General features: G+C 36.3%; 1 protein-coding gene across 2 annotated transcripts; it reads left to right on the top strand.

The window, feature by feature from the left end:
- Positions 1 to 29912: 29912 nt before the first annotated feature.
- Positions 29913 to 63943, top strand: LOC120195624. Of its 2 annotated transcripts, none has more exons than XM_039197591.1 (21): positions 29913 to 30260; positions 30335 to 30397; positions 30503 to 30675; positions 30761 to 30851; positions 30936 to 31013; positions 31093 to 31152; positions 31276 to 31380; positions 31717 to 31827; positions 35366 to 35407; positions 35566 to 35679; positions 35755 to 35942; positions 36350 to 36636; positions 36712 to 36833; positions 36993 to 37035; positions 37137 to 37228; positions 38312 to 38360; positions 38749 to 38819; positions 38947 to 39066; positions 40255 to 40355; positions 61344 to 61389; positions 63603 to 63943. In XM_039197591.1, the coding sequence occupies exons 1-21, from the start codon at positions 30114 to 30116 to the stop codon at positions 63651 to 63653; spliced, it is 2154 nt and encodes a 717-aa protein (XP_039053522.1). In that variant the 5' UTR covers positions 29913 to 30113; the 3' UTR covers positions 63654 to 63943. The 2 variants fall into 2 exon arrangements, with proteins under 2 accessions (XP_039053522.1, XP_039053521.1); XM_039197590.1 differs by having other exon boundaries at positions 63594 to 63942.
- Positions 63944 to 72089: the final 8146 nt, after the last annotated feature.

The raw sequence follows: 72089 nt of genomic DNA, 5'->3' as shown, positions 1-72089 counted from the left end.
CCAGTCGGTGTTGAACCTATACAAGAAATTACCAGCTTCGATTGAACCTGCCAGAGATAAGGAATTACTAGTCAATGCTGAACCTATACAAGGAATTACCAACAGCGACTAAACCTGCCAGAGTCTTCATACCAGATCCCAGAGTACCCAGTATAAAAATAATTTTAGTCAGTAAACTGAGATATCAGAATAAAAATAAGAGAAAACATATGTGTGGTCAGGGAACACACTAGAAGAGGATCAAGATATTATTCAGAGGTACATGATAATCTTATCGGGCAAGGGAAACACAGATCTTTAGTATACTGATAGAATGTCGGAACTTAGAATCACTATCGAAAGAGTTTATTAGTTGACAGGATTATCAGTTATTCAGAACATGATTTATCAGGATCATATTGTATTCGAATATTTTTTGGAGGCACTAGGTAATCAGAAAGGTATTCAGAATTCTTTGCATCTGAGTTACTTGTGTTTTCAGATATGACAGGAGTAATTCCATTATTAAGGAAATCAGAGGCATTTTAGGCATTAGGTTCTTGGAGAATTCTTAGTGATTTGAGCTGATAAGGGAGAAATGAAAAATCAAGGCATTTACGATTTGTGTCAATATATCAGAATATTGAGTTAACTCGAACTGAACAACTCCCAGCATTAATGCATGTCAACCGTCAATTCGTTGCACTTCCAGGGTATTCACTCTTTAATACCAACAACTCTTATCCATATATCATCTTCAAAATCATTGTTGAATGTCTTAGGAAGACGAACATATATTCTAATGGTTTTTATTTCATTTCTATATTGCAACGATATCATGTAATGTCGACATGCTTGATCTGGGGTTCATAACCCTTAGGGACAGTACATCATGTAAGTTCATCAGCGTTTCTAGACTTATCCAAATCACTTACTTAATCCTTATTCATTGAGGTTACTTAGTTCATTTAGTAGTCAAGTCTATCCCGGTCACTTTGGAGTTTCTAGAGTAATTCTATCATTTCTGAAATTCGAATACATACAATACTTCCATTCCATTTAACTTGGTCATATAATATAGTCATATTGTATTCGAGGTTGATTTATTCATTTCAAAGCTGAGGATATTAGTTATTCCAAGGCTTGGGCATGATTCGAATCATAGTACACTTCAGGGGCATTCCAAATAAATCAGGAGTTTGATCGGTGATTCCAAGATTCCAATGGATCATGATAAGTTATCAGGTCGTCTCCATTATCATAGTCATCCATATTCATTTTTACACTTTAAGAGTATTATCGTCATTTCATTCAATTCTATCAGTGACATTAGTTCTCATAACTTAGGCTTGAAAGTATTCTAGTTCCTTTAGAATTCAAAGTACATTGTTCATTTGATCACTAGAGGTTATTTTTACTACTAGGGAATGTCTTGGTCCTTTTATAGTACAAGGGCATTTTTATAATTTTACCTCATATTTCTATTTTTTGTTAATTTCTTGTCCAAATATTTCCATCATTTAATCTTTAACGAGATTAATTAGAATTTACGTGTTCTGAGAATGATTGATTTACTGATTAATTAATTGAATTGAAATTTGTTTCTGATTAGTCAACCAATTTCTTTTTCGAGCCGATAGAATCTTATACAGCGTTGCGTCTTTAATCCAATTTCCATCTAAGTCCAAAGATACTTAACTACACATAATGGATCAATCATTTCCATTCATGCATTTACCATTTATCAATGAGTTCCAAAAATCACACAGAAGGTAGTAAAGTATTATCTCGATTTCTGTGCTCTACCGATTGAATATTAAATCTCCATTTGATCATCCTCGAACTTTAATTCAATGTCCAATAATTCATCGGATACATAGCAAATGAATTTACGTTAGAAACTAAACTTAAATGAGAAACAAACTTGAATCCGATGATAAAACATTGAAAAATGACTTACCGGGTGTGAATTTGGCAAAACAGACTTAAATTCAGATTCAGGACGTTGAAAAATGTAAAATAGGGATTTTGAAAATTTTGACTTTTTTGGTCAAAGTCGACGGTCAGACCGATCAAAGTCAATGGTGTGACCGGTCAATGGTTCGGGTCAGGTCAAACCGGTTTGGGTCGGGCAGACAAGTCGGGTTGGACTGGTTGTAGAAGATTTCTAGGGCAGACAGGCAGAACATGCTCACGAGCACGCGGAGGAGCATGACGACAGTCTCGGGATGGTCGACCGATTACTCCTTGTTCAAACACTCATCACAATTCAACCATAACAGATTAAAAAACCCAACCTAAACACGGTAAATCGAACGAAATAAGGTGGTCAGGGAACTTACCACAGTGGACAGTGAACGGACAACAGTAGGGCGGTGAACCCGATCAGGTTTTGGTCAGAACTAGTCAGGGGTCACGATGTTGGGGGCGGTGAGACACTATGGCTGACGGTTTGGCCAGAATTGACATAAAACTGAGGCGATGAGTGAGGTTTCTTAACGATGATTTTAACATCGATTCGCGGTAGATGAAAGCATTTCACGGTGAGGGACCATAGGGGTTTTAGTCACCGATCAACGATGAGTCTAACAGTGGCTGGAAGGTGAGGCTTAGGGAGGCCGATGATGTTTCAATCGGGGCAAGTTTTTAGGGATTTATGTTTGAGATTTAGGGATTTTGGTTCTTACCAATCGGGGGAAATATGTTTAACCGAGTTTATTTTTCACCATAAATGAAAAACTGGGAAATTCAAGACTATGTCCCTAATTTGGGGTGTTACACATATCCTGTTGCCATTCTTCTAATTGTTCTTTTGTCATTTTTAGTGGCTTCTTCTAGATAGCTTTGAGTTTCGATGTACTGCATGATGTCGTGATACCATGGGTTTTTTATTTTTATTCTTCGATGTTAATAATGGGTCGGGCATTCATATGATTGTATGTCGATTGGTATCATGTAGGATTCCTCACCACCAATGAATGATGCTACCAAGGTAGCTAAAGCATCTGCATCTAATTCTCTTCTTTGGGCACGTAATGGAAAGTGACTTCCTCAAACTCTTTAAGTAGATCCAAAATGAGCTTTTTGTACTCCACCAGTTTGGCATCTTTTGTTTCCCTTTCTCCTCGGAGCTGATAAATCACTAAGGCAGAATCCCCATACACCTTCAAAGTCTTTATGTTCTGTCCAACTGTAGCTCGAATCCTTAAAAGACAAGCTTCATACTATGCCATGTTGTTGGTGCAATCGAAATTCAATATGCTAGTGATCAGGAAATAATTTCTTGTGGGTATGATCAAGGTAGTCCTAATATTGTGCCCCAACACATTCGATGCACTATCAAAGTACGTCTTCTAAGAATCACATGTGAAAGTACTAGCCTCTTCTAAAGATATAGCCATCAAATCTTCATATGTGAAATTGAAGTTCAATGGTTCATAGTTTTCAGAAGTTCTGCTTGCTAGGAAGTCTGATATGGCACTTACCTTTATAGCCTTTTGGCTCACGTACTTAATGTCGAATTCTGATAAAAGAATATGTCATCAGGCCAACCTTCCAGAGAGAGTGGGTACACCCATCATGAACTTTAATGGATCCAATTTTGAAATTAATCAAGTGATATGGTACAACATGTATTTCCTGAGTTTTAATGTAACCTAGACTAGAGCACAACAAACTTTCTCAATTAGGTGATATTTGGCCTTGCAATCAGTAAATCTCTTGTTGAGGTAGTAAATGGCTCTTTTCTTCTTTCCAGACTCATTATATTGTCCCATGACATATCCCATTGAATTCTCAAAGATTGATAGATAGAGAAATAATGGTTTTCCTGGAATTGGTGACATTAGGATTGGAGTATGAGACAAATACTCTTTTACTTTCTCGAATGCAATCTGGAAGTAATCATCACATGTTCTAGAATTGTTCTTTCTAAGGAGACAAAAAATTGGCCCACACTTATCTGACAAATGAGATATTAATCGAGCAATATAGTTCAATCTTCCTAGAAAACCTCGAACTTCTTTTTATGTGCACGAAGGAGGCAAATTCTGAATGGCTTTGACTTTATCTTGATCAACTCAATGTCTCTTTTACTAAAAACAAAACCCAACAACTTTCTAGATGTTACTCTGAAGGTGCAATTGTTTGGATTCAGCTTCAATTGAAACTTCCTCAATCTTTGAAAAAGTTTCCTTAGATTTTTGATGTGTTCATCTTTATTTTGGGCTTTGACAATTATATCATCAACATAGACTTCAATCTTCTTATGCATCAAGTCATGAAACAAGGTTACCATGGCTCTTTGGTATGTTACCCCAACATTCTTTAGTCCGAAGGGCATCACCTTATAGCAAAATGTTCCCTACCTTGTGACAAATGTAGTGTTTTCCATGTCGTCGGGATGCATCTTAATCTGGTTGTATCCCGAGAAACCATCCATGAATGAGAAAAAAAAGAATTTATGCTCGTGTTATCCACCAGGGTATTTATGTGCGACAATGAGAAATTGTCCTTAGGGCTGGCTCTGTTGAGGTCTCTATAGTCAACGCACATGTGCACCTTTCCATATTTTTTTGGCATTGACACTATGTTAGCCACCCACTCTGGATACTTGGCTACCTGGAGAAAACCAACATCAAACTGTTTCTTGACATCTTATTTTATCTTAATGAGCATTTCAGGCCTCATCCTTCTTATTTTTTGCTGTATGGGTTTGCATTTTAGCTTGATTGGTAATTTATGGACTACCATATATGTGTTTAGTCCAAGTATATCATAGTATGACCATGTAAACACGTGTTTGTACTCCTGGAGTAAGTCTATTAAATCTTGTCTTGCTTCAGACGAAAGCATTGAGCCAATTTTAACTTCATTCTTCTCTTTTTCAGTCCCCAAATTCAAAATTTCAGTTTTTTCTTTATGGGGTAATATTTTCCTGTCTTCTCTTTCCACTATTCTTAATAATTCGGAAGGTAAGTTACACTCTTCTTCATTGTCACATTCATCGATTTTCCCAAGACACTTGAGCAATTGAAAATCAATCTCTGGGTCAGAATCATCATTATCCATATCTTTAACATCCAAAGACCTGAAAGGAAAAGAGGGGAATATATATATATATATATATATATATGCGAGAGGAAAATATCCTACATAGAGCGTAGAAACAAATATTATATATATATATGAAAATGAAAGTGAAATGAAAAAATGTTTGTTAGAAAGGAAAATTGCATCTTTTATTAAAATATAAATAAAAATAGTTTAAAGATCACCTATTGCCCCATGTATAAGCAAATAGGGAAAGTTTGAGTATTACTCTGAAAGAGATTTGAAAACCATATGCAGTTCTTCAGCAGTAATGGACGGATTCTAGATCTATCAACACCCTCAGTGTCATCTGTTGTTATAGCATTGATACTCAAGTATTTTAGAGCTTTCTCCAAATCCGATAAGGTCATCATTGCTTCTCCCTCAAACACATATCCACCAGAACTTAATGTATCGTAAAGAGGAGAAAACCCATTGGTTCCCATTGAACCTCCTCTCCAGTCACTCTCGTCCTTCTTCTTTCTTGACACTTTTTAATTTCCTTCATTCTTTGTTGAAGACTGGGATGATATCCAAGACCAAACTGATCCAGCTTGGCAAAATGAAAAATGGGGTTGATTCTTCCTTGTAGAGAGCTCTCGAACCCTTTTGATATGATATCGATTATTAGTTTCGAGCCATATATATGAATGTCTGATTGTGATTCTAGTAAGAGATTGAATTGCTTGCTTTGAACCTGAAAATCATGACTTGTAAGATGTTAATGAAAGATAGAGATGTAATGGGAATGAAGGATTGATATGAAAATGATTTTTAGGATTTGGTTAAGTACGGAAGATAATGGAAGTTGTAGTTTGGATAGAAAGAAAGTATGGCAATGGTATGAGTTGGTAATGGCGTGGTATGTGTAAGATGGATTAAAAAGAAAACGAATTGTGACCCTCTAACTATATAGAGTTAGGAACCAACAATATAAAGAGATGGAATTGAAGTGGGAGTAAATGAAACATGACCCACTAGCTACAGATGAGCAAGGAACCAACACTATAACAAAAGGAAATGGATGAAGACTACAAGACTATCTTGAAGCCGATAAAGTTCTACAAGAGAACAAGAATGAAAGCAACCTCTCAAATATGTTTTATATATTCAAAATGTGTCTTTACAATGAACCTAAAGATGTCCATTTATAGTAGAACTACGTAGCATATAAAAATGTTACAAAAGAAAGGTGAATGCTCATCTTAATGCACTTAAATACACTTGAAGTCCTTTCTTCTCATCTTCAAAGTTAAATATTCTAGATTATTTTGAGGTTGAATTTAGCCTTTTTTTTACCAAATTAAGAAGGACTCTTGGGCTGCCTTTTTATTGCTTTCATATTAAGAGAAAGGGGGGATGAATGTGGACAAGGATAAATGTGGACAACCTACATGTCCAAATTAGCTTTTCTCTTCAAATTCCTTGCTGATTTTATCACTTAATTTAGTGATTAAATGAAATAAAATCATCATTCATTGCTTGTTCCCTTGTAGAATATGATCAACCTTCAAAACATGATAAAGGCCTTGAATGCAAAGTTTGAATTTAGTAATTACATGTTCCCTTGCTTGAACGTGAATGGCCTTTAATGGGTGATAACATCAGCCTTGAATGCAAAGTTTGAATTTAGTAATTACATGTTCCCTTGCTTGAACGTGAATGGCCTTTAATGGGTGATAACATCAACCTTGAATGCCTTGAATTGGTGAATTAAGATGGCCATAAATTGCTTGTCTATTGGTAGAATATTAAAGGTTTCTTCCTTGGCTCAAACTCATCCAACTTATCATTGTATAAAATTCACGTAATGAAAATTCCAGCCTACACTGCCTTCAATAATTAGATCATATCTCGAGCTCCTGATATCGGATTGAGGTGATTCAAAAGGCGTTAGAAAGCTAAAAGATAGACAAATAATGCCCAATTGATTTCTAAAACAAACATTCATGTATTGTATCCATAATTGGAAGACATTAAGACTAATATTCTTGCTTCTGAAGAAACCGTTCAACTTCTCTCATGCACCTAGACACAAAGGTGAACTTTATTCAATCTTTAATTGAAAACATGCATGAAACAATTAAGATTTACTTGAATAAATGAACTAGTTTGATGAATGAACTAGTTTAATTACAGAACTAACTTTATTAAATAAACTAGATGCATGAATGAAATAGCTTACTAAATGATCTAAAGTCATAAATAAACTACTTCCCTAAATGATTTAAATGCAATGCATGCTTGAATGAACAACACACTTATTAAATGCAATAAATGTTTTGTAAACTTTAAATTCTCATACAAATTCATGCATAAGCAACGTAAAGTGTTCCTCCCTTATTATTCCTCCTTCATCACGTCCCACGCCTGATGTAAACATACTCTCCATGTCTACTTGAAACTCCTTAGCCCTTGCTCGTGTGATAAGGCAACTTGGGTACTTCTCTGGGTCTTTGCTATTGGAAATCATATCAGTCCCTCCCTCTTTAAGGTGATTTGTCCCCAAATCATCACCTATATCATAAGGAGACAAGTTATCAACATTGAAGGTTGCACTAACATTAAACTCTCCTGAAATATCTAATTGATAGGCGTTATCATTGACCTTCTTAACAATTTGGAATGGTACATCTCCTCGAGGCATTAATTTGGACTTTTTTTGAGCCAGAAACATTTCTTTCCTCATGTGTAGCCACACCTAATCCCCTGGCTCAAAAGTAATTAACGTACATTTTTGTAAATTAGCAAACATTTTTTCCTTCCTCAAAATAAGTAAAACTGACGTCAAATGTTGAACATGTTCTTCCATGGTTTTATTATATATTAGAATGTCATCAAAATAAACCACATAAAACTTACCCAATAATGGCCTAAAAATGTGATTCAATAACCTCAAAAATGGGCTTGGTGCATTAGTTAAGCCAAAAGGCATAATCAACCACTCATAAAGGCCTTGCTTCATTTTGAATGTTGTTTTCTACTCATCACCTTCCCGTATTCATATTTTGTGGTAACCACTCTTAAGATCAATCTTGAAAAGGGGTTAAAACCACTAAGCTCATCTAACATGTCATCTAAGTGATCGCTTGTAAATATATATGCTAAGGTAATAAAATATGTGCAAGTGTACACAATCGATGCAAGTAATATAGTAGTGAGTGAGTATCGTCTCCACAGGGATTAAAGGGCTTTTAAAAGATTTCTACAACTAGGAATGGTGTCACTGACTAATCCTAAGTATATAAGTCTAATGATATAATCAAGGAAAATATGCAATAGAAAATGGTATGAACAGATGGAAAAAGTTTGGCCGAGGCAAGAAAAATTGTAAAGTAAAGTGAGCAGAAAAGTTTTGTTGAGGCAAGAAAAATATGCAAAGGTAAACAAATAAAAGTTATTAATGCTAAAGTTATCAAAACCCTGTAAATAAACTGTCTACCTCACACAATCAGATTTCTAACGGAGCACTTAGGTTGGTTTTACTATGGCGAAAAGTTATTTTATGCTAAAAATGATCTGGTACGCTATACTTAGGATGCTCGACATGATTACTAGAGTATTCAAGGACGGTTTCTACGACAATACTACTCGGTATGAGCTACAACCCTTGTGTTGAATTATGTTTCGAAATAACAAATTTAAAGGCAAAATGTTTTTGGACTTGAATTGAATTTATTCAAAGTTTTAAAAAGATTTCAAAAATAATTCTGTAACACCCATAACCCGTATAATTATACCTATACAGATTATAAATGTCACCCAAATTTTTTTTAAAACCATTTTCCTTTGCAATCACAATTTAAACTTTATTTTCTTAAAATGGTAATTGATATTATAAAAATTATCATATCATATGAATTATGCTTCATTATAACAATTTAAAACAAAAGATTTTTTATGAATAGTGATAAAAAGTACTGTAAACAGTGATGAACATTACCCCGTGAACAGTGAACAGTGTACCGATGTACTGCTACAGTGACGTGAACAGTGCATCGATGCACAAAACTTCGATGCACAGTGTACCTATACAATGACGTGAACAGTGCATCGATGCACAGTAACTGATACAATAACTGCTTATTTAGTTAACCGGTCAACTATCACCCAAATGAAATCCTTCTTATTTGATGTCAATGGTAACCCTGTGACAATATCCATAGTAACTCTCTCCCACTTCTATTCTGGAATAGAAATTGGTTGTAACAATCCCGAAGGTACTTGATGTTCAGCTTTCACTCGCTGATACGTCATACATGTAGCAACAAGCTCAAAAATGGCTCTTTTCATACCCGACCACCAAAATCAACTCTTTACATCATGATACATTTTTCTCCCATCTGGATGCATAGTCAGTGGACTATAATGTGCCTCATAAAGAATATCTTTCTTCAACTGATTATCATGTGGAATATAGATTCTTCCTTGGTAATACAAACATCCATCTGACTTGATTTTAAAATCCTTAGTCTCACCTTTTTCCACTAGTGAAATCTTTTCCAAGCATCTGCCATCTTTTTTTGTAGCTCTATTATCCGATTTAAAAACATCGGCTTTATTTTTAATTCAACCAACAATATGCCATTTTCTTTCAATAATAGTCGCACATCATAGCTCGCAAATCTGCAAAAGTTTTCCGACTAAGTGCATCTGGCACAATATTTGCTTTACCCGGATGATATTCAATGATCAAATCATAGTCCTTTAAAAGTTCTATCCATCTTCTTTGTCTCAAATTGAGCTCTTTTTTAGTCAACAGATATTTAAAGCTCTTATGATCCGTGTAGATATGACATCTCTCACCATACAAATAATGACGCCAAATCTTTAGAGCAAAAACTACCGCTGCTAACTTAAGATCGTGAGTAGGATAATTCCTCTCGTGCGTCTTTAATTGTCAAGAAGCATAGGCTACCACCTTACCATCTTGCATAAGTACACAACCCTAACCATTATAAGATTCATCACTATACACAACATACTCTTTGCCTGATTCTGGTTGTACCAACACTGGTGCTTCTGTTAAAATCTTCTTTAGAGTTTTGAAACTCTCTTGACATTTCTCAGTCCAAGCAAATGAAACATCCTTTCTCAAGAGATTTGTTAAAGGAGAAGCAATCATCGAAAAGTTTTTCACAAACCTTTGATAATAACCAGCAAGTCCCAAAAAACTTCAGACCTCCGTAAATTCTTTGGAGGTTTCAACTCCAATATTGCTTGAACTTTCTTAGGATCAACTCTTATGCCTTCTTCCGAGACAACATGACAAAGAAAAGCAACTTCTGATAGCCAAAACTCACACTTTGACAGTTTGGCATATAACTTTTTATCCTTCAGTATTTCGAGCATAGTACGAAGATGAACATCATGTTCTATCTTTGTCTTTGAGTATACCAGAATATCATCAATAAATACCACCACAAATTGATCTAAATAAGGTTGAAATACTCGATTCATCAAATCCATGAATGCTGCTGGAGCATTTGTCAACCCAAACGACATTACTACAAACTCGTAGTGTTCATACCGTGTTCTGAAAGCTGTCTTTGGAACGTCTTCCTCTTTAATCTTTAATTGATGATATCCCGATCGAAGATCAATCTTAGAGAAAACTGCTGCTCCCTTAAGCTGATCAAACAAGTCATCAATCCTCGGAAGAGGATACTTGTTATTTATGGTCACCTTGTTCAACTGTCGATAATCTATGCACAACCGCATTGATCCATCTTTCTTTTTCACGAACAACACCGGTGCACCCCAAGGTGAAATACTTGGTCTTATAAATCCTCGATCCAGTAGCTCTTGCAATTAAGCCTTTAATTCTCTTAACTCTGTTGGGGCCATTCGATAAGGAGCCATCCAAATAGGTGTTGTACCTGGGAATACATCAATCCCAAACTCCACCTTTCTATCTGGAGGTAATACAGGTAGCTCATCCGGAAACACCTCTGGATATTCTTGTACAGTTAGAATACTTTCCAACTTAACTTCAGCAGTTCTAGTATCCAACACATTTGCTAAAATTGCCTAACATCCCCGTGACAATAATTTCTTAGTAGTAAAAGCTGAAATCACATTGGATAAGGGATTTAACCTTTCTCCAACAAATATTATCTCTGAACCCGTTGTATCCTTTAAAAACAATATCTTCAAACAACAATCTACCCAACCATAGTAGGAAGATAGCCAATCCATGCCTAAGATTATCCTGAATTCCTCAAAAGGCAATTCTAATAAGTTTGCAGGAAATTCCACTCCTTGTATCTTTATCGGACATTTGTTACTAATCCGATAAATTTTCACACTATGGCCCAATGGATTGATTGCCACAATATCCCTAGAAATAGGTTATAAAAATATTCCTCTATCTCTTACCAATTTTGTACTTATATACGAGTATGTAGAACCAAGATCAATCAAAACAAAAACAGGGTCATCAAATAGATAAAACGTACTTGCTACAATCTCAGGAGCATCTCTGTCATCATCAGTCTTGATGTGATAAACTCTTGCAGTAGTTTTGTCTTCACGATTAGATGCAGTCTCAGATGTACCAGGTTTACTCATTTTGCCACCTCTACCCTTCTGAGGTCCCGATACTGTCTGATATGGATTTAACTCCGGACAATGCCTTTTATAATGTCCCGCTTGCCCAGAGTTATAACATTTTCCTTCAGTAAACCAACATTGGCCAGAATGTCTCCTTCCACAAAACTTACATTCTGCAGCCGGGCGAAACCCCTAAACTTTGAGTACCCACCGAAGTTGTCGGTGTCTGTTTGGACTTTTCTCCAGAAAATCCTTTTCTGCCCGTGGATACTGAGGAAGCGTAACTTTTCTGCTATTGACCCTTGTTACGTTTAGAAAATGATGCAGAGTAAGAGCTTCCAAACCTTTTGTTTGTCTGAGCCTTCTTCGCCTCTATATCTTCTAGGATAACTTTTTCCATAGCTTTAACCTTGTTTACCGCTTCTTGGAAAGCAGTAAAATGATGAGAAACTAGAATTCTCTTATACTGAGTATCCAATCCAGAAACAAATCTATCAATTCTAGATTTCTCAGTCAGAATAAACTCCGAAGTAAATCGACTCAGCTTATGAAACTCGCATTGGTACTCATAAACTATTCTGTCAGATTGCTTTAAATTTAGGAACTGTTGCATCATCTCATTAACAAACACGTCCCCAATATACTTTTCCTTGAATTTCCCTAAAAAAGAATTCCCATGTGATTTGTTGAGTGGAAACTCGTGCGGCGACTGTATTCCACCACACACTAGCTTGCTCCATCAGTAGAGACAAAACCCCTTCCAATTTTCCTTGATCATCAAAAGGAATTGTGTTGAGCATATTCTTGACACCATTCAACCAGAAATCAGCAGCCATCGGATTAGCATCCGAATCACCTCGAAATTCAGGTGCTTTCATCTTCCTCAATTCTTTAGAACTGACACTGGGGTTCGACGGTTAATAATGGTGTCTAGTGCTTGTAAGAACAATCCCCTATCTTGAACAGGCATATCCTGTTGATTTAGATTAGGCGGCTCTACATTTGGCTGAGCATTGGGTGGCTTCTAATTCACCTCGTTACTCCCACTCTGTACGGGAGTAACATGCTCGTCTGCCCTACTCGATTCTTGATGATCTGACATCTGAACACAGTCAAAATCATTGTTCATTAGTAAAGAGTAACTTTACTCCAAATAAACATCATCACAGTATATATACAACTATCAGTAACCTTTGACATCCTAGTGGCATGTATACACTTTTTGATTTAAAACAAACTCGGTTTAGTCCTAGAATTGGCTAAACCTGTAGCTCTGATGCCAATAAATGTAACACCCATAACCCGTATAATTATACCTATACAGATTATAAATGTCACCTGAATTTTTTTAAAACCAATTTCCTTTGCAATCACAATTTAAACTTTATTTTCTTAAAATGGTAATTGATATTATCAAAATTATCATATCATATGAATTATGCTTCATTATAACAATTTAAAACAAAATATTTTTATGAATAGTGATGAACAATACCGTGAACAGTGATGAACAGTACCCGTGAACAATGTGCCGATGGACTGCTACAGTGGCGTGAACAGTGCATCGATGCATAAAACTTTTAACTTAAAATGTGTATCGAGTCCCACGGAGGGCATTTCATAATTCGAAGGTCTTCTACGGAAGCTGCTCTCAACCTGGTGTTGGGGGCAGCCTACTATCTTATCTCCCCCTTACCCTATTACATATGGAAACAAGGGACAACCATTTTTTATTTCATCACTATAAAGTTACAATTTTGTTTCCAAATATGATCGACAAAGTAAATAGAACATTAATAAGTACATGCCACTAATAAAGTCATCATTACATTGTATGATGTCTTACTGATATTGAAATATACTCTTAGATGCTGAAGTCGTTTTGAACCCTTTATTCCACTACAGACTTTTTACCTATGCGTGAAAATCATCACACACTAAGTATATACTTAGTGGGGCAATTAAAACAATAACAGTACAATACAACTCATGCATGAATTTCATTATAAAAACCAAATACATTAAAATCATATTAACAACATATCCAATATTTTACCATGATCAAAATAATATAACTGAGTATAAAATTTCTTACCAATATACTTGCCATTTATTCAATAAGCTCATAAGCTTATTTTCATGCTTACCATTTATTAACCAATAATCTATAAACCATAGAAAATAACCCATTTTGAGGACCCTGGGTATTTGAGTAATATTTGCACCATAATGCTACACATAAGGTCGTGCCCACCATATACGCTTAGTGTCCTTACACACTATAGTGAAATATAAACCTACAGCTGCTATACTCTATGACATGCAAACTATACCCCGTCCCTCAATGACTTACTTGGGCATATAGTCTATTTTATTCAATCCATCCATTGAAAAGTATATTATCAAATTTAACATTGGGCAGTTCATACCTGAAAACCTTCATGGTAAAATATCACATTTTTCATGATCAATGCATTTTAATTTCATACCGTGACATTTCAATGTCATGTTGAAGTTATAAAAATAGCATATATCATGCTGATATAAATAAGGTCGACTTATCGCAAGTTTTCCTGATGATGTATAAAACATCCATGTATAATTTCATGCATGTATTGCACTCACCTTGACACTTTAAAATTTTCCAAATATATATGTGCCTCACTATTGTCCACAATAAACCCTTTTTTTATTTGACTGGCTTCGATCACAAATCAATTACGATCTGCATAATTCACAAATTCATAACAATACATATGTTAGTTTTGTACTAACATAAACATATCCCAAAATAGCTCCATAATATATATGAAACTCATTATCTATCAAAATACTTATCTCTTAATAATTCCTTTTAACATTGGAACCAACTTTTCCAATTTACACAAAATGGTCCTTCACCAATTTATCACATACATTCTTAATACCAATAATTCCAGCATTGAATTTATTTCCATTTAAATGCTTTTACAAAAGCATAATTACATTTAAGTATTCCAACTTTACAAATGTTGTACTTAAATCACAAATCTTTTTGAACTTCCAAAATAGTCATTTTTCACATATAACACTCATTTAAATTCCAAATCAACAATTTCTAGCATAATACATCAATTATACAACACTTATACAACAACCCCTCAATTTTCCAGAATTTACTAATTGATCTCCAACTTTTTAAAAATTACTAAATGGTCCTTAAAATTTTCTAAGACTTGTAGAATACTTCTTTCATCATTTCCAACCCATATATAATTTTTCCATAATTTTTCTCACTCAAACAATCCATGGCCAAAACTTAAAGAAAAAGTTCTAGAAAAATTAAACATGTTCTTATCATCATACATGCTTAAATATGAATCTACTACCTCACAAACATCCATATTCATCATCAATTTCATGATCCCTTATATTAACACAAACCCTTAAATTTGTGATCTTTGAACACCAACAAGATTACCATGCAATATTGGTACCAAAAGATAGAGTTTTTCACGTACAACAATTTTCTATTTACAACTTACACAAAATCCTAAGTAAATTAGTTAAAAATTGAGATGAAGCTTTCTCTTACTTTTGAAAAAGCCCACGTCTAGTTGGAGAAGAAGATAGCAAATTTGGGTGAAATGTTGGGTGCATTTCATCTAATTTTACACTATATTCCACTATAAATGAATATAATATTCATTTAATTGGGATATGACCAAATCACCCTTAATGAATCTTCCTATTCACCATAAAAACATGACAACACATCTTTATCATATTTCAAAGTCAAAGCTGAATTATTTTGACTTTAATTTCTGAAATTTCACATAAAATTTCAAAACTTGCATTTTAGTCACTAAATTCCACTGTTTCGATTAATTATAAAAAATTGCACATTTCCAGACCAAATTTCTTTGATCCAAAATATCAAAATAATATTTCCAACCATTTTATAACATCCTTCAAATTTTTGTAAAATTCCAATTCAATCTGAAATTACCGATTCCTTACCGGTTTTAACCATTTCTAATTTTTCTTTACTAAAATTCCAAATCCAAATATAATTTCCATAAAACCCCACTCTCAAGAGTAAACTATCTATTTACGGAATAAAATTCTTTTTAGGAACTTTATCACTTAATTTCCTCAAACTTTTCCCAATTTACTACTTTGACCATCAAGTTTTAAAAATTTACATCTTGGTCATTAACCAAAATTTGGGGTATTACAAATTCAAAGTCCATTAAATTCGAATTTGAGCAAAAATGCTAAAGGGTGTCAAAGTGTATCCATACACCCTGTAGTGTATCCATGCACTAGTGCATCGATGCACCCTGAAGTGTATCCATGCACCTGTGACTACTCAAACACTGAATGCAATTAGTGTACCGATGCACCCCAAGTGTACCGATGCACAGTGCATCGATGCACCCTGCAGTGCATCCATGCACACCAAGTGTACCGATGCATAGTGCATCGATGCACCCTACAATGCATCCATGCACCCTGGCTGCAATAGCTAGTAACGACTAGTTTATTTGAAATTAATAAAGGGGTACCGATGCACATTGGTAGTGTACCGATGCACCCTATTATGGGCAGCTTATTATTGCAGAAAAATCATCCCCAAACGTCTCCAAAACATCCCCAACAGCTATATACAACTTCAAACTCATTCCAAGCTATAAATACAAGTTGAGGACACTTGAAGAAGTATGAGAACAACTATCCAAGCATTCAAACACAAGAGAAGAGGTTTTCATTCTTATTTTCATTCTCTCTTGTAAATATTGTTCTAATGAGCTTAAATCTTGTAAACACCTACCTTTGAGAGGTTTATTTGTTTACTTCTTTTATCCTTTTGTAAAGGGGAAAGGTTCTAGCTAAGCCCATGTAAAAGCTAGGGAAAGGTTCTAGTTTATCCCGTAAAAAACTAGGGAGTTGTAAAGGTTATCTCTTTGTCCTTGAAAAAAGAAAGAACAAATTAGTGAATTTGTTGGAAAATCCTTGGTGAGGAGCTAAGGTAGTTGATGTAGACTTGGTTGAGAAGTCGAACCACTATAAATCACTGTGCAATTCTCTATCCTTCAATCTCCTTAGTCCCTAAACACAAAAACCATTCCGACCCCTCTTTGCAAAACGTTTCAGTTGTCGATTCAAGCTTCCGAAAATCCCAACACCTTGGTTTGTCAAACTGTTGTTATGGCAATATCCCTCAGTGTAAACTATAGTTATTGCCTATCCTACTCAAGTAACTAACCCTTTTAGTTGAATAAAACCCTCTCCTTATCTCTAAGGTAAATTAGAACCTCACCATCCCGGATCAGTCCCGTTGTTCACGTAGATCTTCCCTAATTCTGTCAAATTTAGGCATCTATTCCTAGAAGAATGGCAATCTCTCAAAAGCTCTTACAAAATCTAGGAATGTTATGCCTAGGCACTAGTCCATCTCTCGAAGTTCTTACAGTGTCAAGGCAAAAGATTAAAACAGTGAACAAAATAACACTTAACAAAAACATGCTTAATCATTCATTAACGGTAAAATAAAAATATCATCTAAGCATTCCCAACACCAAATAAAACAGTTTATGGTGTGGTTAACATCATCCCAAAAATAAATTTTTAAGTACAAGCCCTTAAAAGATAAAAAAAATAAAGAACAATAGAAAGAAAAACTCCAAGAACAGAGCTTTTCCGTGTCATCATACCACTGCCATGATAGCTCTTGCATACCAGCCTCTCTCGAGGGCTTGGATGTTGCTCCGACGAAGCCTGGCTATAGAGGGCACCAAGGACACACGAGTGGGAACGGTGGAAAAAATGACATCACGACCGCCTTTCTCCAAGCCTAAGGTATTTTCTCTTTATGATTCTGAACACTTTATGATGAGTTATAATGGGGTATTTATAGTGGGAATTTCTAGGGTTTAGTGACCTTGAAAATTCCCTAAATATTCTTGAAGTTAAACCCTTTTTATGAATAACATAGCAATTTACGGTGATCTTAAATTCCTTGATGAGGGCATGATTGCACGTGACATAGATTGGATAGCTGGCCATGTGACGTCAACAATTTTGTCTTGTATTGCTTCAGACTGACAAGATAAAACTTGCCTTTGCAAGAAAATTTGTTCCTCAATGTCGTCGTTTTCTGTTCCACTGGCTCTAGCAAATTAATTTGTCTCGATAAATAAATTATTCCTCGGTCATTTCTTGCATCATCACAATCAACAAACAACCTTTCTCATGAGCAGCATCAGTTTAATCAAATAAACTTTGCCTCGGCAAAACTTATCCACCACATGAAAATATGTCCTAAAAACAACTATATGCAACTAAAATGCTATTTAATGGCTTTTAGACAATCAATAACTTAAGTAAAAATACCTAAAATATAGTCTTTTTACGGAGTTATCACTAAGAGAGGAATAGGGTGAAGATACTTTATCGTAAATTTTATTTACCACTCGACAATCTATACACATACGCCAAGTTCCATCGTTCTTTGGCACAAGTACAACCGGCATGACACATGGGCTAAGGCTTTCCCTTACGTATCCTTTTGCCATCAACTTTGATACTTGCCTTTGTAATTCCTTAGTTTCTTCGGGGTTGGTTTGTAAGCTGGTCAATTTGGAATGATGGCTTTTGATGTTGTATGCCACGAATAGGTGGTAGCCCATTTGGTATTTCTTCATGAAATAGGTTGTCAAACTCCTGCACTAAAGACACAACAAAAGCAAACAAATTTTGATCAAGGTAGTTAGTGTTCAAGAAGTTTTCCTTGTACATGAGCATAAATGTTTCCTTTGCCATCATTAAACACTTTTTCAACTCTCTCTCTCTTTAGAAAGAATGATGATTTTCCTTCCCTCATTTTGATCACACTCCTTTACTTTTATCTCCATTTTGGTCCCTCTCTCTTTGGCTCTTTCGAATTTTCCTCTCAATTGAATTTGGTCTTCATGTATTTTCTTTAGTGAAAGTGGAACTAAAGTGATATTCTTTTCCCCATGGGTGAATGTATATCGGTTAGTATACCCGTCATGGATCACTTGCCTATCAAATTGACAATGCCTTCCAAGTAGTAAATGGCTTGCATGCATTGGAATGACATCACATAACACCTTGTCTTTGTACTTCTCAATGGAGAAAGCAATTCAGACTTGATTGGTCACCTTGATTTCTCCTCCATCATTGAGCCATTGTACTTTATAAGGTTGTTGATATTAACTCGATTATGTGTTTCGAGTCATATACGTTGTTGCCTGATCTTAATTCTAGTAAGTGACTCCGCAGTGTTTGAAATGATTCTAAAAGTGAAAAATTAACGTTGTTAATATGAGATAAACAAATAAAGAATGAAATTGAAAAGTATGCAAATGGATTTGAAGTAGTTTGCAAATGAAAGAAGTGTGGTGGTGATAATGATTGAATGGATGTAACGAAAATAGTGAAGGATGTTGTAGTCGGGGAGGAGGAAGATAGAAAATCAAAGGATGGATTGTGACCCGTTAGTTATATATAGCTAAGAATCAACAATATAATATAATGGAATCGAGGTGGAAGAGGATGGAACGTGACCCACTAGCTATAGGTGAGCTAGGAACCAATGATATAATAAAATGAAATGGAATAATAAGGCTTCAAAACTGACAAGAAACCGATAGAGTTCTAATCCAAGAACTAAAATAAAAGCAACCTTTAAAAAAGTTTATTATACAAAAAGTTCTAAGTACAAATGCCATGGAGGTTCCTATTTATAGTGTTGATAGGAACCATATGAAGAGTTTTTACAATTAAAATAAAACAATCACATAAATGCAATTGAATTCAATTAAATGACTTGTCATTCTTCTTATCCTTTAATGGCTAACCATGTAGATTGAAAATGGATGAATTAAGCTTTAGTTTGAGATAATTCTAGCCTTAAATTCATCCAAAAAGGAGGGGTGACTCTTAGGCTACCTTGCTTTGCTTGAAAATAGAAGAAAAGATGATAAATGAAGTCATAGGATGAATGTGGACATCCTACATGTCCAAATCAACTTGTCTCTTCAAATTCCTTGCTGATTTTATCACTTAATTTGGTGGTTAAATGAAATAAAATCAGCCTTCGTTGCTTGTTACCTTGTAGAATATGATCAACCTTCAAAAGATGATAAAGGTCTTGAGTGTTAAGTTTTGAATGATGGTTATTGCATGTCCCCTTGCTTGAACGTGAATGGCCTTCAATGGGTAATAACATCAACCTTGAATACCTTGAATTGGTGAATTAAGATGTCCATCAATTGCTTGTATCTTTGTAGAAGATGAAAGGACTCTTCCTTGGATCAAACTCATCCAAATCATCATTGTATAAAATTCTCGTAATGAAAATTCCAGCATGCATTGTCTTCAGTAAATCGATCATATCTCAAGCTCCCGATATTGGATTGAGGTGATTCAAAAGGAATTGGAAAGATAAGAGATAGAGGAATAATTTCCAATTGATTTATGGACCCAAAAAAAGTATGTATCGCATCCAGAATTAGAAGAGATTATGACTGATATTCTTGCATCTGTTGAAACCGTTCAACTTCTCTCATGCGCCTAGACACAAAGGTGAAATTTATTCAATCTTTAATTGAAAGCATGCATGAAACAATTAAGATTTAGTTTAATAAATGAAATAGTTCAATGAATGAACTAGTTTAATTAATGAACTAACTTTATTTAATGAACTAGATGCATGAATAAAGTAGCTTACTAAATGATCTAAATATGAATAAATGAACTATTTCCGTAAATGAACTAGATGCTTTAAATGCAATGCATGTTTAAATGAACAACACACTTATTAAATGCAATGAATGTCATGCAACTAATAAAACTCATGCAAATTTATGCAATGAATGATATCATATGATAAGCATATCCTAAGAGGTAAATACAAACATATTATAAAATATAATGCATAAATGAGCGGTATAGGATGAAGTAAGGTAGAACTCCCTTTGAATCAGCCTTGGTGAACTTCAATGATTTAATCAGATCAAGACGAAAGTTTGGGCTGATTGGGATCACATCAGTTGTGGATGCTTTGTTGTTGCCAAGCCAAGTGTATCTACCATTAAGTTACTAGCAACATTAGTGTAACTACCTCCATCAATAATAACAAAGCATATCTTTCCTCTAACATGGCATCGACTATGGAATATATTTTCACGTTGTTCATCTCCTCCATTGGATTGCACATTTTGGATCCTTTTGACAACAAGAACCTCTCTTTCCTCGACATGCTCTAATTCTTCTTCATCAATGGTAGAATCTTTATTCTTATCCTCTTCTTTTTCCAATTCAACCTATCTATCATCTCAAAGAAGCATGGTGTCGAGATTTGGACATTGGCTTGCAATGTGTCCACACCCCAAATACTTAAAAAATTACATATCACGGGAACAATTTAGAGTGGAGGTAGTCTTACCCTTTTTGGTTTCAGCAATGGGCTTACTTCCTTTGGGTGGTCATCCTCTTTCGTGGGATGTCAATGGAGGAGTCTTCTTATATGAACTTTTCCCCCATTTTGATATTGTACTCCCATAAGATCATGTGGCTCCCTTCCTTTTGAGGTTTTTTCCACTTTCATTGCCATGTGCACCATGTCTTCCATCTCCACATAATGTTGCAACTCAACCACATTCGCAATATCTGGATTAAGTCCCACTAGGAATCTTGGCATTGTGGCTTCTCGATCCTCATATATGTTGGCTCAAATCATGGCCACCTCTATCTCTTTGTGATAATTTTCAACATTTCGGTTACCTTGTGAAAGGTTTTGAAGACAGTTGAATAACTCCTAATGGTAGTGGATTGGAATGAATTGCATTCGCATCACTGCTTTCATTTCATCCCATGTAGTGATAGGATGTTCTCCATTGCTCCTACTTGATGTCAATTGATCCCACCTATTAGTGCATAATCTGTAAACTCAAGAGTATGGAGTTTTACCTTCTTAAGTTCGAAATAATCGTGGCACATGAAAATGTGCTCTACCTTCTTTTCCCATGCTAGGTAAGCCTCGTGACCTGTCTTGCCTTGGAATGGTGGAATGGAAATCTTGATATTAACAAGATTATTATCCATTAATGGACGAAACCTTTGGGACCTTATACCTCGATTTCCCATTCTTTGTTGTGATACACAATCTTTTTCTGGTCTTTCCACTTCTTCATTTTCTTCTTGAATGGCATCTTCTTGCTCTCGGAATCCTTGAGTACACTCCTCTTCAATGCGGTCAATGCATTCATGGAGACGTTCCAACTCTTCCCTCAAAATCCTAGTCCATTCACGCATTATGGCTTACATTTGTAGGTTTGGTTCAACGTTACCTGTAACTTGAAAATTGTCTCCCAAATGATGAGACATAATTAGTAATAAAAAAATAACCTCACAAATAAAAGGAAAAACCTCACGAAACACTCCAAGAAAAGTCATTTCCGCTTGTGTTTCACTCAGGATGGCTTTTACCCTTGATGATCACTCTTGCCTTTTACCACTCGTTCTTTGATTTCAAGTCCTTTTGGGAACTTCCTCAAGGATTACAAGTGTCTAGTGGACTTCAACTGAAACAATTGTGACTTGGTAGTAAGGATAGTGAAAAGAAATTGGCTACAAGGAAAAGAGATGTCAAGTAAAGGCAACGGAATTGAATAGTGGAATATAAAGATGAAGTAAATATTATTTTTTTCCTTTAAAGATGAAAAGAATTACTCCCTCTCTTTTTAAACTTTTCCTTTTTTTTGCGAATTTTTTACTAACCCGGGAGACAGAAAATGATATACTTACTGAATCGGCTTGCTCTAAAACTCTTTTGATATGATATCGATTATGAGTTTCGATCATATATATGAGTGCCCGATCGTGATTCTAGTAAGAAATTGAATCTGAGTTGTGATTGTAAAAATGCTTAATTTGAACCTAAAAATGATGAACTTGTAAGATGTAATGGAAAAAGATGGATTGTAAAGAAAACGGATTGTGGCCCTCTAACTATATGGAGTTAGGAACTAACAATATAAAGAATTGGAATCAAAGTGGAAGTAGATGGAACATGACCCACTAGCTATAGATGAGCTAGGAACCAACGCTATAACAAAAGGGAATAGATGAAGACTACAAGACTATCTTGAACTGATAAAGTTCTACAAGAGAACAAGAATGAAATCTCCCTCTCAAAGATGTTTTATATATTCAAAATGTGTCTTTACAATGAACCTAAAGATGCCTATTTATAGTAGAACTTGGTAGCATATAAAAAAGGTTACAAAAAAAGATGAATGCTTATCTTAATGCACTTGAATACGCTTGAATGCTTTATCATTTCTTCTCATCTTCAAAACTTAATATTCTAGATTATTTTGAGGTTGAATTTAGCCTTATTTTCATCCAAATTAAGAAGGACTCTTGGGTTGCCTTGTATTGCTTTCATATAAAGAGAAATGGGGGATGAATATGGACAAGGATGAATGTGGACATCCTATATGTCCAAATCAACTTGTATCTTCAAATTCCTTGCTGATTTTATCACTTAGTTTAGTGATTAAATGAAATAAAATCATCCTTCATTGTTTGTTCCCTTGTAGAATATGATAAGCCTTCAAAAGATGATAAAGGCCTTGAATGCAAAGTTTGAATGTTGGTTACTGTATGTTCCCTTGCTTGAACGTGAATGACCTTAAATGGGTGATAATGGTGAATTAAGATGGCCATCAATTACTTTTGTCTTGGTAGAAGATGAAAGAACTCTTCCTTGGCTCAAACTCATCCAAATTATCCTTGTATAAAATTCCCGTAATGAAAATTTCATCCTGCATTATCTTCAATAATTCGATCATATCTCAAGATCCTGATATCGAATTGAGGTGATTCAAAAGGAGCTGAAATGCTAAGGGATAAAGAAATAATGCCCAATTGATTTCTGGAACCAAACATGCATGTATTGTATCCAAAATTAGAAGACATCCTGATTGATATTCTTGCTTCTGATGAAACAGTTCAACTTCTCTCATGAACCTAGACACGAAGGTGAACTTTATTCAATCTTTAATTGAAAACATGCAAGAAACAATTAAGAGCTAGTTAAATAAATGAACCAGTTTGATGATTAAACTAGTTTAATTAATGAACCAACTTTATTAAATGAACTAGATGTATGAATGAAATAGCTTACTAAATGATCTAAAGGCATAAATGAACTACTTCCCTAAATGAACTAGATGATTTAAATGCAATGCACACTTGAATGAACAACACACTTATTAAATGCAATGAATGTTATGCAAACTTAAAATTCTCATGCAAATTCATGCATAAGCAACGTAAAGTGTTCCTCATTTATTATTCCTCCTTCATCACTTCTCAAGCTTGATGTAAACATACTCTCCATGGCTGCTTGAAACTCTTTAGCCATTACTCATGTGATAGGGCCACTTGGGTACTTGTCCTGGTCTTTGCTATTGGCGATCATATTACAATTTCCTTTTCTTGCACCTTTCCCTAATGTGGCATTGACAAATTCCAATGAGCGAAGCAAACATTCCAGGGCTTCCTTTTTCAGCATTGATGATTATAAGAGTCCCGTCAATAACAAACTTGACTTTCTGGTGGAGTGTTAATGGTACTGCCCCAGCTTGATAATCCATGGCCTTCCTAAAATGCAATTATATGAAGGCATAATGTCCATCACTAAGAACTCTATGTTATAAGTGACAGGCCTAATGGTTAATGGTACTTCAATTTTGCCAAACACCTCCCTTTTCATCCCAACAAATGCTCAAACCACACTTCAGTATGTTCTCATGCAGGAGGTATCCATTGTTAGCCATTTAAGGGTGACCAAAGGCATTACATTATAGGCGTAACCATTATCGATTAGTACACTCGGTAAAACATGCCACTTACAATAAGTGGTAAAGTGTAATGCTTTGGACCAACCTCTTTCCCCGGTCGGAATCTCATCATCAGAAAAATGAGATAAGATTATCATCTTGGATATTATTAACCAGTCAGTCCAGCTTATTGACTGGTACGTCATTTGGGACAAATGTTTGATTCAAGACCTTCAGCAGTGTCCCTCTGTGTGCCTCCACACTTAGTAGTAAAGCCAACATTAAGATGCGAGCTGGCAAGCTATGTAGCTGTTTTGCAATGATGTATTCATTGTGTTTTAAAAACTTCAAGAAGTCCACAACTTCTTCTTCTTTTATTGGCTCGTTAAAGGTTGGTTCATATCCTTTAAATGGCTCAAGCATCCTCTAGGGCAGGATAGACTTCTGAGGGTAGTACATTCCACTTCTAGTAGAATTCTCCACTTTATTGACATCTTCTTTTATAGCATTCACTTGGCATTCGTACTTCCAGGGTACTTGCTTTTTATCTTTTTAAGGGAAAGGTCTTGGTGCCACTATTACCACTTTAGTCGGTACCTTGTCTTTCATATTTTCCTTTAGGGTAATTATCAAAGGATGACCTGCACCGTATCACTTTTCATATGTCTATTCAGTTGCACATACATCTGCTTCTAGAGTGTCCTTACTTTCTTCGTAAAATTTCATCTTTTTTTTGTTCATCATTAGATGGATCAAGGCTCTAAATTCGACACATTCTTGCACATCATGTTCGTCCTTGTTGTGATAATATCAATAACTTCCACCTTTGAAATTTGATGTACTAGGATGCGGTGAAAGAAACCTCACATTCATCATTTGCCTCCATACCCAAGCAGATGTGACTTCACTTCAGAAACTTTGGTATTGACCTTCTCTTCTTTCTCATAGGTAATTACATTAATCCCAATCTCTGGATGATTAGGTAAAGGATTCAGTGCAACATTGGGTGGTTTTGAATTATTGAAATGAATTCAGTTCCTGTTACGCATCCTTTGAATAATTCTCTTAAAGGTAAGGCAGTTTTTAATAGCATATCCCGGGATACCACCATGATATTCACAGTGTGCATTTTCATCATACCACCTGGGGTATGTGGGTTTTAGAGGTTCCATTGGGTATGGTGGCACCACATGTATGTCAAAAAGTGTTGATAAAGTTCTTTATAAGTCATGGGAATATGATCAAAATGCTCTTTTTCTCTTTCTTTCCTCGATTCCCTTAAATATTTTCTAGAAGTACCTAACGGTACAACTACTATTGGTTTTGATTTAGAGGTTGTAACACTTTTATCAGTATTCTAAGTGTTAATGTTGTTGATCTCTCTTTCTCTTTTCTTTATGGTAGGTCTTCTACTTGACTCACCTCATTCTATCTTTCATTGTTTAATGGTCATCTCCACCATTTCTCCGCCCATAACCAAATCAGAAAAGTTCTCGGATGTAATTGCAACCAGATGCCCAAATAAATGATCCTTCAAAGTATGTAAGAAGAGCTTCCTTGTTTCTTTTTCATCCAAAGGTGGATGAACCTGCACATCTAAATCCCTCCATCGCTGTGCATATTACCTGTAACTTTCATTATGCTTTTTCTCCATACTTTGCAGTATAACATGATATGGTTTCATGTCATTCACGGGTTTGTATTGTTCCAATAATGATTTGGCAAGATCTTTCTATGTCCCAATGTGAGAACGATTCATCTGATTATACCACCGAATGGCTGAACCTGTCAGACACTCCTGGAAATAATGAATTAGAAGCTGGTCATTCCCAAAATATCCTGTAATCTCTCGACAAAACATGGTAATGTGAGCAGAGAGGCAATTGTTCCCATTAAACTTCTCGAAATCTGAAACTTTAAACTTGGGGGAAGAATCAAATATGTGACCAGACTTAATTCCAGAGCATCGACTCCATAATAAATGTCCTCTCCTTTAACCATCTTCATTTGTCTTCCAACTGCTTGATCTTTTCCTCCACATTTTTCGCTTTGTCCTCCTCATTAAAGTCTAGAATACGATAATCATCCATATTATTTTGAGGGTTGGTTAATAAAGCTTATCTTTTGCAGCAGACAAGTATCCTTGAAGTCCTGGTAAGATTCCAGGTGAAATAACCAACTGCGGAGTAGGTGGTACAACCACCCCTTCAGACGTCTCTACCCCTAGAGCACTCATTTGATTCAGGTTAGACAACCTTGCAACAATATGGTCAACCAATGAATCTTGGTCCCTAGTGATAGAATCCAAGGTATTTTGATGATTCTGACTGATTTTATTCTCAAATTCTCTTTGCAGTCTCAACATATTTTCCTCAAGTTGAGCAATCTTAGCTTCCCTTTTCTTCTTCTTTAAGCGAGTATTATAAGGATGAGGTGTGTCAAGTGTTTGTTCCTTAGTTTGATGAGACATTTTCTGTTAGATAATTTGAATGTAAAGAAATGAAAATGAAAAATATGTAAAAATGCAAGATGTATGAAATTTTTGAGGCATTGATCCAAAATGTGTTTGTTATTATAAATAGTCTTTATTGAGACAAAAATGTTATTTCTAATAGACAAAAAATAGTTCAAATGTACATTCTAGCTAGATCTTCTAGACCCCAAATAACTTCTAATTAGTTGACAAGGCTTCTTGCTTCATCTGTCACTGGGTTGAATACCTTGTCGAACCACCCCAGCTTCTCTTGCCAAACCATACAAGTGACGAGATGCTTTCTGTACCTACTCTAAGAAATCCTGAATGATTGCATCCCCTAGCCTTCTCCATTTTCTGAGCCTGTTCCCAATAAAAATGCCAATGAAGTCCTCCATCAAAAGTTACTATTTGGAGTTCATTTGCACACTTCTTGAATTTATCCACAATGCTCTCCAATTCGACTATAGTTTTACTATCTTGCTCCAATTATCTTTGAAGGGAGACCCCTCCATATCAATTACCTTAGTCTGCAACTACTTACTCTGGTGTTGGTTTTATGATAACTGTCTTTGAGAAGCCCTTGATTGATTTTTCAGCATTTTCCTATCATCTTACACCTCAAATTTCCTCTTCAAGTTGTCGGCTTCATCTCTCCAATATTCAGAAGATCTTTTCAAGTTGGTATTTCTCTGAACCTATTCTTGATACCCTTTTCTCAAATCTTCAAAATCAAAGCATACTTTCTTTTGTTCCTTTTCCAATCTGTCTGCTCGGTTCTTTTGAGTATCGACGTTCAGCTTCTAATTATCTCAATCTTTGCTTCAGTTTCTCTTTTTCATCTTTGAATTCCATCTTTACTATCTCTAGCTCAGAGGAAACTGGATTAAAATGCTCTTCAATGGTTAGGGTGTCTTCATGATCTGGTATAGAAACAATGTCATTCTTCATCATCTTCCTCCATTCCATATAGTCTGGAGTAAGCATGTCTTTGGTAGCCACAACATCTATAGGGAACATCTTCTTCTATGATTCAGCAATGTCTTTGACTTTCTTCTTGTAATTATCCTCATGATATGCGAACTTGGATCCAGATATCTCATGTGTCACTAGGACAAATTGACGTGCCCCATATTGTCAAAGTGCTAAAAGCGGAGAATAGCTAACTCCTCCCCACAACCCAAGCAAAATTACTACTCATGAATCCCACAACGATAAAGAATATCACTATAAGTCAATCAAGGGGCTCTCCACACGATGTCTTTATCCTGTATGTAAATAAATACTTTTGCTCACTTTTCCTTTGGAACGCGTTCTCGCCATTTTTGTGTAAGGAATTCCTCCAAAGGAAAATATGTCATACTGAACTGATGGTAGGAAATCCCATCATTTTTTCAAAAATGACTATGAATCCAAACCTGAAGTAGTTGTGTGTATCCTATAAAACGTCTTCCACCCATATTTCTACAGTGGTTTAATGAACGGAAGGTCTCAACTATGATTATTGGTGCAGGGTTCACTTGCTTAGGCAATTGTTCAAATAATTTCACCACGACTGCCTCAATATATCCCAAGGTTTTAGGGAAGATAACCAGGCCGTAGATACCCAGTGTGAAAAGATCGATCACCTCCATTCGTCAGGATGATTCTTCATTAATTGCTTGATGTGAGTCCAAGCAATTCTTTCTTCTTTGCCTTTGTGTTAAATTCGATCAATTACCCACTTTTCATCAACCCCTACAACCTCTGCCAACCCATTCTTGAAAGGTTGACTTTTGATGAATTTGATGAAGACCTAGTCCATTTTGATTCCCTCACAATGTAACAGGGTAGTATACTCTTCAATTGTGGGCACCATGTCTTCTTGGTTGAATGTAAAGTAGTTGTATCCTGGATTCCAAAATTGAACTAAGGCTCAAATTAGAGGTTCGTCTATCTTGACATAGAACATGTGTGTGATCTCACCGTATTGTTGGCAAAACCTCTGTTTCCTGTCATTTTTATAACTATCCCAAATGTTCTGCAACTCCTGAGTATTATTCTGTTTGAGACTGATGGAAGCGTAACCAGCCAGGTCTGACACATAATTATCTTTCAGACTGTCCCCTTTTTCCTTCTGAGTCTTTTTTAACAATAGCCATACTTCTACATATTTTACCTCTTGCATTACAACCCCTTTGTCCATTAATGCAAACTATTTGAGTTTAACGAACACTTTGCGGAACAACACCTCTTTAAATGATGCAAATGATAACAAGAGTAATTACAGAACAATATATGTTTAAAGTATTTCTTAATCATTGATAAGTCACATACTTCTCCATACACTACTGCTTAAATTCCAATTTTCTAGGAAGAAGAATAATCTCTTTAACTATTAAGATTACTTGATGAGTTCACGTCAGGTATACATTTAAATTGCATTCTTCATTATAATTTTTTATCTTTTAATTAAATTATATTATTTTTAAATTATTTAATTCATGACTCAAATTTAAATATATTTTTAAATTAAAATTAATCAAACCAAAATATAAAGACTAAATTTATAATCTATCCTATAAAAACTGATAATTGAAGAAGCCGAAATCTATGTTGTAATTTTATAATAATAATCATAAATTATTTATCGATAAATCTATTATTTACCTGTCTAATAATGTCTTAATTAAGTTGCGCTCTTTATCCTGCCCTTTCTCTGTTCCTCACTCCCATTTCTACGCATTTTATTTATTTTCTCATTTCAATTTTTTTCAAACTTTAATATTTCAATTAAAACTGAAATATGTAACAGTTATATAAATAAAGATTAAATTTATAGTTTATACATAATAGAAGGAGCAAAACATAAATTAACCTAAAATGATGAAATTTTAATTTTGTAATAATAATCGGAAATTATTGCCTATGAATATATTGTTCGGCGGTTTGTAATGTCTTAGTAAACACGCACACTTTGTCCTCCCTTTCTCCCCCGTTCTCCCCGTTCTCCACTTCCACTTCTACTCATTTCATTGCTTTTCCCCTATTTCATATATTTAATTTTTAGATTATTAGGTTAGGGTTTTTTTGGGGCTAAAGTATTTGCATCCATCACCATCGGCATAATCGAGATTGGCTTTTGCGATTTTTAAATCAGGGGAGGGTTGAGAGGTAGGGGCATGGAGAACGGTAACGATGCGAAATTAGCTGAGAAGCTATCGGGGTTGGCTATCAATAACGACAACAACAACAACAACAACAACAACGATAGTTTGTTCCAGGTCATAAAAGCTGTTGAGGCCGCCGAAGCCACCATTAAGCAACAGGTTTTCTTCTACTACTTCTTCTTCTCTAGTTGTAATGATAAGAGAAAAATATTTTTTTTTGTATCTATTCTCAGGCGGAAGAGAACAGTCGATTGAGGTCTGAACTCCAGAAGAAACTAGAGCAGCTCGAAAAATTTGTAGGAAAATTAACTTTTTTTTTTTCATTTTAGTTATTAGTGAAGTTCTATATTTTCGTTATGCTTTATTCATGCTCGATTTTATATATATTTCATGGAAAACAGAAAGGGGAAAGTGTTAGCAATCAAAATGCTTCTGCAAAGGTAGCTACCGATACCATCTTAAATGGCACTTTGAATGCATTTTCTGCTGCTGCTTCTGCTTCTGATAATAACAAGGGTCCAACCCTTTCTGGAATCTCCTCTCCATCCACGGCTATGTCTTTTTCGCAAACCAGGTTTTTCTTCTTATATTGCGTTACTCCTTACGTTGTATGAACATCAACCATAGATTTTTCTTATTCATTTGTTTTCAAATGATAGGCATCAGTTAGAAGGAGAATACAGTTCTCAATTGCCACAGGGTCTCATGCCAATGGCTCAGCTAAATAATTCCAATTCCATTTGGAAACAGGTTCCTTCATGCCCTTTTGTACTATGCCGTTGAATTTTTCTTTTAGACTTTTTTATTGGACTGCTAGCTTCTATTTTTCTCCAGGATGCTTCTATAAAGGTTTGGGAACATGAAGAAGAGATTTTTCTGTTGCGTAAACAGCTTGCTGAATTTTCTGTCAAGGTTGTGTCTTGCTCCCCCCTCCCCCCGCTTTTATTCATGTTAATTCTGGATTTATAATTATTCATGATTACACTTGCAGGAAGCACAAATTCGCAATGAAAAATATGTTCTTGAAAAGCGCATTGCCTATATGCGTCTGGTAGGCACTAGCCTAGTGTTTTATTCCATTTGCACAATGCCTCAGTTTTTATTTTTCTTTGTTCAGCTCCTTGTTCATGAACGTAAATATGATTAATACAATTTTTTGAGATTCTGTCACCAGGCTTTTGATCAACAACAACAAGACCTTGTTGATGCTGCCTCGAAATCTCTCTCTTATAGGCAAGACATAATTGAGGAAAATATTCGTCTAACATATCAATTACAGGTATTTTTCATTTCTCAATGTTATTTAATTTTCACCTTCAGGGTCAATGTTTTTCTTTTCCTTTTCACATTTATACTTGGCCCCTCAATTTCTGTAGGTTGGAATGTTCCTGGATTATGTTTGGGGTGTTAAAACTTAATGTTCAAACTAATTCAGCTGTGAACTCATTTTTTTCTTTCCTCACTCCAATTCATGTAAAAAAGAACTTTTTTTGTGATGACTATCTTATGCATGCTTGCTAATATATTGCAACATTGTATATGGTTATGATAATTAGTCATATTTTTTATTAAAGATGTACATTTCAGTGTTCTACGTCTCATCCTTTTCTTTCAGGCTGTGCAGCAAGAAAGAACAACTTTTGTATCATCTTTGCTTCCTCTATTGACAGAGTATTCCCTTCAGCCACCAGTTTCTGATGCTCAATCCATTGTAAGCAACGTCAAGGTCAGTTTCTAAATTCTCTATCTAGTTTTGATGCAAACCCTTTATCAACGATCAAGTTTCAAGAAAATCAGGATGTCTGTAACATGCATCTATATTGATATGATTTTTCTCCATAACTCAAAGAAACTATGAAAGTGCACCACTCAATCCTATCAACAACAATTTCATAGTGCAAGTTACATACTTCAATGCTATTTATAGGTGTAGATAGTTCTTTCCGGATATTGAAAAATGATCACAATTGGTATGAGCATCTTATCTTTCCAAATAACTAATTCAATAGTCTTTGGTTTGATATCTCTGCTCTATTGACTTTTTGAATACGATGCATGTAATTTGATTGGGTCATCTTTTTTTTTTTGATATAAGTTGGAGGTCTCATTAAAAACTCCCTTCGTATTCGTTCACATACCAAGAAGTATGTTAACGAACATTGGAAGGAAGAAAAGAGTACCTCATATTTTATTGAATGAAACACCCATTACATATGAAAACACGAAATATCCTCAAACGGGGATAAACACTATTAAAATAACATAATCACCTAAAGCTCTCGCCTTCTTGACCACAAAAATCAAGAGGTAATCACCCTATACCTAAGATAAACCTCCATCAAAAGAAAAAACAACCCCACAGTTTTGACATGACATACATAAAAACAACACCTCAAACAAAACCAACAAGATTCAAAATCACCAAAAAAGTCAGCTCGATAAGTTATCTTCAATGAAACAAAACCAGATTCCCTTCCCTTCAATCAAGTATCCTTACCACTTAATTCTGGAGAATCATCGACTTCCTCAGGGTTCCAAGAGATTGGTTTGAAAAAGGCTCAACTTCATGCACCATGATTTTACAAAAATTAGAACCGACCCTCAAACTCAACAACTCATCAATTCTCACTCTATTCTCTGTGAGGATATGAAGTTTTGCACGATCAAAAGATGAAGGAAACTGAGAGCTTCATCAATTGATATTAACTTGCCCCACCTAGCCGCAATTTTCTTGAAAGTACCCCAATTCCTCGCGTGAAATGGAATCCCTTCTCAAACTACCTATACTCGACGACACTCTACAACTAGACTCTCCGACCAAGCTTCAACTCTGGAAAACCACTCGGCAAGAGTCTCTGATTGTTCATTCTTCACCTATTCACATATTAGAGTCCTTGAATATCATGAGAACTACATTCCAGCAGCTCTCATTAACGAGAAACCATTTAGTCCTTTATCTTGCATTTGGCTAGCAAGATTGCCGATCTTGGTATAGTCCTTACACCACCCCATTAGGCAGTTATCCAAAACTTGAAGTTTAGTTTCGTCAACAACACCGTCTACTGATAGAGATTATTTCTGTAAATCTTCCCTCTCAGGCTTTTGATGAACAACTGACGAAGACTTTCTCCAAAAATAATGTCTTGGGTTGAATTTAGCAAAAGAGACTCCAATTTTCTACCATCAATGCGAGCTCCATTCATCATTGAGATCGCTTTCCTGGCTTCTCCAATTGTTGCAAAGCGAATAAATCGAAATGAATCCCCTTCGAATTATTTTGGTTGGAATGAAAGCATCCAACCTGACCGAATGGACAAAATAAAGATCCAAATCTCTTCCAATGGATCTCTCTGGTAAGTTCTCAATGTATAACATAAAGCAGCCAGATCCATATCCATTATGATTTTTGGATAGTCTTTCTTCCACAGTAATTAAAATCGTGGCGATTGGGTGATGGTTAACCGCCTCAGAACTCTGCGCGATCTCTTCCCACGTTCCTTGTTTTAACCAAGGAATATCCCTATTCTTTTTGTCACCAACAACATCCTCTCATACTCTTCCTCCGCCGCAGTCATACTATGCTTCTCCTTCTCCTTCTCCACTTTCTTCAACGTCGGCGCCTGTTGCTCCTCTGTCTGTTTATGTAGCTCCGCTTCCGTTACCTTCGGCACCAAAATGTCCACACGATTCGCCTTCTTAACTGGATTTTTCAAAGTTTTTTTGATCTCGTTTTCCCCAGATTTGGATTGACGGCCAGACTTAGCCCTGTGAGCTGCGGCTTTAGCCCGTTTCTCAGCTTCTTCCTCGTGATTCTTGGCCACTTTTTTTGTAACCAGAAGCTGTTGATGTGCAAGACTTTTGGATGGATTTTCTCCAGCTCATAAACATCGTAACTGGAAGGAAGAACTTCTCGGGGACAACAGTTGAAAACTGTCTCCCTCCCAGCTGCAAGCCTTTGAACTTATGGTAGTCTTCAAGAGTTTCTTGAAAATCTACTGCAAGCTTGTCATCGGTAGATTTCTTTAAGGGTTCTGCATCTTGATCAGCTTCTCTTGATTCCCTTAGTTTAGCTGAAGACTCTTTGACCAGCTGCTCAATATCAAGCCTTGTCTTATGCAATTTGTCGCGTAATTCAACGGTATCTTTAAGAGTACCGAGGTAATTAACAAGGCTATCAAAAGCCAAAATAGCAGTTCTAAATTGAAAATCCCGCCTCCACAGACTGCAAAACCGAAGCCTGTTCTGCATCTTGCCTTGATTTGCCGAGAGGAAATGTAATGGTGTGGGGTAGCAACACCGCCTGGGAACTCATTCTTTGCTTTTCTTTAATCAGGACGAGGAGGAAGATGGGTTAGGTTGAAAAAAAGCAAAGGAAGAAAGGGTGATGGAAAGAGCAAAAACAGCAGCTAAAGATTGGCGGCGAACGTGGCTGACTTGGTTGCTTTGTGGAGAGACGACAGCCGCATGGAGAGGAAGATAGTAAAGATTATGGCTTTACTGCTGTGATGATTCGCGCCGTCGTCGGAAAAGGAGAAGCGTCGCGACAAGTGTTAGGCGAAGGGCCTCGACCAAGATCCAGAGTTTTAGTCTCTCCCTGATGAAACGATGCCTAGATCCCTGATGTTGAGTCTGTTGGTGAGGCGGTGTTGAGTACAGACGGCGGAAAACGGCGTGGGCCGGCGATCTTCCTGGAAAAAACGGCGTCCAAAACGGAGAATAATTTTCAAAAACGCCTGGGCTCGTGAAATTTGAAATTTGAAATCTCCTGGGTTAGAGAGAAGCTAGAGCTTCTCTCACTAACACGTGAAATTCCCTGACAGTAGATTTAGATTTTAGTTTGATTGGGTCATCTTGGCAGTGGTTAGGTTGATTTCTGATGAATATGATAAAATAGAAAGAAAATAGGTAGGATTCTTAAAATGTTTAATTTAAAAAACATGCATGTCTTATGAATTTCATTGCATTGTAATCATTGGACAAAAAGGATATCTTTTTTGTTTGCCTAAGTTCTTTTTCTTTTCTCCTTTTTGGAACTGTCTTTTGCACATGTGTGTGTTCGTTATATATAGCACGGTATACAATGTACCTGTATCTATTCACTTTTATCCTTGATATTTCTGAAGAGGGTTTGTGTAGAAGAACACATATTAGACAAGGACACAAAACATTAGAGTGAAGAATTATTTTGAATGACAGAATGAGTAAAAAATATCTGTTTCTTCTATTTAAATCAGAGGTATAAAGTTACTACTGGATTCGTGCAGGTTCTATTTAAACATCTGCAGGAGAAGCTTCTTATCACTGAGGTATTTAACGTGGAATGAGTTGTTTATAATAACTGGAAGCAATTTTCTTTTCCAGTTCTGATGGAATTAGCCTGTGCTAATTATGGTTTGAGATTTTAAGCATCATTTTGATCTTGTAAATACATAATTCTGTTTTTGTTTTCTTTTCCCGGCCTCAGTCAAAGCTAAAAGAATCACAGTATCAATTGGCACCTTGGCGGTCGGATGTCAATCATTCCAATTATGCCCCCCAATCTCCATCTCATTCCCTTGGTGCAACACTGACAGCTTCAGTATGCTTATAATATTTTCTTTTGACCTATACTTTTATACCAGTACGGTATTCTAATTCTTATACATTCTCCCAGAGCAATAATGGTCTTGAATTGATGCCACGGCCGGTTTATTCCCAAGGAAAGACACAGATGATCTCTGATGCTCAAACAGATACAAATTGGGATCTACCTGGCCAGCACCAAGGTGGCTTGGGTGGTGGTATTGCTTCAAAAAATTTGGAACCTGAAGATTTGGGAACGTATTCACCCATAGCAAGCAGGTGAGCCTGGTCAAATGGAGACTGCTATTGTGAACTGAATGTACAAATTACAACCATCTGCATTTGTTGGTGGGTTCTGTTTTCATTGAATTTCTTTTGGTGCCTTGTATGCATAAATCTTTTCAAAAGCTAGATTTTCAGGATGAGCAATATGAACCTTCTGTTGTGACATTATACTGCATCTGCATTTTGGATAAATAGTCCAATGAGGATACTGTAGTTGATACGTATACATAAGTTTTTGGAGTGGCAAAAATCTCACTTATAGTCTCCTTGTCGATTTTGTTTGAAGAAATACACTTAAATTTCTTTTAAGGACAGACGTCGAGTGTTTTTGTTTGGCAAGGCATGGCAGCATTCATGTGTGTTAAACTAAAAACAAAAGTTTTATTTTAAATGGTTGCCAGGACTTCTACTGCTATTGAGGTACCAACACAGCTGGAAGGAACTCAGGGTGACATGAATACCATGCGATATGGTGAAGAGACTATTAATAAACAAGTAAAATTCCGTGACCCTGTCAGCAATAGTCAGATGGATTATCCTGATACTGAGGGACCCCAAATTGAAAGGGAACCTCCCTCCAATTGGGGTTCAGGAAACTCGCCTTATACTGCACATGATGACCCCAGTTCCTCTTATCCTGCTTTCCTGCCACCAGTTCTTGAAGAGCCTTCATCTTCTTTTTCTGAGGGTAAGCCATTAAGTGTGCATTATTGACTGTAAGCATTAAGGTGGACTGTCTTATATTGTGTATTTCTTTGTGCAGCTGCAGAAGATGATCCGCTTCCAGCTATAGAAGGTCTCCAAATTTCTGGGGAAACTTATCCAGGAAGGGAACTTCAGGCGTCTGGATATTCTATTAATGGAACAACCAGCTGTAATTTCGAGGTTCTTTTTCAGGATTTTTTTTCTCCCCTCTGTTTTTAATATTTAGGATTTTGGGTATTGTTATTTCTTGGATGTATTTGAAGATACCTTGTATTAGTTAGCATTTCTCTTGATTCGAAAATATGGATATATAATGCTGTAATGTACTTGCAATTACAGTGGGCGCGCCATATGGAAGATGGATCTGTTAATTACATTGAAGGTAGTTTCTTGTCTTTCATCTTCTTGAGGTTCTCTAATTTCTCTTCAAAACGTAATCCCTTTATTTATTGAATATGTTTCTAAAAGGGTTCTGAATAACAGGGGCAAAGCAACCAAACTATCTTGTTACTGCTGATGATGTTGATACATACCTTGCTATTGAAGTTCAGCCTTTGGATAACAGGAAACGCAAGGTATTGACTTCACCATGCAATTTCCCAAATTTGAAAGCTTGTGCATTCACGTGTAGTTTGTTGTCCTTGGCTTTTTTTCTTTATCTATGAATCTGGTATGAGGCAAGTCTGAGCATCATAAAACATCAATATGAAAGAGACTTTAGAAATGGGAAAGAAGAAAAGTTTCATGTTGAACTATGTAACAGTAGACAAACATGTTTGCATTTTGAACATGAACCTTCAAAGTGAAAGAGTGAGCATATTACATTGGCAATAGAAGGGACTTGGTCGTATTATCACTTCATGTCTATCTTGCAAGAAATCTTTGCACATTTGTATGTTGTTTAGGTCACAGGTTGTGGATTGAGGTCACCCGGTGATTCAGGGGAAAAATTTGCTTCGATTGGTAAAACTTTAATCTTGTTTCAATTTCCTGCCTTGGGAAAAACCTATGTTTAATATGGAACTCATTGAAGGGAGCTCCTAACCTTAAAAGTCATTGGAAGGAGCGCCTAACCTAGACTCGTTAGGTAGTCTCTAACCTCTGTAAGTTTAAATAATTTGTCTTATTTTTTTATTAGGAAATGTCCCCTTACTAAAGGTCAAACGGGGTTTTGTTCTTTTAGTACAAGAAATTAAAATTAACTAGTAGAATACGAAACTAAAATTAAGGACTTTTAATTTAATATGATACTTTCTAAAGTGATTTTTCTAATCAAGAATATAACGAAGATAAATGTTTATTTGTTTTCTTTCTATTTTTGGTGCTTTGGCTTCTTGTCTTTCCCAAAGGCAACTTCCATATATGTGTTTGCTTTTATTCCTTGCCTCTTTGGACTTCTTACCCCCACCATTTATTTTGTCTAAATGCTTAAAGTTCCCCATGCTCGTACAATATCAGGAGGTGCCAACTGTTGAAGAGTAATTGGTGTCTTTAAGATGACTATGATGATTATCTGCTGTAAATTTTGCAATTACTTTTTTCGGTGCTATTGTTGTCTGCAGTTTTCGAATATGCTCAAGGCACTACTTGCTTTGCACCAGGGAGACTATTTGCTTATTGTTGCCAATTTGAATAACTTGTTTTATGTTTCAATTCAGGGAGAGCTGGTGAAGGTCTTTGCTAATGATCACAAGAAGATCACATGTGGTAAGTGTATTGAAACTTTATGTTTCTGTAGCATTCCTTTTTATTTGTAATGAGTGTGAATTAGGTTTTCTGAAATCGGATGGTTGGTTGATAACAATATCCATGTTTCACCATCCCTCCATTACTCTTTTTGTCTAATCTTTCTAGTACACCTGTCATGATTATCCATTTGATAACAGTCTCACAGGTAAAAATGTTGATAATGGGTTTGTTGGAAATTAATGACAGAGGGCTCTCTACCCGTATCCCCATTATATTTACCAGATTAATTTTTTGTTGCGTTTTGCTTGGACGTTTTCTGTGCCTTTTAACATTTGAGATAGTTAGAATCTGTCTAATTCCTTGTTAATTGCTTTTCTCACCCCATTTTCCCCTTTACGTTTAACAGATCCGGAGATGCAAGCCCACATAGAGAAGACTCTTCATAGTGGTCAAGCTTCATATAAAGTTTCATTTACAGTATGACTTCTGCACTTGTATAGTTGTCTGTATCTCCCAATTGGGTGATAATGCTTCCATTTAGTTTTCTGGTTATTATATTTATTTAATTACAATATCATAACTCTGAAGTCTTTTTATATTATAGACAAGATATCTTGATATATGGGAACCGGCTACGCTGACTATTAAAAGAGACGGTTACAGTATCAAGTATAGTGGACCCAATGGCCCTGTGGTCACCGAGAAGTTTTACCCAACCACTCAGGTATGACTAATTACTTGATTATTCTTTTGAAATCTTGTAAGAGTGATATAGACAGTTAGGATGTTACGATTTATAACAACTTTCAGGTCTAAATTGGTTGTGGTCCTTGAGAATAGTAGTGATTTTGATTGGTGAAAAGACAGTACAAAAACCCCTAAAGCCTCAAACCTGTTTCTTGATTTAATAGCTAGCCTTCATAACATTAAGCTTCACCTCTAGATGCTATGTTTCTGCACAAGACTTATGCTCTGGTCATTTTATATGTGTGCTCACTCCAATCGATTTGGACAAGCAAAGTTCATGATCAAGGAACTTTCAGAGATTTCCTCTTTGGTGAGGAGTTGCTCTAAAATTTTCAGATCTAATTTGATTGTGTAGAGATTGATTGATGAAAAGAGAAGATGAAAACCCCCCATGTAACATTAAGCTTTACATCTAGATGCTCTGTTTCTACACAAGGCTTATGCTCTGTGGTCCTTTTATTCCTATGATAACTCCAATCAATTTGGACAAGCAAAGTTCATGATCAGGGAACTTTCAGAGACTTTCACTTTGGTGAGAAGTTGCTCTAAGAACTATGTGCGGTAACATTCATTAAGGTTGTACTGCAGATTAGCATAGACGTAAATACCTCATTTTACGAAGTTCTCCTTTGTTCACTTTATGAACCAAAGAAAAGTGTTGACTTTCCCTGGTTTCTCTTCCTAATTACTTTTTGAGAGTAAAGCTAACCTGAGTTAAACATGTTTTTAAGATGTTTGCAATAAATGAATCTAGCACTGTATAGTTGGATCATCTCTGGAAATCAAATCTCACCACAGATTGTGTTTTTTTTATAATTGTGGGGATCCAGAGTTATTCTAAGGTTAAACACAGAGATATAGAGATAAATTTCTGATCCTAGAAATAATTCATATTCAATTTATGAAGTATAACATCATATTCTGTATGTCTTGTCCTTCAATTACAGTAATCCTTTCATGCAGTATGGAAATGTTTCAATATATTTGTGCCCGTGTATCGATTTCTGTTGGAAATAATCTAATAGAGTTCCTGATTTTGGCTGTTTTTGATATATTATTTTCCCCTGAGGCATTAGATGGCAAGTGCTCTCATATTTTCATCCTTGTTTATTTATGTTGGTGTCTTTTTGTCTTTTTGTCTATTTATTATTTATTGTTTCTCTAGATTAAAATTACATTCGAAGAGCCTACGGAGTTTATGATTATTGGATCGAATGGTGTCCAGCGTGTGTTACGAGCAGACAGCAGCTCACAAGATATTAGTTGGTAAGTTCAAAGTTTCTTGTGGATAAATAACATTTGTCGATTACGCTTCCATAAGCATATTACGTTTGAGAATAACTACTGGAAAGTTGACAAAAGTAACACTATTCTAGTAAAAGCAGGAAAAAACTTTCATAGAGGATACCTTAATTCTTAGGACTTGATGTTTTATCCTGAAAGTGTTTATGCACTGGATTTTGGGGTGGAGGGGATTACCTCCCTTTTACAACCCGAAGCCCAATGCGCCTCATTTGCTCATTGTAGCTTTGATATTCCTCTTTTTTTTGATAGGAAAGGGAGACCTCATTAAAAACCCCCTTCATACCTTACGAAATATGACTATTTTGTATGGCATTGGAAGGAGGAAAAGAGTGTCTCAAAATATTATTGAACAACCATAGAAATACAACATGGGAAACAGAAAACACCTAACTGCAACGAAACATAACATTACAAAACCCCCGAAACTAACACAGCTTGCCTACACACAGTCCCACTCAGCCAATTCCCTCTTTTGCCAACTTATAAGCCTCCCAATTAACCCCTCTGGAAATATGCCTAATCATCACATCCTTATCCAATGTCTTATCTTGGTTTACCAATTGGAACTAGGAAAAATTCAGAGGGTATGTGGGAACCGGTTGTCCAGAATTTTAATAAGAGATTAGCTGGGTGGAAAGCTAAATCGTTGTCGCTGGCGGGCAGACTTGTTTTGGTTAAATCCGTACTATCATCCTTTCCAATCTTTTTTCTATCTATTTTCAAGATCCCTCTAAAAGTGGCTCAGAAGTGAACTCGTTGATGGCTAACTTCCTTTGGGGTGAAGATCTTGATAAAAAACGAATTCACTGGGTGAATTGGAAATCGGTTAGTAAACCAATCGAAGAGGGTGGTCTGGGAATTCTTGACTTAAGGTTGATTAATAGGGTCCTACTGGAGAAATGGGTTTGGAAATTTGCTAATGAAAAATATAGTGTGTGGAAGAATATGATTTTTGCTACAAAAACAACGTTAGCAGTATGTCTCTTTCAATTTCTAATGCGGCTTCACCTTTAGACAACTGGATATGGAGAGGTATCCTCAGTAATTATGCTAAGAATGATCAGATTGGTGATTGTTTGAGACAGAATTCAAAGATGAATCTGGGAAATGGTCGGTCGATTGCTTTTTGGAGTGATGTTTGGATTACTAATATGCCTTTAAAAAACCATTTCCCCAGAATATTTGCTTTGTCGACGAATAAATGGGGGATGGTTTCTGAGTTTGGGGAGTATGAAGATGATGTCTGGGTTTGGAACATTCAACTTAGAAGAAATTTGTGTGATTGGGAATCGGACCAGTGGATCGCTTTAATGTCATTGATCGACAAAATTTCGTTGGAACGATCTGTGGATTACTTCATGGGATGGTCTGGAAAGGGGGATGGCATGTTTTCGGTCAAATCCTATAGACTGTCGTTACAAGGTAGGTCGGAAGAGAGTTATGAGTGGAAGAGGTGGGTTTGGGATGGATTGGCACCTCCTAGAGTACAAACTTTTTTATGGCAGATCTGTCATCAGAAATTAGCAGTTAGAGTGGAATTGAAGAAAAGAGGGATTCAGATTTCGGAGGTTTTGTGTCCACTATGTCTTTCTAAGGATGAGTCTATTGCACACCTATTCCTATCGTGCATTGTTGCCTCGGATTTGTGGAGCAAATTCATAAGGTTATGGAATATCTCTTCGATGTTGCCTCAAGACCCTTCTGCTATTCTGTGCTCGTGGTCGAACCTAAGGCATAATTCACTTATTTGGAGGTTTATTCCGGCTGTCATCTTCTGGTCTATTTGGAAGGCAAGAAATTTGGTTGTTTTTGAAAACGGCAAGTGTGACTCTAATGTTCTGTTCTTTATCACTAGATTTAGATTGGCGAAATGGTTCTTAGCTAAATACCCTGGGGTTCGGATTCAGACTGGCCTTCTTGTAGGGGATCCTACGAGGGTTGATAAACTCCTCCCTAGTTCGAATACGAAGAAGGTTATTGGCTGGACTCCTCCACCATCGGATATGTTCAAACTTAATGTTGATGGGGCAGTGACTGGAGATGGGATGCAGGGTGGTATTGGTGGTGTTTTGAGAGACTCCTTTAGTTGCTCTTTAGCTAATTTTTCTTCTGCAGTAGGGCCGGGTCTCCCTATAGTGACTGAACTAAAAGCTATTAAGAATGGATTGGTCTTTTTCTTTTCTTCCAATTGGGCTAACAAGGGTAGACTTGTTTTGGAAAGTGATAGCAAATGTGCAGTGGAATGGATTTTAAAGCTACAACCTGCTCCTATTTTTTCAGTGATTTGGTGGAGGAAATTGGAGTTCTTGTTACTGCTAAGGGCGTCGTTCTTAGATGGGTTCCTAGGAGTTGCAATATGGAGGCCGACAGGTTAGCTAAGCAAGGGATCGGTTGAGTGTTGCAGGCTTTCTGTTGAGTCTGATGAACTAGCTGAGGATGGGTTAGGCTGAGGGGTTTGTTTCCCAACGCTATTTGTATTAATGTTATGTTTTATTATCGAGGGTTAGAGTGTTATGTCTATCTTATGTTATTCAGGGTTAGAATGTATTGTGTATATTATGTAATTCTGGTCTATTAATAAATTGAGGTACTCTTTTCCTCCCTCAATTTGTTGCCATTCAAGAGTCAACTATGAGGGAGGTTTTTAATGAGACCTCCTATTCCTATAAAAAAAAAATCACATCCTTATCCCTAATTAACTCAATAATCTCATTCAACAACGAACACTCAGAATTAGGACAACCACCCAGGTTCTTTATCCACTTAACCACAACAAGGCAATCACACTTTACAATTAATCTCCCTTTACAACCCCATTGAGAATCAATAAAAAGGTTCAGGCCCCTTTTAGTTGCCAACATTTCAGCAACTGTAGGGGGCCTTTGTCCCACTGCCTCTGAGAAAGAACCCAACAAAAAACCACCTGAATCTTTAATAGTGCCTCCAATGCCCCCTTTCAACCAATCACCAGTGACAGCACCATCCACGTTCAATTTAAAGAAACCTGAAAGAGGTGGAACCCAAACTGTCCGAGATAACACCTTACTCCCTTGTCTGCCCCACATATCCGCAATAGATGGATCCCCCATTAAACAATCGAAAATCATAAAGATATCTGTGTTTAGCAGAGAACCAAGCCACGAGTCTGTATCTAGTTTCGAAAAAAAGATTAATCTGATCCTTAGACCCCCCTCAAACACTAACCTATTCCTGTATTTCCAAATAGACCACATAACAACACCAGGAATAAATTTCCAGATTTCTGATTTCTCAACCAACCCCCAACAAGCGTGCAGAAAAAAATCAGGAGCAAAATGCAAAGGGGAATGAACATTCCAAAAGTGCAAAAACCTGCACAACTCCCATGATACAGAACAGGTGAAGAACAAATGCGACACTGACTCGGGAAACAACCCACATAACGGGAAAAACTATCCACAATACCGGGTACTTTCCTATTCAATAACTCACACTTAACAGCTAATTTCTGGAGCATAACCTACCCAAGGAAAGATTCCACCCTAGGAGGCATAAGAACACTCCAAACCATTCTACCCCATTTATAATTAGTCCCCAACACCTCGTACCAGCCCTTAATATAGGACCTAACCGTAAAACCCCATCACCACATCCTTTCCATAATAAACAGTCATCTTGCCTCTGATCAATACACAGATTCCAGTAAATGCAATAATTCAATCCACATATTCCCTTCCCAATCTGCCAAGTTCCTCAATTTGATATCCCAAACCCAAGTTGAAAAACAAAACGAACCAAAGTCTGAAATTTCCCCCCTTTTATTAACAGATAAAACAAACATTCTTGGGAACCTATCCTTTAAAGACACCCTTCCAATCCAAATGTCATGCCAGAAAGAAATAGACTTCCCATTCCCAACTTTCAAAACCAGCAAATTCCTAGCTTACTCACCCAACACATCCTCTTTCTTCCTGCATTGAACAACACTCTTCCACATCCAAGAAGCATGGCTAGGTAACTCCTTCAATAAAATATCAATAGAGTTTTGCTTGGGAAATGGGTGTGGAAATTTGCAAATGATAAAAATAGTCAGTGGAAAAAGATGATTTGCTGCAAGAATAACGTTAGCAACTTGTTTCTGTCAATTACGAAGGCTATTTCTCCACTCGATTCCTGGATTTGGAGAGCTATTCTAAACAATTATGTCAGAAATGATGAGGCTGGGAAATGCTTGAGAGTTAATTCAAAGATTCATCTTGGTAATGGCAGATCGATAGTTTTTTGGTATGATGTGTGGATCAACGACTCAAACTTAAAATCACAATTTCCCAGAATTTTTGCTTTATCGGTTAATAATTGGGGGACAATAGTTGAGTTTGGTGGTTTTATTTAGAATGTTTGGGTATGGAACATTCAGTTAAGAAGGTATTTTCTCGATTGGGAACTAGATCAGTAGATTGCATTAATGTCCTTGATTGAAAATGTATCTTTGTCGGATTCTGTGGATGATTTTCTTAGGTGGTCGGGGAAAGGTGATGGCCTTTTTTCGGTCAAGTCCTGTAGGATGTCACTATATAGCAGATCAGAAGGTTCATTCGATTGGAATAAGTGGGTTTGGACTGGTTTGGCTCCTCCTAGAGTGGAAATGTTTCTATGTCATCTTTGTCATGGTAAATTGGCAGTTAGAGAGGAGTTGAAGAAGAGAGGTATTCCATTGGTAGATATTCTTTGTCCTCTGTGTCACTTGCATGAAGAATATGTTGAACACCTTTTCTTCTCTTGTGTGGTTGCAGGGGAGTTGTGGACTAATTTCCTTAGGATTTGGGAAATTTCTACTGCTCTACATCAAGACCCCATTTCAATTCTGTGCTCTTGGTCGTTTCTTAGGCAGAATTCTTGTATTTGGAAGTTCATCCCGGGGGTTGTTTTATGGTGAATTTGGAAGGCTAGGAATTTGGTCGTTTTTGAGAATGGGAAGGTTGACACTTCTTCTTTGTTCTTCTTCGCCAGATTTAGATTGGCTAAATGGTATTTAGCTAAGTACCCTTTGGTTCGTATCAACTCGGACATTCTAGTTGGGGATCCAAAGCTTGCAGATAAGGTTCAGTATTCTCATGTCCCTGAGAAGGCTAATTGTTGGACTCCACCGCCCCTAGACATGTTCAAATTCAACGTTGATGGGGCGGTAAGAGGGGATAGGTTGCAAGGTGGTATAGGTGGTATTTTGAAAGATTCTACACCCAATACCTTAGCCACCTTCTCAATAGCGGTAGGGCCTGAAACTCCCATTTCAGCAGAGTTGAAAGCTATTAAGGAAGGGATTGTGTTTTTCTTCTCATCGGAATGGGCTAAGAAGGGGAGATTAATTATTGAAAGTGACTGTAAAACAGCTGTGGATTGGATTTCTAAGCAGAACTCTGCACCTGCTTTTTTCAGTTCTATGGTGGAGGAAATTGGGGCATCTATTTCGGCTAAGGGTATTGTCCTGAGATGGATTCCTAGGAGTTGTAATATGGAAGCTGACATGTTAGCTAAGGAGGGGATTGTTTGATTGCTTCAAGCACATTGTGGGATTGTTTTGTGTTGTTTTCTTGGCCGTATTCAGGGTGTTAGCCGTTAGTAGCGTTGTTAGATTGGTTATAGGCCAGACGGGGTAGAGGTCGTTGTACAATTGTACAGGGATGTGTAGATAGTGTTTTCGTTTTTGGTTTTTTTTTTTGGGGAAGTCCCTGGGCTGTATCTTATGTATTTTATTTTGGTTAATAAAATCTTAAGGCACTCTTTTCCCTCTTCAGCTGATTAAGGAACTTCTATAAAAGCTCCTTCAATCAAGAAGGGGGTTTTTAATGAGGCCTTCAATTCCTATAAAAAAAAAATAAAAAATAACAGAGTTTAAATTCTTCAGAACCGATGCAGGTATTCTGAAAATGGACAAAAAGTAAATTCTTCACAAGCACAGTCGAGATTTGCGTCAGAGACCACCAACTTCAGTAAATCTGGAAATATTTTTATATTGACTGGTACATTAGGGTAAACTTTGAATCAATAGAGGCTCAAATGGCACTGATAAGCTCAGTTTCATGTGAATTGATCCCATTTCTGACTCTATGATCCTCTGCTGCTTTGAAATATGAACTGAATGTGTTATTTACTATTACGCAGTTCTGGAAGGTTCTCTGAGTCTCTTCTGCCACCACTTTTCTCGTTTCCGTTTGCGTGCATGCAAGCAAATTCAAGCCCCCGATTTAAGCTACTCATGTTTATCATTTTTCTCTTATTTTTGTTGTGCACTCCAAGTTCACCAGTATAACCCTCATCTTTTTCCTTCTGAACTGAATTATAACAAATAATCACTGCAGTTGACTACTTATTATATTTATCTCCATGTGTAAGAATTATGTTGTTAACTGTTTCACAGGTAAGATCTCCGTCATTTATACCTAGTTATAAAATAAAAAATATTTTCTATAAATTGTTTATGGAATTGGCTTTATTAAGTAGCTATAGTGGACTAATCTTTGGCAGTCTGCTGCTCTTATGTAGTTAAGTTAATATGAATAGATGAAGGGGCGGGGGGGGGGGTGGTGGTAGAGGAGGAAGATCATAGTGGAAGAAAGTGAAATTTAAATGGAGATCATGGTCAGGAAATTTGAAGTTAGAGGTAGGAAAGCACTGGATAGGTTATCTTGGAGACTTTCAGGATGGTTAATATTGTGTTTGAGGTTAAAATCAGAATTCTGGTAGAGTTACTGTGGAATTTGACGAGAAACAGTTTGTTTCTTCAGTCTGTATTTTTTTTTGATAAGGAGGCCTCATTAAGAAAACCCCTTCATATCCATTGAAATACTAGAAGGTATCTCAATGAACATTGGAAGGAGGAAAAGAGTGCCTCAAATTTATTAATACTCCAACAGAAAATACAAGAAATACAGAGATCCTATCAAGTCCAAACCAACAAACAAGCCTATATAATTATAAGAACTATCAGAACCTAAGAAATAGCAAAAACTCTATTCAATTCCTAGCTTTGCTAATTTATCCGCCTCCCAATTTGCAACAATTTCCTCAGTTAGAGCAGCAAATAAGCCAGGACAAGCACCAGGATTTTTAATCCAATCCACAGCATTAACACAGTCACTTTCTATAATCAATATACCCGTAGTGCACCAGCCTGATTCAAAGAATAAGCTTATCCCAGCCTTGGCAAACTCTTGTGGAGACAAAGAAGTATACATAGGCTAGAACTCCTGTAGCTGTACAACTCTTTATTTAAACTTAGGATAGAGTTTATCCTAAACTAAACTAATTTAGAAACTAAAAAATGACAATCAGTTACAACTTACAGTTACTACCAATGATGACAATATCCAGAATAATGGTCTTCACTAGACTTTTCTTCTGCGTCTTAAACTTCTTAATAGTCTGGCTAAACTCTCCAAACCAAGCCTGAGGACTCTGCTTTAAGTCATATAGAGATTTTTTTTCAAACCACATACTTTCCCATACTCCCCTTAAGCAACAAACTCAAGTGGTTGCTCCATATACACCAACTCCTAAAGATCACAATGAAGAAACACATTCTTTATGTCTAACAGTAACTGATGCAAAGGCCAATCAAAAGTCTCTGCAATTGAGATAAATAATCTGGCAGAAGCAAATTTAACCACCACAGACCAAGTATCATGATATTTGAGCTTAACTTTTAGCCATAAGTCTAGCCTTCAATCGAGCAGTGGAGCCATCAGGGTTGAATTTGACGGTGAACATCAGCTTTGGTGGAATTGTTGGCCATTAAAAAAGGTCTTAGCTATTTTGAAGCCTCGAGGTGGAGCTCTAAGAGACGGTTGATCATTGAAAGTGATTGTAAAAACTGTGTGGAGTGGATAAAGAATTTGGATGATTGTCCTGGCATTTATGCTACAATCTCTAAGGAAATAGCTGATAGAATTAGGAGTAAAGAGGGTATTCTTCGCTGGATAGCTAAACCAGCAAACTTAGAAGCAGATGCTTTAGCCAATATAGGAATTGGTTAATAGAGTGGCTTTTTTTTTTGGGTTGTGGAAGATTCTGATGTAGGTTACAAGGTTTATGTTTTGGGACAAACAATCTGTAGTTCTAAGCACTTTGTACTGTTCTTTTATATTTCAATAAAATCTGAGGCACTCTTTTACCCCTTCTGCTTTTTACCGGAATACCCCCTGGTGTCGTAGTCAATATGAAGGGGGTTTTAATGAGACCTCCAATTCTTATAAAAAAACTTGTTTACCAACATGTAAAGTAACCAAAGACCAGGTTCCATTTTCATGTTTAGTCGCCATCTCCTCAAGCATACGAGTACGCCATACACGATGATCTAATGCCTTGTGGACAATTTTAGGGACACTTATCTAGGGTGAAAGGAAAGAACAAAAAGAAGACAAATGATTATAGGAAACAACAGAAGAAATTATGTACAAGTATGTTTACCTTTTCAAAGAGCAATAGGGAGATCAAGATTATTTTTGGTGGTTGGATCAGATGACGAAGATATTGATTCATCAGGACATGGTTTTGGAGTGTCGAGAATAATATCAGAACTAGGCAGACATGGACGCTCATCAGGACATGGGTCTAGAGTCTTAGAACTAGTTGGACTTGGGCGACGCAAGAAGGTGAATTTGATGGGAGGCTTAGTGCAGATGATGGCAGGCTTGATTGCAAGACAATATGACAAAGTAACAAATCATCCTCCACGTGATTCAGAACCTGAATTAGAAGTGAGGGGTATTACCCAAAAAGACACTTTAAGGAATTAGGATAAATCTTTGTAATTTGAGGACGAGCATCCTGAACAAAACAAGTACAACCAAATATCTTAGGTGCGATAGGAAACAAGTTTTTGTTTGGAAAGAGAGTATGTAAAGGGGTATTACCGGACAAAATAGAGGAAGGCATACAACTAATGGGGAACCAAGCAGTAGAGACAACATCAACCCATAAGCATTTGGGTACCTAAATTTGAAATAACAAAGCTCTAGAAGTTTGAAGAAAATGTCTATTTTCTCTCTCAGAAACACTATTTTAAGGAGGGTCAACACAGAAGTTTGATGAATAATACGCTGCTCAAGCATGCATTTCTGAAAAGGTCTTAAAAGTTATTCTTTGACATTATCACTCAAATTGGGTTCGAATTTCAGCATGAAAGGAAGAAAAGTGAAGAAACAATTTGGAGCGATGTTTCACTAAATAAAGCTAAGTCATTCTAAATGAGCCATCAACATCAGAATGTACCAACGCAAAAGGAGCAGTAGCTTGCTTATTAACTCGAGGACTAGAACTAAGACAACGATAATTAGCAAACTGATAAGATTCACAATCTTAAAAAGAAATATGGGAAAACTAAGGACAAAAACATAGAAAGTAAAGGGTGACCCAAACGCAGTGTTCGTCAAAAGGTGATGGTACAAACAAACAATCGATTCAGGCATCTGGGTATCAAGAATGTAAAGACCATAAGACATATGACCCTTATAATCTTCTTCATCATGAAATCCTGAATCAAACAATAATCAGGAAAAAAAAGAGAGAACAATTAAGGTCATTTGTAAGTTTGCTGATAGAAAACAAATTAAAAGATAGTTGCTATAGACTCAGAACATGTGATAAACGAAGGGATGAGGTAAGAGTAGCGGTTCCAGACCCAATAACATTGGATGTTAACTACGTAACATGTAAAGTAATATCCTACATTAACTACATAATATCATACATTAAATACAATATATATCAAACCTAATAATTAGCCTATAAATATGTAAGATACATGATGTCTAAGTTTTTTTCCATTATGAAACTATAATGATAATCCACTGAAAAAGCCTTTGAAAATGGAGCTCTGATTAAATCGGACAAAATATTTTATCCATATGAAATCTTAGCACTCTAAGAACACAAAGATCTATCTCATGAACACCTATGCCAATCATTCCTTGAACGGGATGCCTAAAAATATAGCGAGGCTTGCTATATAGGACACTGATCTTATTTAGATGAACTGCCAATAGAACATTGATTTTAAGAGAATATATATATAATTTATGCTGCTACTTTCCATTGTAAAGATATATTACCCATAGATAGGACTCATTTGTGCACTTCCAACCAGTGAAGTGTCACAGTCAGAAGAGATGAGAGTGGACGAGAAGAAGGAATTGGGGAAATCAGAAGTCAAGGGTTAGGGATTGAGGGAATTGAAAAGGGGATTTAGGGATTGAAACACGAGAAAGGGGCATGAGGTACTTACCCTCTGAATTGGAGTCACCCGTGTAACCGGTCCAGTCAGTGTTGGATCAGCCCAAGTCTCTAGCCCAGGACGAGTTAAAGCAGCACAGGTTATGTGGCCCAATATCCTGCAAGGAGAAAGAAGATAAGAATGAATTAGTCAGTTATAAGTTGTTAGAAGGAATGCCAGCTGGCATTGTTAGATTTCCTGTACCAGCTTGTAACTAAATAAATACCTGCTGTGTAATCAGGAATTTCCTTATGCAATGAATGAATGACTATTTTCTTCTCTAAATTCTCTCATTTTCTCGTATCTTTCTCTATTTCTCTCATTCCATAACAAATTGGTATCAGAGCCATCATTTCCTGGCAAATTGCAGACTGGATATGCAAAAGAAGAACCAAACCATGGTCGGATCTACTGATATCTCTGCCATCAAAAAGCAGATTAAGGATTTAAAGAAAACAGTACAGCAAGTAAATGATGAAACCAACCCTCCCAAGTGGTGGGAGGCACAAGATAAGCGTATCAGTTTGTTGGAGTCTAGGATGGCAACGACTCAAAGCTACATGGAGCAGATATTGGGGATTTTGACAAGGAGGACGGAGGAGCAAGTCCAAAACAGCCCAGAAATTAAGCAGATGTTACATATGGCAATAGAAGATACAAATGATAGGTATCAAGTGCTTGATAAATTGTCAACAAGAGCATTTGATGCAATTCCATCCATTACTGGAACCATAAAAATTGATTCACGACTACAACAAAATGTTAGTCTGAGTGGGCTTAGCAAATTGATTTCGTGGAAAAATCTAGTGGACATCGAGGAACAAGAGCAAACCATTTCAGAGAATGCTCAAGTAAGTACTCCTAACCTCCTTAAGACTGATGGAATAAAGATTCTGGAAAAATTGGGAAAGAAAACTGCCACTTATTATGACACAGGATGGAGAGCTAAGGACAAACTTGTTTCTATGGTCAATAAAGGAGTAAATCATGATGCAAAGATTGAAAAATCTGATGTTCCATATGTACCTTGCACTCATGAAGGTCTTTTGATGTGGAAATATGCTTCGATGAATTCGAATGATTTTTTAATTGAGAAGAATCTGAATACAACTAGGGTAGATTGTTGCATTGGAATTCATGTAGACTTCACTGATTTTCAAAGAAAGGTTGTCTTAGATACTGCTACAATTGCGGTGGCATGTGGAGTATGGCATACTTCTACAGTTGTTGAGGTTATTGTCACTCAATCTACTACTAGTGTTTCCTCAGGAAAATTATTCACATGGGGGGATGGGGACAAAAATCGTCTTGGACATGGAGACAAAGAAACACGGATTAAGCCCACGTGTGTTCTAGCATTAATTGATTACAATTTTCACAAAGTTGCTTATGGGCATGGCTTAACAGTTGGGTTGACAACATCAGGGGAATATGTTGAAGAAAATGCCTGTGGTGCATATCACATCGCAGCTCTAACTTTCAGTGGCTTTAAAGATCTGTTTGACTGGCAGTACTTCATTGAAACCCTGAAGGACGATGTCCATATAGTTGAGGCAATACCACCCGAGTATACTGGAATTGAGCCATTTAACAAAATGCATATATCCTGGTCTAAGGTTAGCTATTATAAGGCAGAGGTCCTACCATTGCTGAAGCAGCAAAAAGCAATCTATTTTATACACACTGATTCTCGGCTTGCCAATAATGGTATCTCAAGTTCCATAAAAAAACTTAGGTGCTGGGTGAACTACAAGGCACTGAAATATTCAGCTGCAAGTGAAGAACTTGGAATTACGTTGATTTCTAGAATGCGCCAAAATGGAAGCCCTTATCTTGCTCTACATTTGAGATACGAGATGGATATGCTTGCATTTACTGGCTGCAGTCATAGCTTGACAACAGAAGAAGATAATGAACTAAGTAGGATGCGTCATAAAGTCGGCCATTGGAAGGAGAATGAGATTAATGGTATAGAGAGAAGATTGCTCGATGGCTGTTCACTGACCCCTAGGGAGACTTTTTTCTTGCTCAGAGTATGGGGTTTCCCACCAAGTACTCGGATTTACTTAGTAGATGGTGAAGCTTATGGAAATGGAAGTATGGAGCCTCTTAAGGAGGATTTCCCTAACATCTTTTCTCATTCCTCCTTGGCAACAGATGAGGAGTTGAATCCTTTCAAGAACCATCAGAACATGTTGGCCGGTTTAGACTCTGTTGTTGCCCTTCAGAGTGATGTAATTGTATATACTTATGACGGAAATATGGCAAAGGCAGTTCAAGGCCATAGGCGAATTGAGAACTTCAAGAAGACTATTTGCCCTGACATGATTAATTTTGTGAAACTTGTGGATTACTATGATGAAAGAGAATCTGGATTTTTCAGGGAGAGCGAAAATAGTACGAAATGCAGAAATTCTGCATCAGTAACTAATGGCGGTCAAGCTGAGGCTGACTGGATTGAAAAGGATGAGCCTGGAGTCTACATAACACTTGTAGCACTGCAGGATGGAATTAGAGATCTTAAACGTGTGCGGTTCAGCTGGAGAAGATTTGGAGAGCACCAAGCAGAATCTTGGTGGTCAGAAAACCGTGAGAAGGTTGTGGAGAGGTACTGGGATTGGGAGCTTACAAATGAAACTCAACCTATTTGGAATATGTTTACTAATCTAACGGAATATGTGGGGTATAAGTTTGGGTCTATTGAGGTTGGTTACAATGGAAACTTGGTGAACTACAAAGCTTTAGAAGACTATTGTTTCAGTTTTTATACTAGTCAGAATTTAATATTTTTGAGTGCTCTAAGCTTACAGCTGCCACTCCAAGAACCCTGCCGAGCTATTGGGAAGAGCGAAGTTTCACAACACACTAATGAGGTGTGGTATGAAGTGAAGGTAAATTCTGATAAACAACCTACTCTGCTATGGTGTTCAGAATTCACAATGCATATGGTCCCAGATATGTTGCAGAACATAATTAAACAACATACTGAAAAAAATCGAAGTGAACGACAGTTTCAAAGGGGAAAAGAAGAATACCTAAGATTGCGGCCCTACAGGCAGACATCCATTGTCCTGCAAAAAAATTTAAAGTTAGCAGCAATATACTACGGATCTTACAAAATTATTGCGAAAATTGGCGAGGTCGCGTATCGATTGGACTTACCAGATTTTTTCCGATTGCATCCAATTTTTCATGTGAGCATCCTGAAGATACTAGTTAGTGACTCAACAGTCTCTTCAACCGACTCTCCTGCCATGGACGATGATGGTCAGATTCGATTAGAGCCGTATAAGGATATGGGAAGAAGAATAATGAATCGACAAAACAAACCTGTAACGCAGTTGTTGGTACACTGGACAGACCTCGATGACACCAGTGATACATGGGAAGACGATATTGTTCTTCGAGGCCAATTTCCTGGATTTGATCCTTGGGGACAAGGATCGATTCCAGCGGCGGGTATTGTCACAGTCAGAAGAGATGAGAGTGGACGAGAAGAAGGAATTGGGGAAATCAGAAGTCAAGGGTTAGGGATTGAGGGAATTGAAAAGGGGATTTAGGGATTGAAACACGAGAAAGGGGCATGAGGTACTTACCCTCTGAATTGGAGTCACCCGTGTAACCGGTCCAGTTAGTGTTAGATCAGCCCAAGTCTCTAGCCCAGGACGAGTTGAAGCAGCACAAGTTATGTGGCCCAATATCCTGCAAGGAGAAAGAAGATAAGAATGAATTAGTCAGTTATAAGTTGTTAGAAGGAATGCCAGCTGGCATTGTTAGATTTCCTGTACCAGCTTGTAACTAAATAAATACCTGCTGTGTAATCAGGAATTTCCTTATGCAATGAATGAATGACTATTTTCTTCTCTAAATTCTCTCCTTCTTTTCTCGTATCTTTCTCTATTTCTCTCATTCCATATAACATGAAGCTCTCAACTACTTTTCATTTTAGAAATGTGCTTAATTAAATACTTAGGCAATTTATCAAATTTTCAAAGTTTCTAATGGCGTTAGTTAGAGAGAGAGAGTGAGTCTTTGAAATGCAAGTTGTCTGTTGGTAAAGTTTGAGAGGTCCATGGAGGAGAGACTTGGTCAGCGTTTATTGATAATCTTAGTAGGAGAGTGCAGCGTAATGCTTTATGGGATCGTTTTAGTTATTTTGGAAAAGTCATTAGGGTGTTCATTCCTTTTGTCAACAATAGACTAAAGTATAAGGTTAGTACGTTTGCGTTTGTCCATTTTGCAAGCAAGGACGATCTGTGCAGTGCAGTGGAAAAGATGAACAACGTCTCGATTGATGGAAGGCGAATTTCTGTGACCGTAGCTAAATATGAGAAATTATCTGGGACGAGGAGGCAAATTGCGGGTAGGGTTCAGGGGTTAAATAGTGTTGGAGAAGGAGGGACAAAGGCTGGTAGATTGTCTTCTCCAGTAGGGAGGGTAAGGAAGATGGAGATGATGAACAAGTTTCTTGATGGAAGAACCTTTAAGGATACAGTTGTTGGGGTGAATAAAGATCCAGAGGACGTTCAAGAGGGTAATCATAAAAGTAAGAAGGAGATGAGAAAACCTATGGAAGTATTTATTCCTGTGGAGGAAAGGGTCTGGTTGAGATAATCTTACTGGTATATGTAAAGCATTTTTTGTAGAGTTTCTGCAAAAAACTCTAAGGAACGACGGCATTAATGCAAAGGTGGTAAGGTGGGGATGTGCAAGAAATGCTTGTTTGGTAGTTTTCCAATCTGTGGAGGAGAGAAGGATGGCGATGGAAGAAAAATGGGAAGCTTTGTCCTTTTGGTTTGAAAGATTGGATCTTGTTTTGGATGAGGGAAGCATTCCCCTAGTTTATTGTGCAATCTCCATGTTAGGAGTTCCTCTAAATTGCTGGTCGGTTCCTTTCTTTACTAATTGGCATCCAGATGGGGCAAGTTAGTGAAGATCAAAGAGGAAACTGCTCAAAGAGTAGACTGCAGAGTGGCGCAGATGCTTCTTAGGGTCGCAAGTCCATTTGATATTCCTGAACACATTATCATCAATACGTATGGGAGGAAATTCCTGATTAAAATTAAGGTTGAATGTGGAGACGATTTTTTTCCTGAGTTATCAGAAATAGTTGAAAGAGGATGTTCCAGAGGATCCATGGGAGGAAAGCTCCTCGGACTGGAGCCAAGAGGATGTTCAGGCGCAGCAAGAAGGGCACGTGGTTTTGCAGGAGGTGTCCGACAACCAAATCAGGGTAGAGGAATGGGTTAAAGGTTCCCAACGAGGTAGAATCACAGATTCCGAGGAAGGTTTGAATTTTGGTTCAAATTCAAAAAACAACTTTTCTGCAGACTTGTGTACAAGAGTGAAAATTGCAGGAGATGTCTCTATCCAGCATAGAAAGTCAGGAGGTTTTATTGAAGGGAGAGAAGATGGGAAAAGTATAGGGGGTGTTTCCTATGGGCATGACAAAGTTGACTGGGATATTGGGCTTCAGGAAGGCTTGGGAAGATATTTGTTGAGTGGAATGGATCAAGAAAATGGAAGAGTAAACATGGGCTGTAATACTCCCATAACAGATAATATTGAGGAGTAGCTTCGGGCTCATCTGCAGTGTGGGCCAGTAATGATGTCTCAACAAAGAATGTCTGGGAAGAGTGAGGCTGGAAGTAAAACAGGGAGAGGTTAATGCAAGCGTGTTTATTCCAGATCAAGAAGGGGAGGAGCTAAGAGCTGTGTGGGGACAAGATCAGATTATGTTAATCCAAGGGAGACGGTAAGAGGAGCTGAGTCACTTGAGTGCTGGAATGTAAGCAAACTGCTGGGGGTGAAGTTTAGAGGGGGAAAGCAAGTTTTTATGGAGAAAGCAGCTACATTGGTTAAGGAGAGAGAGAAGCAAATGGGAGTAGTTAAGGGGTATTGGTTTGTAAGGTTTTTGATTGATATAGATGTCAAATTGAAAAGTGTTGTCTTGGAATGTTAGGGGTCTAGGTAGGAGGGTGAAAGCTAGAGCAGTAAAGAGGTTCGCTGTTGATCAGAGGCCCACAATTTTATTTATTCAAGAATCGAAATTGGAGTTGGTGAGCCCTTTTTTATTGAGGAAAATGGGAGGGAATTTCTTGACGGATTCGGCAGTATCTTCAGCTGAAGGAACTGTTGGAGGTTTAATTACGTTGTGGAATGAAAATGAGTGTGTTGTTAAGGAACAAGTCATTCATAGGAGATTTTTGGCAGTAGGGGGAAGTATTGAAGAGTCTTCCGGGCCTTGTTGGTTTATTAATGTCTACGGACCAAGTGTGGAGTCTGAAAAAGAGCTGTTTTTTTGGGAATTGCTTTCTTTTTTGGAAAATACAGATTGCCCAGTGTGTCTTGGAGGGGATTTTAATGTCGTTCTGTCACGAGACGAGAAGGCTGGTGGTGAAGTAATTTTGGGTTCAATGAATGTTTTTAGACACTTTGTGAGCAATGCTAATTTGGTAGATTTACCTTTGGCTGGAGGTAGATTTACATGGTGTAGCAATAGGGATGTTCCAACCTATGTGAGATTGGATCATTTTCTTGTGGATCAGAATTTTTTATCTTTTTTCCCAAGGATAAGCCAAAGTCGTCTACCTAGGTCTGTTTCGGATCACAACATGATTTTGCTGGAAAATAGGGGTTGGAATTGGGGTCCTAAACCATTCAAACTGTTCAACTATGTTATGGAGGAGGAGGGTTTTGGGGAGATGATGGAAAATGAACTGATTAAGTTGTGTAAAGTAGAGAATAAAATACCAATTTCCACTATGTTAAAAGGGGTGGAGAAAGCTGTGAAGAAATGGTCTAAGAAGGGTTATTTAGAGCTTCCTCGGAAAATTAGTTTGGAAAAAGAAATTCAGAAGTTAGAAATTGATATGCAACAAGGCTCTTCTATGGTGTCCATGCAGCATCTATTGGAGGCGAAAAAACAATTGTGGGATCTCTATAAAATTGAAGAATCGATTTGGTTACAAAAGTCGAGAGTGAAGTGGAGTTTGGAAGGGGATAAGAACACAAGGTTTTTACATCAATGTGCTAGAGGTAGAGGTAGGAGGAACCATATAAAGTCCCTCAATGTGGGGAATGAAGTCACTTCAGATCCTAGTAGGATTAAAGCCTCAGTGGTGGACTTTTTTAAGGCTCTGTTTCAGCAGGGAAATACATTGGAGGTAGACGATTTGGACCTGGAATTTCTTAAACTTTCGAATGAGAAAAGTATGGCTCTTGAAAAGCCATTTTCTGAAGAGGAAATATGGGAAGCAATTGCCAATTCAGATTGTAACAAAGCGCCTGGTCCTGATGGGCTAAATTTAGGCTTCTTTAAGAAGTTCTGGTCAAGTTTGAAGGAAGTGTTGCTGCTGTTTTTTAGGGACTTTTATGAGGGGAAGGATTGGGATATGGAGATTAACCACTCTTTCATTTCTCTTATTCCAAAGAAGGTCAATCCGGAGGGGCTTGATGATTTTAGGCCAATTAGCCTTGTTGGAGGGTTTTATAAAATTCTTTCAAAGGTTCTAGCTAGAAGGTTGAGTTTATGTATTAGTGAAGTTATAAGTCCGTCTCAATTTGCATTCATCCCGGGGAGACACATTATGGATTGCTCCTTTATTGCAAATGAAGGTATTGACTTTTGGAGGAAGAAAGGATTGAAGGGGGTGGTATTTAAGGTGGATTTTAAAAGAGCTTATGACTCAGTGAATTGGGAGATTTTGATGAAAATAATGGATAAAATGGGATTTGGAGTTAGTTGGTACTCTTGGATACTTAAATGTGTGTCAACAGCTTCTATTTCTATTCTAGTAAATGGGAATCCAACAGAGAAAATTCACCCTTCAAGAGGTCTAAGGCAAGGTTGTTCATTATCTTCGATGTTGTTTAATTTGGGTGGGAGGGGAGTTGCTGCATTTACTGTTGGTAAAAGCAGTGGATAAGGGGTTGTTTTCGGGTTTTGAGCTAGGTACTCTAGATCGATCATTCTTGTTATCTCATTTACAATTTGCGGACGATCTTATAATTTTCAGCAAAGCAACAATTCGCGATTTGCTGAATGTTAGGAGGGTGTTCATTTTTGAGATTTTGGTGGGATTGAAGTTGAATTTGACAAAAAGCAGAATATTTGGAGTTAATGTTGAGGATGCATGGGCTAAGGAGATTGGGTGTTCAATGGGTTCTTTTCCTTCGGAGTATCTTGGGCTACCATTGGGAGCCAAGAGGAATTGCTTTGCCTTGTGGGAGCCTGTTGTGCAAAAATTCTATAGTTCATTGGCTGGTTGGAAGGCAAACTCCCTATCGTTGGCTGGAAGGGCTGTTTTGGTTAAATCCGTTTTGTGTTCTCTCCCCATCTACTTCCTATCTATTTTTCGGATACTAATTACTGTTCTCAACAAGTTAAACTCTATTATGGCAGGTTTTTTATGGGGAAGTTCGACAGAAAAGAACATCTATTGGTTGAATTGGAAGTCAGTGTGTAAGCCAAAGAAATTGGGAGGCTTAGGGATTCCGAACTTGCTGCTCTTGAATAGGGCTCTTTTGGGGAAATGGGTTTGGAAATTTGCTTCGGAAAAGAGCTCTTGGTGGAAAAAAGTGGTGTGCAGTGTGAATAATTTGGATACAAATGCTATGATGATTGGGAATAACTGTACAGCTAGAGCTTCTTGGATTTGGAGGAGTTATTCAAAATTTCTTTTCTACTGATGATTTTGGGGATTGCCTTAGAAAAAACATGTGTTTTAGAGCTGGAAATGGAGAATTAGTGGAGTTTTGGAATGATACATGGTTGGGCATTGTTCCTCTGAAGGAACGGTTTCTAAGACTTTTTGCTTTATCGAATAACAAAAGGGGTAAAGTAGCAGATTTCAGAGTGAACAGTAATTCAGGATGGGTGTGGGATATACAAGTGAAAAGCAATTTGGTGGACTGGGAGGTTGAGCAATGGTTGCAACTTATTTCATTGTTGAATAGTACGACTCTCTCATTATTGGAGGAAGATTGTTGGATATGGTTAGGTAATGGTGAGGGTTGTTTTTCAGCTAAATCGTGTATAATAAGGTTTTATGACCAGGAGGGTAATAAGGGTAATTGGGAGAGGCATGTTTGGGCAGGGGTTGCTCCTCCACGGGTAGAAGCTTTTGTTTGGCAAGTTGCACATCAAAGAGTAGCAGTGAAAGAGGAGTTGTCGAAGAGAGGAGTGGCTGGGATTGAGGACCTCTTATGCCCGATGTGTGGGAAGGGGGAGGAGTCTATTTCACATTTGTTTTTGCATTGTGAGGTGGTTTGGGTTCTGTGGTCTAGATTTTTGAGGGGCTGGAATGTTTCTTTTGTGGTTCCTAATAAGGTGATTGACTTCTTAATTTTGTGGGATGAGTTAATTTCGAGATCTACAATTTGGAAATTCATTCCAAGGGCGGTGTTGTGGTTGGTTTGGAAATGTAGGAACGAGATTATTTTCCAGAAAGGGAAAGTGGATTCTGCACTGCTGTTCTTTTTTGCTAGATTCAGAACTGTTTCTTGGTTTGGGGCGAGATTCAAGGATATTAATATTCCTTTCGATTCTCTAGTTGGGGGATTTAAAATTGGCAGACTCGATTGGAAGACAGAACCATAGGAGCGTTCCTACTTCTCGGTGGGTACCTCCGCCATAAGGTTTCATTAAACTTAATGTTGATGGGGCAATGGTTAAGGGATGGGACAAAGGAGGAATTGGCGGTCTGATTAGGGACGATAGAGGTTTGAAACTAGGAACTTTCTCTGAAAAAATTGAAGGAGGTCCTCCTATTCTTACAGAGTTGCTGGCAATCAAAAGAGGTTTAAGTCTCATTGAAGAGTTGGGATCTTTTCCAACTCAGAGGATTATCTTGGAATCAGACTCGACCACGGCTCTCAAGTGGATTAAAAATCCAGATTTATGTACCCCGTTGTTTCAGTCCTCAGTAAGAGGCGTAGCTACTTGTGGAAGGAAAGGGTATCATCTCAAGACATATTGTGAGAGCTGCTAACTGGGAAGCGGATGAGTTGGCAAAAGCTGGTATAGGATGATCAGAGGTTATGAGTTATAGTTATTAAGTTGGGGCTGTTCATTGTGTTTTTTAAGGGGCTTGGTTTTTAGTGCTGCAGTTTGTGTTTATGTTGTTAAGTCTTATGTTATAAGCAGACCATGGTTATGGATTGGTTGTATGTTATGTTCAAGATTAATACAATTCAGAGGCGTTCTTTTCCTCCTTCCTATGTCCTCCATGTTACTTATATAACATGTAGGATATGAAGGGGGTTTTTACTGAGGCCTATATTCTATCAAAAAAAAAAATACTTAGGCCAAGAACAAGCTTTGGCAAACCTTTGAAAGGCCCTTGGAAAGCTGCTTCTGCGTACCTCTTCATATTTTATTTAAAGATAAAGGAGAGGGATTAGATATCCAAAAGTGCTGTATGTTTGTCTGTTGTCACTGTCAAGAATAAAAATCTACAAAAGTGTTTTATGAGATTCCGGACATTGTTTCGGCTCTGTCTGAGCTCCAGTTCTAATATAATATATAATGCCAAATTTTGAAATTGGTGCATGCCAACTTGGTGTCCATCTTATTTTAATTTTCAAGATTGTTTTCATCTATGTTTTAGATTTAAGACAGTTATACTGCGTCTATTTTTCAATCATGGTGGCTGTGTAGAGGTATAAGCTAATTTATATTTGCATTTTCATTTGTGCAGCTCAAGAGATACAATTGTGCTCACCTTGAGATTATTTATCATACGGGTATTAGTCTCCACTTTCTATACTTATATTTATACACGCTGAGGTGTGTCTTTGTTATGCCACATGCACTCACCTATATAGAGACTCGATCCTGATTAGGAGCTTAAAACTATTTGTTTTTTGGCATACCGGATCTATGATCTACTTTTAGACCTTTTCTTTTCATATCATCAGAAAGAATCATATTGATATCGACAGGTTCTTTGTGATCCAAGGATGATTTTCCTATTTCTTTTTAGAAAATAAGCTTTTGCTTTGGTTGCATACATATGTTCTTGAAAAGTGCCTTGGTTACATTCTCTGTCATTCTGGACTGGTTGACCATTATTCTTCTCTTAAATTGAAGATTGAAAGAATCTAAAGTCCATGCCTGAAAAAATGCACAGGTTTCAATCATGTATTATTGTTTTTCTGTTTCCCTGTCAAAGGATGATGCTTTCTCTTTTTCTTTCTCCTCTATTTTTGGCTCTATTTTGACCGATAATAGCTTCTATCATTTTTTTTTGATAGGAAATAGGCCTCATTAAAAACCCCCTTCATATCCTACATGTTATAACAGTAACATGAAGGACATAGGAAGGAGGAAAAGAGCACCTCTGATTTTTATTACTCTGAATCATAATGTACAACGAACTCCTAATATACTGCTTTACATAAGATTTACACACCTGATACAAACAGCAGCAGTATAACCAGAACCCTAACCTCCTGCTAAAACACCCTAACCGAAATAATATAAGACAGAAAACACAATAGGACTGAAAACAGAATTCCCTACATAAAGGAAACATTCCAACACCTCACACAGCCACCACAAGACACATAATCAGTCTATCCCATCTTTAGTCAATTTGTCAGCTTCCCAGTTGGCAGCCCTCAAGATCTGCCTTAAATAAATCTCCATCCCTTTCACCACAATAGAAACCCAAAAATCAACCTATACCAGCTTTTGCTAATTCATCCGCTTCCCAATTTGCAGCTCTCGAAATATGCCTTGTGATAATACCCTTCCTCTCCACCCGAGTAGCTATATCCCTCACCAAGGATTTAAACAAAGAAGTACTAAGATCCGGATTTTTAATCCACTTTAGAGCATTAGTCGAGTCCGATTCCAAAATAATCCTCTGACTTGGAATGTAACCAACTTCCTCGATAAGAATCAACCCTCGTTTGATCTCCAAAAGCTCTGCAAGTAAAGGAGGACCACCCCCTACCTTCTCTGAAAACACCCCAAGCACCGAACCACTACCATCCCTAATCAATCCACCTATTCCCCCCTTATCCCAACCTTTGACCATTGCACCATGTACATTTACTTTTAAAAGACTCCACCTAGAAGGAGGAGTCCTCTTTTTCAGATTACCATTCAAGTCTGCTAGTTTTAAGTCCCCCATCAAGGAATCGAAAGGAATATGGACATCCTTAAATGAAGTTCCAAACCAAGAAACAATTCTGAATCTTGTAATGAAGAACAACAACGCAGAATCAACCTTCCCTTGCTGGAAAATCACCTCATTCCTACATGTCCAAACCGATCACATCACAGCCCTAGGGATAAACTTCCATATGAGAGATCTCGGAACTAGCTCATCCCACGCAATTAAGAATTCCATCAACTTGGCCGGAACCACAAAGCAAACATTCCAGTACTTTAAAAACTTGCCCCACAAGTCCCACACCACATCACAGTGCAGGAACAAATGTGAGACCAAAAGTAGTCATATGGAGCTCAGACCAAAAACATTTTATTTATCAATTTTTTGATGTATTTAACCTTTTTAAAAAAAATGGGAATCAATTTTGCAATCATAGTATAGTTTTGTCATGCATCTAACCAAGTTTACTTTGTCAAAATCTTTATATTAGCTGCATGATTACAATCTAAGATTTTGGCATGTATGATCATATAAAAGTTACACTCCATCCTGGGCATTGACTGTGACCTATTCATTACACAAAATGAGCAGGAATGGGTGTTTTTTCCTTATGTTTTCGCACTTGGGTTGTAAGTTCGGTCGTGGTTGAAGGTGTAGAACCATTAATTGTGGGCTCCCTTGAATATTTGATAGCTTTCAGAAGAATATAATGAGACAATGATTAGCTGTAGGACCAAAGATAGTGTTTTGAATGGTTTTGTTGTCTGTAATTTTGCAATCCTTGCATTCTTTTAAACATGTGTGTTAACAATAGATTTCTCTTATTTGCTTTTGCAGGCTGGTGAGAGAAGAAAAGGGAAGAAGAGAGGTTTATTCTTTAACAAATAAGGTATACATGGTTCATTCACTGTGCAGCTGAGTTAGAAATCTTGCTATTGAGATCGTGTAGAATATATGTATATATATATTTGAGAAATGCCCCTCTTGCTTAACTAGTTAACTTGTTGGGTAGTTAGCTTTGGTGGTCTAATATTCTTTACAGGCAGCAATGTTGAGTCGTAATTGTGTCTTGTATTGAAAATTTCGGTCCCCGTTGCAGTCTTATCTTCGCTTAGAGGTCCATTGTATTTACAGGAATGGTGGTGATTTTTGTGATATAAACACCGTATGGTTATCTTTTGCTCATTCATCACCAGAGAATAGGTGACTTGAGACAAATTTGGAGTTTGTCATTAAATCAAATGAAATGACCATTTGGTGGCGTTTTGTTGCTTGTTCCTTTTTATGTCAACCATTACGTGGTTCAGTTATTCTGAATTAATGAAGTGGTGGAGGTGGTTATTTCAGTCCCTCTAGCATTACTTGCTTTTAGGGCCAAAAACTTTCTTATAATCAATGTGGAGAAAATTTTCTTTTTTAATCCAAACAGATTCTAAAAGTTCAAAAACTATACTATGATTGCAAAATTAAGACATACTATGATTAATAATTACAACTTTTATTAAGACATAATTATATGATTAATAAATTATTTAAGGATTTGAAACTTTTATATGTTGTCATATTAATTTTAAAATAAATTTAAAATTTATATTTTCATTTTAATGTATATTTATTATAAATTTATGAGTAAACTAGGGGATTGGTCATTTTCTTTTTATATTTTTGTAATATTATTAAATAATAATTATTTACATTGTTGATTTATTAAAATTTGGTCATGTATATTATTGATTGTTACATTTTGGCCATTGTATTGTTAACTATCATTGTATTAATAATGTGGTATTTCAGGCAGAAGGGGCTAGTTTTTAATTTTACCATTAAACTTTAAATAGAATACTAATTTAATCCTAGACTTTAAATGAGTTATTATTTAGATCCTAAATTTTAGATAAAATATCAATTTGATTCTTAAATTTGATCAGAAGCTCATGTTTTTGCCATCGGTAACTATCGTTGTAATTGGTCACCGTTGATTATTAGACCCCAAAATTGGTAATTCACTTTTTTAGACATTTTGAATGTGAATCTAATGTCTATCTCATCAAAATATATCTATAACTTAACAAACCTTAGAATCTTTCGACTTTCATTAAAATTAAGTCATACCAATAAATTTATTAGTAATATTATTATAAATTGTTAATAAATAGTTATAAGGGCTCTTGAGCAAACAAAAATTAAGCTAATAGGGCAAATTATGTTTCGACAAATAAGTTCTCACTTAAATAACATTTAGCAATATAAAAAATTAAACTCAGAATTGTTTTATAAATAAATATACAATAATTTCTCACAGATTATTTGATGATGATATTTGCATTTAATGATGATACTTTATACCTTTTATATTATTTTTCTAGTTGTTAAGGATGTAATAGAGTTGTTAGCTACAAAGAAAAATAGTATTTTCTTTCTAAGGGATTGATTCTGTTGAAAATTAGACCACTGGCTATTAGAATTCAAGGGGTCGATCTTTTGACTAAAATGATTGATATTTTCTTTCTAAGGGATCGATTTTTTAAGCTAAAATTTTTAGGAAACTATTTTTTAAGGTAAAATTTAATTGTTCGGAAATGTTTGACTAAGATGGAAAATATTTAAAACAAACTTTTCAAGTTATTTTTTACCTTAAAATTTAACAAATTTATTTAAGTCTAAAATCAATTTTACAATTATGTGTTATATCGAAATATAATAGGAGATGACACCGAATTGTTGAATGTTGCTTGTAGTTGAGGAATCAAACATAGAGATATAGACTCAATCAAAAAAATAAGCTTGAATACAAGATGACATTAACTCCCAAATTAGGGTTCTTGGTTATGATTGCTGAAAATTCAAAAAAGAAGAGGATGATTGGATTGATAATGAATAATGAATAAAAATTAAATCAAAAGAATCGAAAGATGAATCAAACAAACGAAGAAACAAGAATTGATAAAACTCTTTGAGACAAAGAAGAGAAGTTAACACAAACCCTAGGGTCTTGAATGAAGTTGTTGGAAAATCAACAAGAAGATGCTTTTAGGGATATGATGAATGAAAGATATCAAAAGATGAACATAAGATATCAAAAGAAATAAAAGAACAAATATAGAAAAACTTAGCAAAGATCAAAGAGATGGCCTAAAAGTTTCGTGACACAATTAAAAAAGTTTTGATTCGATGGATAGATAATGAACAATATATAATGGATATTGTTGAGTCAATCGATGGATGAAATAGCCAAGAGGGGGTGAATTGGAAAATAAAATTTTGTTGGAAGCTTGACAGAAAATAAAAATATTTGCACATCGATTTAGAGTGGTTCGACTTTCTCAACCAAAGTCTACGACCACTACCTTAGCTTTCCACACTAAGGATTTTCCACAAATTCACTAATTTGTCTTTCTTTTAAGGACAAAGAGTAACCTTACAACTCCCTCAAGAATTATACCCCAAATTCTTGAGACACTCTCTCTCAAAGAGAAAATTACAAATTTTGCAAACTTAGAAAAAAACCTCACAAGGTAAGATTGTTTGCACAATTCTAGAACAAAGAAAGAACACTTAAGAATAAATACAATTGAGCACAAATGGTGTTCTTGAAAGAAAAATGAATATTTAATGGATGTTGGCTTGATTTGCTCAAACAATAAGTTTAAGGCTTTCTCTCTTTGAATTCTTTCTCAAAACTTGTTTCTTCTTTTTCATCAATGGCTTCAAGACTTGTTTAAATACCCCTTGAATGAATTCTAAATGTTGGGGATGATCATGGAGTCAATAGAGTCGTTGTTGTATGTTTCCACTTCAAAAAGCTGTTGGGAGCGTATGAGTATCGATACTCCACTAACGGGTATCGAAACTACCTGTATAAAATTCAAATATTTCGACCGTTGCAACTTCAACGGTATTGATACCTATCATGGTATCGGTACCCATTTTGCATTCGATGTTTGTCTGGGAGTCAAAATCAAAGAAGTAGTATCGGTACCCATAATCATGGTATCGATACTACTATATATAAAGGCATCGATACTGGGTAGGGTATCAACGATGTTTGGGGGGGTATCGATACTGTTTAAGGAAGTATCGGTACTACCCTATTTAAAACTCAATTTTGACTCGATTATGGTTCGAAATACTTGGTAAAAATTGTTTCAAAAATATTTTAAGTATAAATCTCAAATTTTTATTTAGTAAGGAGTAAAATTGATATTTGAAGACTTGGAGTAATATTTATAATATTCGAATAACTAAATCGAATATAAAATCTTAAAATTCATTAACACATTTATTTGTTATATCGAAACATCAAAATGTTTTCAACAATCTCCCCCTTTTTGATATAACAAAACATTTTAGAAATTTTAAGATTTTCTTCTGAAAAATCACTAAAAAATTACCCCCTTACTATAAGATTTCTCCCCCTTTTTGTTAAATCAAAAAGACTCTATAAAAGATTAAACAAGATAGCCAATTGATATATATATATAGCTGCTAAGATCAAGCCAAGAGAAATATTAGCCATTAGTCCACCTAATCAATATTCATAAACAATATGTAATAGGGATTGGTCATAATATTTCTAATATGTAAAAGGTGCATGAACTAATGAAATAAACATTTAATTAAGTTCAGAATACTAATCATTCAAAAACACAAAATATCTAAACAACCAAATATCCAAAACACACAAATCCATCAAAAAAGTTAAGACAATGTTTAGGTTCAAAACAGAGATCAACTAAAAGAAAACTATCAAGAGTGGTCAATCATCCATAAGAGGATCGGGAGGAGATAGATGTGCTCGTATCGCAGCCACATCTCGTGCAAGATCATCGATCATAGCGTTGAGTGCTTGATTTTCCCGTTGTTTCTCTAGATGTTGAGCAGTGATTTGGGACTATAGGGATGTAAACCTCAAGTCAAATGTCTCCATGAAGGATAAAAAATATGAAGGTATCAGACTCTCTTGCCTGGCTAGCTCATCGTCGGGTTGGTTTATGGGATTGTCAACATCCCGTAAGTGATCTTCAAGCTCTAGAGCAGGAGCTGGAGCAGGAGCAACTCATGATGAGCTAGCACCGAGAGTTTTCTTCGTTGAACGAACCCAATTGTCTTTGTCACCCGTCCATCCCGATTTTTGAAGGATGTGAAGTTAATTTCGGAGGTTAGTAGGATGGCTACATCAAGGTCTACCTTAAGATCGACTTTGGTAAACATATTACTAAGTAGGCAACCATAAACCAAAGATAATTTGAGGGAGATTTATTTTCTTTTTATGTTAGATACAATGTATCCACCATAAGTCAAGAGCTCTAAAAGTGGAGTATTTTCCTCCGGATAGTCTAAACCACCAAGAGATCATAAGATGAAGAAAACATTCTTGGTAATCTAAAACACTCGTACTCGACTTGACTTCATAAGGACAATGCACTAAATCTCTCTCGTTATGTACCCCTTGATTATCTAATCCAAAGGTTGTAGCTATGTAATCAGAGTCTATATTAATATATTGGCCGAAGAGATAGGAACGTATACTTTCACTGGCGGCTTGGGACTCGTTTTGTATGGAAACGACATTGGAATAGAAAATGCGTACAAGTTGTTGATAGACAATTGGTTTAACTTTAAAGAGTTTATCGAACTTCCATGTTTGAGGGTAGGGAGGTATTTGAATTTCATCTCTTCCATAGCCTTGAGAGATGGGATACACTCTTCCCTAATGTTGTATGACTCAAAATGATTAACGTACCTTTCGTAGAGACCCTACGATTAGGTTCGTTAAAACATGAATTGAGAATAGTCATTTCGGGTTCATTTGGGATTGGATTTAGAGGTTGAATAGGAGGTGGGTTTTGTGGTTGGTTTGATTAACTAGATGAGGACCTAGCACGTTTAGACATGATTTAAATCGGAATAGAATGGGATATATGCAATTACACAACATATGTATGCAACAATTATTCACAAAACTCAATATGAGTCCTCAAATTCAAGGTTCTCTAAAAAACTAGTGTCTAATGGGCAAAAATGAAAACTATTTTGAAAACTAAGTTTGAAAAATGATAATATGTATAGTTTTCATTAAAACAATATAATTAAATAAAAACGAAAATTTAATTAATTTTTTTAATAATTTCAAATTTTTTGAAATTGTTTTAAAAAATTGTGTTTTTGATAAAATTAGTTGTAGATTCTATTGTAAAACTATAATCTACGAAATGTGCGATCACTAATTTGAACTAGAACTAACTAAAACTAGTCCTATGTTTAAAAATCAATAAAACAGTAGTTTAGAAAAATTTACCTTGAAAAATCGGATTGAGATGGAATGAGTTGTTTTTAGCACGATTTTGATGATACTAGCAAGATTATAAGTTAAAGAGCTATTGAATTCTGACTAGAAATCGTTGATTTTGAGCAATGTGGAGATTTGGGTATAGAGAGGGGAGGAATGGCGTGAGAGTTGATATTTTTGGGGGTTTTTTTTGGCCAAATAAAGAATTTTAGGGATTTATAGCCTAAAATCGACAGGTAGTATCGATACCTGGGTATTCGATACACATTTAATGAGTATCGATACTGCATGAACATTATTGATACTTGATGAACACATTATCGATACTATACTAGTAGTATCGATACCTAGCAAGAGATGTATCGATACTATGTGGGTAGTATCGATACCAAGTGTACAAAAATGTCAAAAATCTGCAATTAAACACTTTGCATGTAAAATTAATCATCTAGTGGTATAGGCAACTCATATCATGAAAATTAATTATGTTCAATCAAACAAATCTATACTTAAGCATAATTTGAACATATTATTAATTTTCACTAAAGATCATAAACTCCCCCTAACTATTAGCATATAATGTATTCAAAATGTCATTTTTACATGCATTTTTCCTTAATCATTAAAAGTGCTAAAATTATCTTTAACACAAAATCAAGGTAGGTTAGTTAGACATAATTCTATCCTAAGTGTCCAAAATCTATCTTTATCCAAGGGTTTTGTAAAAATATCAGCTAATTGATACAAAGTATCTATATATTCTAGAACTACATCCTCTTTTAAGACATGATCTCTAATGAAATTATGTCTAATTTCAATGTGCTTAGTTCTAGAGTGTTGAGTGTTGGATGGGATTTTTAGTAAGACAAATAGCACTAGTATTGTCACACTTGATAGGTATGGTACCAACATCAATTCCATAGTCTAAAAGTTGTTGTTTCATCCATAAAACTTGTGCGCAACAACTACCGACTGAAATGTATTCCGCTTCAGTGGTGGATAATGCAACACTATTTTTCTTCTTTGAAAACTAAGAAATTAACATGTTTTCTAGGAATTGACAAGTACCGGAGGTGCTCTTCCTATCCATAAAACTCCTAGTATAGGAATTTGGTATCCTAGAGACTCTAGCTTTAGCTTAGCAAAGATCAAAGAGATGGCCTAAATGTTTCCTGACACAATTAAAAAAGTTTAGATTCGATGGATAGATAATAAACAATATATAATGGATATTGTTGAGTCAATCGATTGGATGAAATAGCCAAGAGGGGAGGTGAATTGGAAAATAAAATTTGGTGGAAGCTTGACAGAAAATAAAAATATTTGCACAGCGATTTAGAGTGGTTCGACTTTCTCAACCAAAGTCTACATCCACTACCTTAGCTATCCACACTAAGGATTTTCCATAAATTCATTAATTTGTCTTTTGTTTAGGTCAAAGAGTAACCTTACAACATTATACCCCAAATTCCTGAGACACTCTTTCTCAAAGAGAAAATTACAAATTTTGCAAACTTAGAAGAAAAACCTAAGCAGGTAAGATTGTTTTCACAATTCTAGAAAAAACGAAAGAACACTTAAGAATAAATACAATTGAGCACAAATGGTGTTCTTGAAAGTAAAATGAATATTGAATGGATGTTGGCTTGATTTGCTCAAAAAATAAGTTTAAGGCTTTCTCTCTTTGAAATCTTTCTCAAAACTTGTTTCTTCTTTTTCATCAATGGCTTCAAGACTTGTTTAAATACCCCTTGAATGAATTCTAAACATTGGGGATGATCATGGAGTCAATAGAGCCGTTGTTGTATGTTTTCCACTTTAAAAAGCTATTGGGAGCGTATGGGTATCGGTACTCCACTAAAGGGTATCGATACTACCTGTATAAAATTCAAATATTTTGACCGTTGCAACTTCAACGGTATCGATATATCTCATGGTATCGGTACCCATTTTGCATTCGATGTTTGTCTCGAAGTCAAAATCAAAGTAGTTTCGGTACCCATAATCATGGTATCAGTACTATTATATATAAGGGTATCGATACTGGTAGGGTATCGATACATCTTTTGCATTCGATGTTTGGGGGGTATCGATACTGTTTAAGGAAGCATCGGTACTAACCTATTTAAAACTCAATTTTGACTTGATTATGGTTCAAAATACTTTCTAAAAATTGTTTCAAAAATATTTGAAGTATAAATCTCAAATTTTCATTTAGTAAGGAGTAAAATTGATATTTGAAGACTTGGAGTAATATTTATAATATTCAAATAACTAAATCGAATATAAAATCTTAAAATTCATTAACATATTTATTTATTATATCGAAACATCAAAATGTTTTCAACAAATGTGTAAAAAGAACAACGAAAAGATAAATAAAATATGAAATAAGCTGAATTGAAACTTCTATGAATGAAGTTGGTGTGAATGATGGTTATGGTGATGAAATTTGCGTGAATGATGATGATGGATAAGTTTCCTAAGCACGTGGGATGGAGCTCCCTTAGGGCCCAAGGGGACGCCGACTGTTAAGATTTGTATATTTGATATAATTTTGATTTAATAGTATTTTGGTTCATGTAAAAATAAATATTTAAATTTAAAAATATATTAAATATGTAATCAAGTAGGGGTCAAACTAAAGAATGATAAGTCTGTGTTCTCAAGTTTTTGGTCTAATTACAATTTAGGTTATTGTCAGTTTAAATATTAGACAAATTTGAAGTTGTCTTATGAATTTTGAGTTTTTTTTTTAAATTTAAGGTGAATACAAGGTAGTATCTGTACAAAGTCTTCAACTATTTGAAAAAGAACGCTCATACCCCTACATACTCAGTGCTTAAACTCGGGACCTTAAGGATAACAACAATCCCTTAATCACTAAGGTCGTTTGGTTCATGTTGAATTTCAAGTTTAAATACCTAATAAGTCTTTATATTTTGCTTAAATTGTCTAATATTTCAGTCCCTGTCAATGTTTAATTCTGGCTCTGTCCATGCTAAGCACCCTCCTAGCCACAATTGATTAGGCAA

The sequence above is a fragment of the Hibiscus syriacus genome, unplaced genomic scaffold, assembly GCF_006381635.1.
Source record: "Hibiscus syriacus cultivar Baekdansim isolate YM2019G1 unplaced genomic scaffold, ASM638163v2 tig00117016_pilon, whole genome shotgun sequence".
NCBI lineage: Eukaryota > Viridiplantae > Streptophyta > Magnoliopsida > Malvales > Malvaceae > Hibiscus > Hibiscus syriacus.
The sequence above is the reverse complement of the archived record's forward strand: the minus strand, read 5'-3'. Positions and strand labels throughout refer to the sequence as shown.

Bases quoted from the DNA above. Each gene is read 5' to 3' on its own strand.
- LOC120195624 (XM_039197590.1), top strand. From the start codon at position 30,114: ATGGAGAACGGTAACGATGCGAAATTAGCTGAGAAGCTATCGGGGTTG. The intron at 35,408-35,565 runs GTATTTAACGTG...TCCCGGCCTCAG, and splicing joins AGAAGCTTCTTATCACTGAG to TCAAAGCTAAAAGAATCACA. The intron at 39,067-40,254 runs GTATGACTAATT...TTGTTTCTCTAG, and splicing joins AGTTTTACCCAACCACTCAG to ATTAAAATTACATTCGAAGA.